General features: G+C 39.9%; 1 protein-coding gene across 2 annotated transcripts; it reads left to right on the forward strand.

Annotated features, from left to right (window-relative positions):
• The first annotated feature begins 4,833 nt into the window (after window positions 1–4,833).
• VGLL3 (vestigial like family member 3) lies at window positions 4,834–32,008 on the forward strand. Of its 2 annotated transcripts, none has more exons than XM_048961175.1 (4): window positions 4,834–5,034; window positions 13,999–14,251; window positions 19,587–20,087; window positions 25,808–32,008. In XM_048961175.1, the coding sequence occupies exons 1-4, from the start codon at window positions 4,942–4,944 to the stop codon at window positions 25,849–25,851; spliced, it is 891 nt and encodes a 296-aa protein (XP_048817132.1). In that variant the 5' UTR covers window positions 4,834–4,941; the 3' UTR covers window positions 25,852–32,008. The 2 variants fall into 2 exon arrangements, with proteins under 2 accessions (XP_048817132.1, XP_048817123.1); XM_048961166.1 differs by having other exon boundaries at window positions 13,996–14,251; window positions 25,808–32,004.
• The last annotated feature ends 40,081 nt before the right edge of the window (window positions 32,009–72,089 follow it).

A 72,089-nucleotide genomic window follows, 5' to 3' on the forward strand; every position in this document is an offset into this window, starting at 1 on the left:
ATTGGCTCTGCAGCTTTCTTTTTATTACAGAACATGAAGGATATGACTGGAGAGGTGTCCAGATCCTCACAAAACACAGAAATGTTGCTGCGCATCTGATGACCATATCTTTGGTCAGTTGTTTGCTGCATTTCATTGCTCTTTGAATTGAGTGATGTGAAATCTCAGGGCAGCATGCTTGCCACACACGAGCTGCTGCCTCCATTCCAGAGGGGTCAAAACCTTGATGGTGGTGTGTAATTGCTATATTTATAAAGGAAACATTAAGCCTGTTTCCTGTACTCACAAGGTGCTTTATGAATGAAAATGGCATTGAATGAATGGAACACTTCTTTTTCTCCCAAACACTCAGCCCTTGAATTTCCTTATTGTTTCCAACTGGGGCAGTGTAAGTATATATAGAGAGAAACTTTGTCCAGGAAGAAGGAAATAATTAACATCCTTCTCTTCTCTCTATCTAGATGTTTAGGATAATCTCAGTGTGTTTCCGTTCAGTTTGTTTCAGGAGTGGAATGGGTTGCTTGCCTGCCCCGAAGTTATGGTATTCCCTGGGGTGTAGGGAGAGCTCGTGCTTAGCCCTGTGGTTGTGGAACTCTCCAGTGCCTCCTGCACTTCTGGGACTCACACCTTCAGCTGGAGGTGAGGTCACCGTGATGATGGCACTGCAGCTTCACAGGGATGTCCCTAGGAGCCCTCCAGTCCTTAGGTCAAAGAAAGCTCCCTAGTGTGTGCAGATGGGTGTGAAACCATCAGAAATCTGTGTGGCAAGCTCTACCAGAAACCTAGCTTGCATTAGAGGATGTTTGTAAAAGTTGAGCTTTCTCCACAAAAATTCTGTTTTGTCAGAATCAATTATTTTTATTTGTCATCTTACAAGAGAATTCCCAGCTTCTTGCAAGCAAACATATTTTTCCCCCTTTCCATTCCTTTACATATAAGGCATGGATAATGCCTGGTGTTTATTTCCTGGGAATTCAGTGCATATCTTCAGATTTGGTCTCTCCTTTTAGGAAAATGTAACACTCTGCATTTTTGGCCGTTGAGCGGACCACAGTATCAAAGCCAAGGGGCTCTGCTCGTAGCTGCTAGCCACAGCTAGCTGGGTGTGGTTCGCAATGGTTTAAATACTTACAGGATGCCAGCAGAGGGTGAAGTGAGGCAGGGGGGAAATGAGGGAGAGGACGCGTTTGTTTGCTTGCTTTAATCTCTGCAGAACTGCAAAACGTACAGAGTTCTCTCCTCAAGGAAATATTTGGAAGTGACAGTGTCGTGGTGAAAAGGGAGGGGAGGATCCTTGCTTTTTTGTTGCTGTTGTTCAGAAGGTTTGAAATGCTTGCAACAGTTCTCCAGCATTTGCTCGAGCGTCTGTGTGAACTTCCTGATCTATGGAAGCAGTGAGCACCAACGGGAAAAGGTCAGCTTGAAACAGCCAAACACATGGGTTCTCAATGCACCTGTGCAGCAGGTCACCACGTCCCAGCATACTTCCTCTCCACCAGAAATAGAATGTAGCAGGCAAACTGAGCTTCCTCAGTGCTATTGGCCATAGATCTGATGTACCAAGCTGTGTCTGGTTGCTGTACTCACCTGGTTTTCCATCAGGATTTTCTGGTCTTTGTTTTCTAGGGTTGCCCTTAGCACTGCTGAAGTTCATCTAGTAACGCAGCCTGATGGGTTTAAGCAACTCAAATACACAGCAAAGATGAATACACTCAACTGAATGGCTTGTATTTCAACTAATGTTCCCTATTAAAGTGACAGATTAAAGCAAGGACCACGCGTGTTGCTCCGCTGTGAATATCTCATATCAGCCACACCCTGGTCTGCTCCCTTCTCTCCCTTTGTCAGTGTCATGCGTTTGCACCACTATGCTGTGTTTTCTGCTCCCAGGTGGTGAAAGGGAGCACCAGTACATTACAGTTTCTTTTTGGAAAGCCTCCATATCTCATCAGATCTGACACTGCAACATTTCAGCCAAGTTCCTTTTTTCATAACTTTATTTTACTATTGCACCGTCCCTCATTGAAATTTTATGGTTTGCTTCAGTTCCTGGGTCCCTAATGCTTAAAGTGAACACTGTGAAACAGTATGGAAGTAAAAAGCAGAGACCCTCTTCTATTCCATTATTTTATTTATTTATTTACTTAGTGTTCTTACTCCTTGAGAAATCTCCAAATTCGGAACTGCCCATGCCTCTAGAAGTGACACTGTATACTCTGGGGCACTGTTACACTGCTAAAAATGGAAACTTGATGCTGCTTCTTGTGGGGTGGAAAGGAAACTGCTGAGAGAGGTGGTGGCTTTACCCCAACCGCCTCATGATGCTGAGCGCTGGAGCAAAACGTTGTATAAGATCTCTGAAAACACAGCCACTTACCGCTCTTCTATGTAAATTCCAGATTACGGGCCAGATTCATTGTTGACATAAGCAGATGCAAATCTAATGAAGTCACTGCAGTTACTTCTACTTGTGCCAGAGGTGAATTTGTCCCTATTTTTGGAACACGCTAGTTTTGCTCTGCGGCACTGACACTGTGTTGTGTCAAAATCATTTCTGGTATGGTGTGGTGCTGCTGGCTGGCATGGTACTCCGTGTCAAACATCTGCTGAGCAGTGGCATTGCTCTGCTTTCTGATGGGATGTATCGTGCTGCCATACCGTGCCTGAAGGCATCGAATAGGAATTGCTGCAGGATCTAAAGTAATGAGGAATGTGCACTAGTTGAATACCTGAATGTTTCAGCATCCTATGGGGAACAACGCTTTGCATGTCAGCACATCTACAAGCCTCTTGCAATCCCTTCAGACACTTGAGTTGTAAAGTGATGTCCAGTGCACTCCCACCTCAACACATGGTGTTGGTGTAGTAAATGGACGGTAATTCTGTTTTGGCCTAGTGCTGGTTTAAATGGATTTTCTCCACAGAAAGATACATGAGTATGAGAAGAGCTTTCTTCTACTCACAGTATACCAGGCTTTTGTTGATCTGTACTAACTGCAGGGGGATAGGGAGCCAGAGTGGGTGCAGGAGCCCCAGGGGTGATCTCTCCCTGTTGTCTAGCAATAGAACCTGAGGGAAGAGCATGGAGTTGTGTCAGGGGAGGGGCGGCTGGGGGTTAGGAAAGGGTCTGCACCAGAGTGCAGTGGGCATGGAACAGGTTGGCCAGGGCAATGGACACGGCCTCAAATGCTGGAGTTCAAAAAGTGTCAGGGCAATGATCTTGGTCTTTTGTGGAGCCTGGAGTTGGACTCAGTAATCCCATGGGTCCCTTACAGCTCAAGATATTCAATGATTCTATGATTCTATGTGCCACAGTGGGGCCGTTGCATTCAGCACTGCCAACCTCACTGTTGGGGCTGTAGAAAGTGAGGGAAGGGTGTTTCAGAGAGCCACATTGCCCAGGTTTACCCTGGATGGATAACAGTTAGCACTGGGTTTTCCTCAAATAAACCATTCAGAAGACCATATATGTGGCATAGCAAAGTGTGCATTGTTTGCACGTCAGCAGTGTATTTGAACTTCTTCCTGGCTGCACAGGTAGACAAAGGCAGATACAGAAAATGCAATTGCTATCAGGGACACATTATCAGAGCTCTATTAAAGGAGTACATACCTAGCTTAAGACCTGTATCCCCCAAACTATAAAATTAAAAAAAAAAAAAAAGTAAAAAAAATAAAAATTCAATGTACCTGCAGGAAATTAGATCTCTTTTCAAAATATTGCAGCTGAATGTTTTAGAGAAATGCTTTCTATAAACAGGGAATCCTACCAGGGTCAGACAGAGCTATTTTAACCTCGTGCATTCATCTCACTGTTCTGTCAGAGGAGACACATGTCTGTGTGTGTGTATCTACAGAGAGAGAGATAGAGTACACATTTAGAATTTTTGGGGCTTTGGACACTATTAAGTATAGGTAAACTTCAAAGCAATTCATTATTATTATTAATGAAAAATAAATTTGAAATAATTCAATTTAAAGGGAAGAAAACATGAGCAAACAAGTTCAGTGGTGCCCAGACTTATAACCTGGGGTAATGCTGCCAATGCAGACACTGACTCATTTCCATGTGAGGAATGGGATTGAAAGCTTTCAACAGCGGCACTACAGTGGAGCAGCTCACGGGCAAAAATGCACATGCAGAGGTAGGCCGTGATTAGGTTTGGTTCTATCAGCTCTGGCCCTACTCCGATTCAGAGTTTCTGTGTGGTTTTCAAGTTGAATTGCAGTGCAATTAATTGATTAAAATATGTAATTGTAGAATTGCTTGCGTTGGAAGGGACCATTAAGGGTCATCTAGACCAACTCCCCTGCAATGAACAGGGAGCATATATATAAAATAAAATTGAAAAAAATTGGTAGACCAAAGGTGGGAAGAGATTCTTCAGGGAGCTGAAAACACATCACCTTTGCCAGGTTCTACAGGACAGGATCCTTCCTCCTTTTTCCTGGATGAATTCCGCGGCTGTGCTACCAATAGCATAGGAAGCAGAGGTGGACCATGCAGGTAACTCTCATCCGGGGGTGCTGTCCTGTCCCCGCACCCGAAGGAAAAGTTACCGGTAATAAATAAGGTGCCAGCGGTGATGTAGCTGTTAGCCAGTTGCCAGCACACACGCGACAATTACAACCGCTCCGCTGGGGGACACCCGCAGGTGCCTCCGGCCGCTCTGCGCGCCCGCGGGGCGGGAGGGGGGGGCTGGGGGCGCGGCCTCCTCCCCCCCGCCCCTGCGGCCGCTCCGCCGCCACCTCCGCCGGGCGTCCCGCGCCGCAGCCGCCGCCGCGCTATAAGTGCGGGCGCGGGGCGCGGCGGCCGCCGAAGATGCGCTGGCAGTCGGCGCTGCGCGGGGCCCCGCCGCGGCCGCCTCGCGCGGAGGAGGAGGAAGAAGAGGAGGAGGGGGAAGAAGGCGGTGGCGGCGCGGGGCGACCGCGACCGCGGCCATGAGCTGCTCGGACGTGGCCATGCAGCAGCCCGGCACGGCGGCGTGCGGCGTGCCCCGCTACGTGGGCCCGCCCGCGAGGGGCTGCCCGCAGGTGAGGCGCGGGGATGCGGCGGGGAGGGCGATGGGGGTGTCGCGGCGGCCCCCCCCCCCCCCGTTGGCGGACTGCACGGCGCATCGCTGCCTGCCCGGGGCGGAGACCTCCGCCCGATGCGCCGTGCAGCCCCCGGCGCGCTTTGGAGATGCGGGTTGCTCGTGAGGGTGCCCCAGAGCAGCGGACCCTGGTAAGACTTTGAAATCAATCTGAAAGCCATCCCCAGTCGTATATCTGGGGAGCGGGGCTGGCTTGTTCGGCGAGGGGAGAAAGTTGCTTCTCACCTCTGTCTCCGCTGTGCGCTCCGCATCCGCGCACTGAGCTGAACGTGCGGCCGTCACGGGCATGGGACCGCGCCGGTCCCGGCGCACCGCTCGGCTCTGCTGCGGGATCGCTGCAGAGGGTTGCAGCTGAATTTGGTGATCGGATGTATTAGGAAGGGAAAAAGAATAAAGAGAAAAAAAAAAGAGAAAAAAAAAAGTGAATCAGGAAATTCTTATCAGGCTGACAGCATTTTTAGACTATGCAGTGCGTGGGTGAAGTGGGACTAATATTGACTTGGCCCTAATGTAGTCATTTGAGAATACATTTTTTGGTTGTTGCTGCATTCCATAAGGTTTTATCATTATTATCCATGAAGATTGTTTTCTCCGTACATGGGAAGTGACCCCTAATATCAACTTGCCTGGGAGACACAAATATGGGCTAAACCATTAAAATTCCAATCGTTTGTTATTGTTTTTTCTTTATCGTTGGGAGGAAGAGATTTTGTAGTGTGGCACCAAAGTGGACTTTGCCAGGTTGCTCATGTTATTCTCTGTAAACATGGGCTCTGGAAAGCTTACGAGTTTAGTCTGTTCCTGCATGCCTGTGTTATTATTTCTCCTCTAATCTAGGTCACAGCTTGCAGAACCCTCACCTTGTTCAGTGGTTTTTAGCTGTGAACTTTGAGTATCCGGAGCTCCTGTTAGTAGCCTGCTCAACTTAAAGGGAAAATAAATAACCTCAAATGATTAGACTCCTTGATTAAGGGACGTAGAAGTAGAAAAGTGTGATTGGAACTTCAGGCCTGGGTGGACTTTTTGGCACTTGGCTCTGCAGGCGCTTGGCTGTGTTTCGCTTCCAGCTTTTGCAGCACTTCATACATGAAAATCTCTTGAGCACCCATTAGCGGCTGCATCGCACTCCCGTGCGGTTGCTCTTTATTTTTAAACAGAATCAAGAAGTTTCTCCATCAGCTGTAAGCAGTACCACATCTGAAACATCCCAGAGGCACCGTAACGAAAGCCAAAGTTTCTTGAAATTTCATTTTAAATAAACTGAGTTCCTGTGGCTTGTGTTATTTATGAAATGTGGAGGTAGATATGCAAGGCAAGAAACACAGCTCTATTGAGCCAGTGCAGCTTACGAGCCGTGGCCAGTACAATGTATCCCGTTTCCATCAAAAAGCATTCTAGAACTCGCTGTCCCACGCGTTATTGACAGTTTGTTTTAGTTAATCCTGCTTCTGCCAATTTCGCTGGAACATTTGGAGCTGGAGGGTCTTCACAAACCAGTTAAGCGTCAGGCTGGAAAACCGAGCTGCTCTTGCTGAACTGAGTGCTGTGCCCTCTGCCTCCAGCAGCCGCTGTGTGTGGGGCTGTTGATGGGTTTTCCCTTAATCCAGTGCTTTTTAAAAAATAAGAAGTAGTAAAGATGGGATGGACTCCCCATCTCTCTGCAGACTTGGTGGAATGATTGCTTAGATAATGCATGGCATTCTGTGAGTCTCTGTTTCTTCCAAATCATCCTGTCAGGAAAATTTAATCCAGTGGTAAAGAGCCTAAGAAAGAGGGAAGAAGAGTCTGTTGCCAGGTTTTTGTTTCTCCTTCCACATGTGTTCAACATGTAAGGTACTCCTGCACTCTTTGTAGGGATGATGACCATTTTAAAGAATGTTCTTCTTTGCTGGAATCAAAACTCTGGTTTAAAAATAACAATGAGGGAAGATGTATTAGGGGGGCATCTTTAAAAATAAAGCCCTGCACTGGAGCTGATGGAGCAGAGCTCACCCTTAAAATATCCAAGGACTCCATTGGGGCATTTTCCAATGCCCTCATACTACTCTGTTGTCTTTCCGTAGACAGTGAAGGAATTTGTCTTTCTTGACTCTCCTGTTAATTTCAGTGAACTGGAGGTGTGTTGCTCTAATTAAAGCTTACGCATCTTCGTAGATCCTTGTAATGCATCTGTCTCAAACACAGTGGGTGATGGCAGCTTTCCGTGTCACTTTGAAGATCAAAGCAAGCTCCTTAGCAGCGGAACTGTCATTGCAGATGGACAGGTTTGAGCTCTGAGCATGGCACCTCTCTGGAGGTCACTTCTTTCTCTTTCTGTAGGTTGCATACTGCACATGGGGGTATGGAGAAATGTCTCTGTCAAGCAGCTGACACTGTGTCACTGCTCTGTGCTGAACAGGGTTTGAACCGTCAGCTCCTTTTTGTATGTACAGATCTTGGGTTGCTCTGAACAATGGATCTATATGTGCCCAGATTGTATTTTATTTTGTTTTTCTCTTTAGAGAATGCTCCATCACACCTTCCTAAAAGATACTCCACTCCAAAGATACTCTAACATTTCTCTTCTGTAGTTGTCACTCTACTGAAGCAGTGCAGATCTGATTTTGCCTTGCACAGTGATGTGGAGTTTGTGGAACCTCCACTTTAACCATTTTGCAGCAGAGAAAGAACATGCTAGCAACTTAATTTAGTTGAGACTTTTTCTTTTAAAGTGCTCAGTGGACTGAAGCCTGAATTCCTATTGAATGTTAATAGGAGTGAAGATTTAGCACCTTAAATCTTTGAGACTGCTGAAGTCCAGGATGTTTTCTGGAGAGAAATGAGAGTATGTATATTTAGGTGCTTACATGGTGCCACAGAGAACTAGTGAAAATGGGCTGGGACCCTATTCCTGCAGATAAAAGGGGATTTCTATGTTTCTTTGCCAAAATACAGAGTGCATGTGTGATGGTGTTACAATAAGAACATGTTGTCATACGTGGTACGGAGTCATGCTTGCCAGACTGTAAAGCTCTTTGGTATGATGAAATTAAAACCCCTCTCACAATTCTGAAACTGCAGTAGTAAGCCTCGGATTGCTTATATCTTGTGTGAGGAATGGGTGTAACAGAGCTGCTTGTTCGAAGAGTCTGGAAACACCTAATTGGTGAAGAATTCTGATTTATTCTTGGTGCACATGGAACGCAATGACAGCTTGCCATACCCTGTCATCTAGGGACAGTTAGCTGCAGAGCTCAGGCTAAGGTAGGATTCACTGTAGTTCACTCACAGTTGAGCTTACGACCTTTTAAATGGGAAGTTACAGTAAATGGTAGTTTTGGAACATCTCCATGGTATGTAGATGTGGAGAACTAAGCCAAAGAGCATCCTTGCTACATCAGTCTCGCATAAAGAGCTGTGATATGCTCTAGTCAGACTTTCTTCTGGCAGTGTTGTAGACAGACTTTTTCCAGATAAGGGCTTGTCTCTGTTTGTAAATTAGGTCACTAACTCAACTCTTCCTTCCAGACTAACATCACTGCAGACACGGACAAGTCATGCTCACTGTTGTGTCAGCTGGCTGTAGCTAAACCCATGCTTGTACAATGTACTTCAGTTTTCCGGAAAAGTTCTTTGCATCACATGTTTGCAGCTTTGAAGACTGAGTTATAATATTGATGCTGGGTGTGCATGGTCCACAGCATCCGATACAGCAGATAGCAAGGCAGACAGTAGCTTTGTGTTTCGTTTTTGTAGCTCAGCTCCTTCCTAAAGGCTTGTTCTGAAGTCTGATGGGTGCCCTGCAACTGACTTCACTACAGAATGAAGGGCTTCAAAGGCTGCTTTCAGAATTACAGGTTGTAAAGCTGGGATTAAGTCCTCAGGGGGGGACGGAGGGGAGGAAGAGGTTGGTTGGTTTCTTTTTTTCAGGGAAGAAGTTTGTTGTTCTTGCTGTTTTAATCCCATGAGAGAGGACCTGCTAATATCAACTATTTGTCTTGCTTTACTGGTTATTCTGATCTGGATCAAACTCTATTTCTTCTTCCTATAAATACATACAAATGGAACTCTAGGGTTTAATGCACAGTTCTGTTCAGAGGTACCCCAATAGATTATAAATTCAGACTATTTCCACTGCTTCCGTCTATCAGCTGAATATTGTGAGGTCTTCCGGCTCTGCTGCTCTAAATCCCATCTTTCACCTGGAAGAAAGAGCGTTGCTTTGCTATCTGTTTGCTTGTTTGCAAGGGCAGTAGTTAGCATTTCCTATTTTCAAGGCACGCATCAAATGCTGCTTTTAGGCTTAGCATTCCACTCCATGATTACATGAAATTGTCTTCTTGAATACTTTCTGTGTTATCAATATGAGCCTGCTTGGCAGGCAGCTCCACAAATGAAGTACTGCCCGTGATTTGCCTAGGGTTTGTTACTGAAATTCCTTCTCAGAAGCTCATGTCGAATGACAGCCTTTTTCTCAGGATAGGGTCATATAGTATTTCCTCAGTGTAGTGGTTCTTTATTTTTGGTTCCTGTTCTTTCTCTCATAATGGAAAATCTGTAACAGGTGGCCACAGGCACACCAGACTTTCATGTTTGGGAGCATAAAGGACCATATGCTGCACGATGGCATGTATGGAGATAATAAGTTGTAGGAACAGGCAACCAGCTTATATGTAATATAAGAGCCAGCCTGAATTTTTGGTTCAAATTCAGCTTAACTAAAACTTTTTCCAGTCTCAGCTGTGCTTTGGTAGTTTTTAGGGTGTGCTGCCCACTGTCCGCTTTCAGCTGGAAGTGAATTTTTTTTTTTTCAGTTTATGAAAAGGAATGTTCTGACATTTTTACCAGACACCCCGGCTGAGATCCGGGACCCTTGAAGTCAATTGGACTTTTGCCATTGGCTTTCATGTGGCTGGGGCTTCTCTGCGTGAGAGCAGTTTCCCCTGGTTCTGAGTAGGGTATGTCAGAAAATAAGGGGAATCAGCAAGACAGAGATTTTGTGGGAGATTTTGATCCACACGCTTTCTTAGCGTGAAAGATCTGAGCGGTCCGTTTTTCTCCTAAAGGCTGCGTGATGTTATCTGGCATAAACAGTCTCTTCTTTAATATTTCCGTATTGCTGATTAGCTTTGGACCTTTAGCTTCCATTTGTTAGACCACTTGCAGTAAGTGCTTGAATTCTCTTTGGAATAAGTCTGTTTGTGAATATACAAAACATGTAAAATAATATTGGTTTAAGCTGAATGCAGCCTACGCTGTAAGTATTATTTACTTGGAGATCAGACCATTCATCCCTCAGCCGCAAACTCGTGTCTGTTATTGAATGTGGTATCAGATGCTACAAACACCGAATTTCCCATTTCTCTACCTATTTTCCAGAATGCTAATCTGACTTTAAATTATATACTCCGTGTCTTGGCCAACTTGAGATTTTCTGTGTTTGTTTTGTTTTCTTTTTCAGGGGCTTCTGACCTCAGTCTCTAGCCTTTAAGGAAACAGGAGGTATAATTTATAAACATATAAAAACATTACAGATAGGAGCATAGGCAAGGCAGACGCAGTGTTTGGTCAGCATATACACTTTATAAAGACCTTACAAGTACTATTGGCTGCTTAGATATATGCCGGAACTCCTTGTAAGAAAGAAATAGAAGGGAAACCAGACTAGCCTGGCTTCGTTATGAGAAACCTAACGTGTGATGTTTGGGTTTTTTCTCCTTTGGTTTTATTTCTTCTTCTCTCATCAGAGTGGTACAAATTAATTCAGTTGATGGTCTTGCCTGCTTTTCCACTCATTCAAATGCAGCTGAAAATGCAAAGAAAAGATTACTCTTATGGTCAGAAAAAGTGATGCAGAATTTACACATACACAGAGATGTAATTTTAAGGGAGTTAGGGAGAGAAAAAAATTATTTTTATTAAAGAATGTGTACAATATAAAGGGCGTATATCCACTGTATACGAACAAAATCTGTTTTATCTCTCTTATTGCTTCTTATTTATAAATTTAAATCTCTGTAATTACAGGAAAGAAAAAAAAAATTGGCTGATATTTTTAACCTGAAACACAAATTAAGTAGATCTGTATCTGATCACAGGGTTGATTCAGTCTTGCATCTTTTAATTAGGAGATCTCATTCTTTGCAAAAAGCTCTCCACAAAACATAACTTTTCACTGTAAATTTCTTTAGTCTGTACACAACCCCTTATAGTTGTCCATCAGTACTGCTATCTTTTTTTACATTAAAAAAAAAGGACTCAGATTCAGTGTTTTCAAAAACAGCTAGTATTTGGAATGTCTTGTAATGACTACCCATGGACTGGAGGGGAGGGAAGAGAGTTGAAATGGAAAATGAATTAGATTCTTAGGCTGTAGAAAGGGGAACATTCCTGCACAGAGAAGCGGCTCTGGAGATAAGTTTTAATTTCCTGAGCTCCAGTCTCTATATGGGAACATTGAAAGACTTCCTTCCTGATAACCAAGTCAAGCCAGGGGCTATATTAAACGATGTGTTTCTGTATATAATTGTGTGCTTGTGTATGTATTTGTGTACTTGCAGTATAGATACAAATAGCGTATCTATAATGATAGAAGCCAACTTTGAAAGTGTGTTGCATGTATTCGGAGTCTAGCAGACATACTGTATCTGAGATGTTGTAATATATCAGTATCTATTTGGATATCTTTAAAGGATCCCTTCCACACTTTGTCTCTATTTAAAATAAATAAATAGTTAAAAATAAAAAAATTTAAAGTCTCCTTCCCAACCACTTTTTAGGAGGATCGGAGTTGTACTGAACCTTTAAACATTTTCAAGCCACTGAGATGGATGTGTTATCAATTTCTAATGCGTGCTTCTCCTGTATGTATGATACTGTGATAACTGTTTCTGTCTTGTTGAGGTCTCATCCTATGATGATTTTTTAGACAAAACCATAAAGGTCACTGTGGGTAACATGTGAGCAGTGCAGGAGCAAATGTTAGACTTTTTTTTTGGTTGGTTAGAAGATGCACAAAACACCAAGAAAAGTACAGGTCACTTCAAATTCTACGTGTGTAAATGTGAGTCTGATAGCTTCAGGCTACCTTTCATTTTAGCAATTAGTTTCTAGTAAAACTTTATTATTTTGTTCTTTTTTTTATTGCTGTTTATTTGTTTTGTTTTTTAACATCTTGTGATAAAGCTGTATGTCCTTATCTAAGCAGAGCCACAGTACTACTTATTTGTGAAATAGAGATTTATTTGAATTCCAGGTCCTTTGCCTGGATGTTCCAGGCCAGAAAAAAAAATTTGGTTGCATCCCTCAGTGCAGTTTTTACAACAGCATTAGAATTTAAGTGTAGTATATTACTGTTGTATGTGTTCCAGTTAATCTACCACAATGCGAGATATAACGCATAATTGCTGTGAGCCTGTAGTATGGTAGGGCTTAGTTCCACTTACAAGTAGATCTTCCTTACAATTAATTGGTTTTAATAATCACTTGGTTATTAAACCACTAATAAGAATTATCTCCTGAATTTCTATTTTGTATTACAAAGGGATAATTTTTGTCAGCTTATGTGATTTTTAGAAAGCATTGAATGTACGTACATTGATAGTATTCAAGATTGGAGAATGACTTACAATTATTTCTAGGTCTGACAAACGTACTTATTGTATAACTGGAACTTTATAGACTGCGTAGTTGTTTAACTTGCTCTATAGAACAACTCTGGAAAAAGAGAAAAAAGCCATAAAGTTAAAGGGATTCTGATGCTGCTAAACTGTTGCCAAGCAAACCATAAAAGATAAGTCAAGCTGTAAGACTATAGAAAAGTGATGAAATACTTCTGCATATGTGCCGTAGTTGTTTTGGGTTCCTGAAGCTGCTTGTGTGTAAAGTCAGCTGTGGAAACGGCTAGCTGGCTAAAAGCTATGATTCCTGCAGCACAACTGTTGTGGGGAGATTTTTTCTGTGAAAACAGTTGTAAAGTGGAACATCTGAAAAATATGTTCCATGCAAAATGGATCTTCACACACATTTATTTTGACATTTAGGTTTGATTCGAGAGAAAGAGAGAGGATTCTGAAATAGCTGTTCACAGATGGCTTGTGCTAGCTTGATTTTTTAAAATGCTTCTCCATGTTTTTAGTTTGGAGGGATTTTTTTTTGCATGTGTTTGCAGACTTGTCAATCCCCCTCTTCCTCCAGATCATATGTTTAAATTTTTTATTGCTCGAATTTTTCTCCTTTCCTCCAGAAATTTGTGTTAAAACAAACAAACTAAAAAAGAAAACTCTACCAACCAAAAATTCTCACTACCTGAAGAGTTACTTTTTCATGATAGAATCCAAGCAGCCAAAAAACCCACACACTTTCCTGGCCTTAAGTAACAATTTATGTATTTTGTGGATTTCTGAAATGCAGAGGAAGGCTGTTAATGGATCATGGAGTTCACCCACTGTTCTGTCCCCTCACTCAGGAGAGTGCAGTTGGGAAAATTGGGTGGACATTCAAGTAGAAGAATGAAACACAGAGTTTGTGTACTTGGCCACCTGTCTGCAGGGCTGGACACAACCTCTGCAGCCCTTTCTGATGAGAATACCCTTCCAGGTGGGAGTCAGCAGTGAATTGTTAGTCTGCCTGTTTTCTTTTGAAGGTATTGGGTGAAAGCCATTGCTGTTAAATTGCTTGTGTCTGTGAAATGTGTCTGAGAAGCAGGTCCATCTGTGTGTGAGGAATTAAGATTCTAAGTAAGTGCCTCTGGTAATCTCTTCTTTGTAAAATGTTGGTGCAAAATATCCCTGTGGCCCAACTGCAGTGAACTGAAATTAGTATTCAATGCATTCAGTTATTTTTCTTTAAGGAAAACAGATGCTGAGCTTGTACTGAATGCCTTTAGTGATACATCTCTTTTTTGTTTTGTTTTTAATCCCAGAAGAAATTAGCTGTATACAACAAGATGCAGGAGTCTCTGGAAGTGACCCTTCCCAGCAAGCAAGAAGAGGATGAGAAGGATCAGCCAGCTGAGATGGAGTACCTGAACTCTCGCTGCGTCCTTTTCACCTACTTCCAGGGAGACATTGGTTCAGTAGTGGATGAACACTTCTCAAGAGCCTTGAGCCAAGCCAGTAGCTTCAACCCAGAAACCGCCCTTACCAAGAGCAAGGCAGGGCTAAGTCCTTTGTGGAGAGGTAAGAGGAGCAGGAACTTGGGCTGTATCATAGTAATGGATATTACATTGCAGCTGAAATTTTGCCCCCCTGTGCATGTTCAAAATTCCCCCCCAAAATTGAAAGAAATGAGGAGCTGCTTGTGATTGAGTGATCTGGTGCATTAAAGGAGAAAGAGGTTCCAAAGGCATGGAAGAAGCAGGAGTCTACCACTCTTCCCATAGCCCATGGTTCCACAAAGGCCTGGAGGGAGCCCAGATGAGCTGATGTGGCTTCACAAATGTCTGCTGCAAGATCTGAGGCTTATTTTTAAGCTCTAGGTGTGAAACTTGGCCTGCAAGCCAAGCTGTTTGGGATTCTGTCCTTGGAAGTGAGGAGACCCATGCAGCATACTTGGGTGACTTTGCCAGGTAATTAGGATTTGTCTGTAGCTGCTTTCTGGGTAGGGAGGCGCCGACACAGGCTGGAAAAGGCTTGGATGAAGCTCTGGCTCATGTGGCTGTAGCCTGCTTTCAGAAGAGCTTGTAGGAGAGGTATGGCCTTTGCGACTGATCTCCTGCATATCAGATAAGACTGACAGTACTTCACTTCCTAACAGGAAGTAGAAACATGGTCAATGCTGTGAAGCATTTGAACAGCACTGTAATATTCATGCTTCATAATGAATATAAGCATTTTCAGTGTAATATTGAACAGATATTGCCAGATGAGCTAGGTAGATCTTACAGATAAGATTTTAAAGTTGGTGGCTGGAGAAAGATATCCATTAAGACACTGCTTTCCTTGTGTTGCGTGTGCCAGTTTGTGCAGTTTTTCAGATACACAAAAGATCATGAATTCTGATCTCCTTATGTGGACTGTCAAAAGGATTGTAAAAGAATAGTGAGTAATGGCCTTGCAACAAGCTGAGTGAGAGATTCTTGGAGGATCCTTGTAGGAGTGGTGGTGTTCATAATCAGTGATGCTGAGGTGAGAGTACTTTAATGAAAGTCACAGATAATAAAGAGAGGATTTTTGGAAACCACTGTGAAGAGAAAAATAGCACAGAAGAACTTGCTTTCCAGAAGGATAATGACAAATCCAAGGAAGTTTAAGAAAAGGTCAGCACTAGTGGCTAGGGAGCTAGAGGAATTTATGGCTTCAGACGAAACCATTAATGTTAATGGGAAATTTTCCGTTGACTTGACTGAGAGTAAAACTGAATCTGTGCTTACTAAAAAGGAGACTGGAGCATTTATAAATGACCCTGACATACTGTAAGTGTTTTAGAGGTGGGATCAAGGCAGTCACTAGAGATCCATGCCTACAACAGACCTTCTCTACTGGATGTTGAGACATATCTCAGGGTGGGGGTTGTGTTCTTCTCTTCGGCCTCAGACATAGTCTGTTTTGCTCTGACCCTCTCAGTTGTACATGACTCTACAGAGGTCTCTACAAGCGTCAAGGTTATCTGGCACAGCAGTTCTTCACACATGCTGACTCCTTAGCCACGATGCCCCATGCCATTGGAGCATGGAGGTCTGCGTGCCTGGAAAGTGTTCCAAGAATAAAGTAAGAAAATATGCCCCTTGTTATCGTTACACCTGCTGAAGCAGTGTGAAAATGCCCAAAGAGGTTGCTAGGCAGGGCTGCTTGCTTCTGCACTGAAGACTCTAGGGAAGATCACCATGTTTGCTTCTTGAAAGAAGAGATTTGGCCAGGGCTTTATTGGACCCAAGTGAGCTTCTGAAACATGACTGTTTGAAAAAGTGGAGAAAGAATGATGCTAATGCTTTAGACTTTTTGTTCATATACTATAGTTGAAGATGCTCATTTACAGCAAATGCGTATGAATTTGCATTCCATTACCTTAAGAATTTAAAATATCATTAGATTGAAGATCTTTTATGAATAAACTTTGTGGAAAGCCTTTTTGTCAATAAATAAGAAACCATCATTAATAAATAATGAATTGTCAATAAATTATTAAAATATCAATTTAAAAACAATTAAGAAGATTTTTCTGTATTAGAAAGTACAGATTTAACTGGGAAATGTGTGGAAATTAGCTGTTTATTCAGCTCATTGTATTATATTTTTTTTACCTGAAAGGAAGGACTAGCAGTGTTTTCTGCTTATTTTTCATCTAAGTTGTAGCTTTTTTTAGTGTCTTGATGGATATGCAAACTATAATTTTAAATATGGTATTATTACATTTTTTGTTTTAAGGAGGAATTTTGCTTGTGTGTAGAAAAGAGAATCAGTCGTCTATTTTATATAGAAAATACTGATCAGATTAAGCTAAAATTACCTTCAAGATTGACTTTCTACAAATTATAGATTCCTACAGACTTAGGTAACATGAATGCTGAATACCTGATGCACCTGAAATCTTTCTTGGGGGCTACACTTAAATAAATGTTACCTTTATAGTATTTTTATCAACGTGTTTTTTCCTATCCGAAGGGGAATTATCGTTTTTTTGCGGGTTGTTATTTTTCCCCTCTTGCCTCAATGGAAAAGTAATGCGCTTCAGAAAATTCCATACATTGTCTTCTTTATGGCATGTGGGCATTGGCATGTTTTCCTTGTGTGTTGGCCAACCACTATTAACATTTGCATTAGTCACCACTTTGTGGTATCTGAGATCTTGCCATCTCCCTACCTCCCTCCACTTCAGAGTAGGAAATAGTGGTAACTGAATATCTTTCTTGGCACACAATTTTGGTTATATACCTCCTTCTTCCCCCTCTAAAGCTTCTGGAAACTACTCAGTATTTTGTTTTGTTTTGTTCTGTTTTGTTCTTAAGGACAGGGCTGAAATATCTCCATTGCCATGTCTCATAGAGGCCAAGCATTTGGCATGGTGACATCTGTAAATGTAATTATCTGAGCTAACTACTTCAGAGGAAAGAACAACCTTCAAGCACAGAGGAAATGTATGGTAGTTGTGGGTTGTGCTTCAGTACAGAGATGGTTCTTCTTGATGGTGATGTACACAATGTTTAGTGGTATCCTCTGTGAGCATTCAGGTTGGATGAAGTTTCCTTGCAAATTCATATAATGTGAATAGGCATTGCACCCCAAGTGATATGAGTTCAGCTTGGCCAAAGAGGTTGTTTCAGTGGTGGGTGAACCACGACAGTTTCTGACAGTGGCAACAGCTTTGTGAAATGGACATGGGTTTGACAAATTGGGATGATCAAATGTGTTTGCTGTGGCCTAGATCTGTTGGTGAAGTCAAGCTGATATGCAATCTGGGATGAATTCGTATTGGTAAATTCAGTGTTTTTAAGTGTACCCTCCTGATATTAAAATTATCGTGCAGATAGTTTGTGGTTTTCTGCCCTTTCTTGAAGTGGGGTGGTTTGGATATAGGGCTTTTCCATTCTGATAATAGCCAAATGGTTTTCAAAAACTCCCCGTGACAGTGATTGATTTTCCAGAATACTGACAATACATTATCAAGCTGTTTCCCTGTTGAGCAGTGAGGAAAATAACAGACTGGGTATGAAGAAGCTTGTTTTTGATTTTCTTTTTTTTTTTTTTTTTCAACCCTACTACCAACATTAAGCCCTGTGCACTCTGTGTCTCAGTCTAATCCCTTGTAACAAGGAACAGTTCATAAGTGATGAACAGTACCAGTTTCAGAGGGGTGCTGAAGCTTCTGTTAGATGCTTGAAGCTCTCCTCTGTCTTCTAGTATGAATCACAATAGAAATATAATGCTAAAAAAAGAAGCAATCTTTTGAAGAAGGCCATATTGCAGTTTGCTAGATAGGCTTGCAGCCTATGAGAGGGTTTGGCACAGAGATAATTCTGTACAATTGTCCATAGTGCATTTGTAAAGGTATTTCCAATACCAGAAGTTAATCAGACTCAATAAACTCCCTAAATCCTGGCCAATTGATGTGTGGAAAAAACAATTGTTGTTTGAAAAAATTTTAAAATAGATACATAAGTGTTCTAGTGATACAGTGAGAAAACACTTTTACAGTTTTTGTTTCCAAAATATTTTATGTAAGCAAACTTTAGAGGCAGGAGTGTTTGAAGAATCTGTTCATTCTCAATGATGTCTTCACTCAAATCTCATTCCAGTTGCTTGTTAAACTACGCAAAACAAAAAGTTGTTTAGGAAAAATATTATAAACATTTTTGTAAATGCTGTACGAGGAATAGAGAACTCCTCACCTTGTCAAATATTACGTTTCCCTGGCTTTATTTCTTCATTGGCTATTTTTATGACTTTGTTCTTTCATCGGAGGTCCTGTATTTTTATGTTTCCATCTTCGACCAAAAAAAAAACCACCAAAACCAACCCAAGCTATTTGAGCTGTGACATATTGCATGAAGCAGTGCTTTCAAACATGAGTTGGCAAGAGCGATATGTGAGTGGAGATGCCAATACTGTCCTACGCATCAAAAACACTAACCGCACCTTCAAAAGAGGAATTTTTAGAATGTGATTTCATTATGTGAAGTTATTGGAATCCATTTAAATACAAGTTGAGCCCTAGCTGTAAGAAGCAGCAAGTCTTTTATTTCTGACAAAGACTATTTTCAGCTACATAGGTGATGTTGTTTGCCTGACAACAGGCAATGTTATGTATTCTGTAAGAAAATAACATGAGGTGCATTCAGTTGATCACTAGCCCATTAAAGCATGCCATGAATTTGAAGAGAACTGGTATTATTCCAATAGCAAAATGTCTCATTCTTCAGTGTGAGCTGGTTCACTGTCCTCAGAAGCATTTAGAATCACAGCAGCTGCCTTTCTAAATGATAAGTTCTGGTCTGGTCAGGAGATACTATCTCTTCCTGATTCCTGTGTCAAGACCCTGAGAGAGTTATGACCCATCAGCGTGGAGAAGTCTTCTCAAGGATGTCTTATATGTGTGTAAAAACCTGGTGTGAGGAAATGAAGATGATGGAGTCAAGCATTTCTCAGTAGTGTTTGTTGACAGGACAAAATGCAACAGGGCATGAATTAGAAAACAGGAAATTCCATCTGAACACAGGAAAACATTTTGTTTGTTTGTTTGTTTTGTTTGTTTGTTTATTGTGAGGGTGATCAGTCACTGAACGATGTTGCCCAAAGAGGGTGTGGAGTTTGGTTCTTGTCCAAAATCTGATGGAATGTCATCCTGGACAATATGCACTAGGTGACCCTGCTTGAACAGGATTGGACTAGATGATCTTACTAGATGATCTTACTAGATGATGGTTTTCTCCAACCTCAACCATCCTGTGATTCTGTAATTACTCTGTAAGCTTGGGTTCAGCGTTATAAATTTGAGAGTAGAAAATTATTGAGGGGTTTTTGTCATTAAATTGTTCTTCCAGCTTCAGTCATTCTTATTTTCTCTCCTCTCTTCCAGAAAACTCAACAATATCAAGCCAAAGGAGCAGTTTCCCAACTTCGTTTTGGACCAGCTCTTATCAGCCTCCCCCACCACCATGCTTAAGTGGAGTACACCCCGATTTCCCCATTACTGCACCAGGCACCTTCCCAACACCAGATCCCAGCAGCTGGCCAGGACACAGCCTTCATCAGACTCCACCTCCTCCTCCCCCTGCTGCAACTGAATCCTGGCATTATCCTTTAGCATCTCAGGTGAGCCCTTCATATGCACACATGCATGACGTGTACATGCATCGCCATCACCCTCATCCACACATGCACCATCACCATCCCAGTTCGCACCGCGACCCCCGCTACGGGTCTCTGCTGATGCCTTCAGTACGTGCAGCCAGGATTCCTGCTCCTCAGTGTGACGTGACTAAGACAGATCCTGCTGCTGTCACCAGCGCTACCTCAGCATGGGCTGGAGCCTTTCATGGAACGGTGGACATTGTGCCAAGTTTTGGGTTTGATGCAGGTAAGTTTGTTCAGTTGTGTCTGTGGCTTGTTTTAGAAGGAAGAACTTGAGAAAAGCAGTGTGGAGTCCCTGCAGCTGAAGTAGGGTTTTTTCTCAGGGCCTTCTCCAAATACGTTCCAGATGGGAATCCCTCCTGAAATTGTTGTCAGGGCAGACAAGCTGTGAAACATCCAGCTCTCTGCCTTTTACTGAAAGACCTCGGTCACTCTTGGTCCCACTCAAGCCAAATGAGTTGTAGTGTGATACACTCTTTTTTTACTGGTTTAAATCTTGTGGGAAATAATTAATTGCAATTCCATGTTGAAGCTTCCAGCTCGTTCAGCTAGTTAGTGTGTCTGTTCACCAAAATATAGCTCCAAAGAGGACTGAACTAATAACTCCTCAGTACACAAGGATTGCATCTTACTGATCTAAATTGGAACAGACCAGCATTTCCTTCCTCTGTGTATCTAGGTGTCATACAGAGCGGAGATGCTGCTTAAGCTGCACTCACCATCACACTAAACTTCATCCTGTAGGTTCTAGGCAGAGATCTCCAAATTAGATTTATTCTACCTCTGTCCATGGGACTGCCTTCATAAACTACATCTGCTGCATCATAGGCAAGTTTTGACTTGAAGGCTCTCACTTCAGTATTAAGAGCAGTCTGGCAACCCTCACTGTTCTTCATAGTCACTTGGTGTCAGAGGATGGGTGATACATTTCCAGCATCTCCTTCCACACTCATGTACACTGTTATGGCCTCCTTTTTCTGCTTGGTACCTATCTGACCAGCAGATATCCTTACAGATTACTACTTAAACAACTTTTATTACTTTATTAAGGAAATACTGCATTTGCATCTTACTTCTTAAGATGTCTGTTTTTGTCTTCTTGAGGCTGTCTTCTTGGTAGCTCTAGCTGACCATTGTATGAGAAGAGCTTCCTTGCTTTGATTAGCATGTAGGAGAATAAGGAATTGGTGGTGGGAAAAAAGTGCTGTTTTTTAAATATGAAATATTAGCAACCATATCCTAATTATTGCTAAGTGAACCTACTAAAAACCTCTCTTCTCTTAATAGTAACTGAGAACCAGTAACCTCTTCTAAATACCACGCCACTTGCTCCTTCAAGAGTTTAAGAAAAAGAGCAATAAGATTCTTAATACTATACAATTTTATATTTATTAATAACATTTCCAGCCATGCAGATGATACAAGAGGTATTGTGTTTTATGCTTGTAAGAATAAGATGATAATCTAACAGCATTGTGATAGAAAGTTCTGACAAATTCCATTATGGAAGTTGCTTTTTCTGAAGCAGGAGCAAATTGCTTTTGCCACTGATAGAGGGTCCCAGACAGCTGGTCTGACAGTGGCCCCAGCAGTCCAGCTTCGGAACTCTGGAAGTTGACTTACCTTTTGGAGGATGGAGCAGGGACTGTGTCAAGAGCTATTAGTCAAGAAGAACCACTTCCTGAATCTTGCCTAAGCTGTGAGTTATTCCAGCGCTGGGCAAGTTGGCTTGCTTACTGCTTCTTTGTTCTTCTCATAAGCCGGGTGATCTTCCTTCAAGAGTACAGTACCTTGAAATAGTCTGTGGGTCCTAGCACTGCCTTTCAGGGCTAATATAGCCTTTGCCTGGTGCTTCATGCTCCTTGTGAAAATTCGTGTGGAAGGGTGCAGCTGTATACTAATTTCCTCAAGACCCTGATTTGACAGTTCTTACCAATATCTTGCATGTCTTATAGTTGTCCATTCAGGGTGGGAGCAGTGGGGAAAGCATGGACAGTCAGTTTCTGGTGCATGCTTATTGTGTGAGTCCATGAGTTCCTGTGGGAGAAATAAAAGAGGAAAACTGATGTGTGACTACTTTGTAGAAACAGAGGATCTCAGCAGAGATCTTTTTTTATTCCCTTTCCTCTCCAAGGTAGGGTTTTTAATGCATAAGTCTCTACATCACACACAATTTCATTATATATATTTACTGAGGGTCAGTAACCTCAGCAGAGAGACTGAAAACTGGAGGGCTTGGAAGAAAGTCTTCTTGGAAGAGGTTTCCCCTAAGTAAGGTCACAGTGGCAGGAAAACCTCAGTTCTGGAATTCTTTGCCCACAACTCCCAGAGAATAAAAGACATCAGTCCCTGGAACTATCAATGTGTTGGATTCTATAAGCTTCAGGTGATTTATATGAAAGAAAAAAATCAAAAAACAGAAAACCAAAAACCAAACTCACTTGAAAAAAGCTAACAGAGGGTGTTTTTCTTGGCCCTTCAGATATGTATATGCAAATGATTTTTTTTCTTGCCCTCTTACACTGAGTCACATTTCTTATGCTACTGCCACATGGGATTATAGAAACATTTGCAAAACTTTTCATGCTGAATTAAATGGAGTGATATCTTTGGGATCAGAGCAAGCTGGCTGTAATTTTACCCTCATCCAGCTACATTGTTGCATCTCTGCCATGCGAAGCCAAATATGCCATCTCCTGAATGGATGATGCTGAATCCCTGCAGAGGTTAAAAGAGGGTTCCCCTTTCATGCTGGGTGTCATTTGGGAATTTGTTTCAGAACAGATTGTATGGGACTTCAGCATCTCACTGTTTGCAAGGGTACTATAATATTGATCTGTCATGCACATCTGTTCGAATTTACAATGTCCTGTTTTGGAGGGATGAGTAGGGATTTAAGTACCTGATTCCCATTAAATGTGGCTTAATCCTCATGCTGTATGTTGCAAATTAACCCTTTTGGGAGCTTCTGTGTTGGCGCAAGTGGGATTAAAGAAAGCACTAGCCTAAATCAAATCTGCAGCAACCTGTTATGCTTGTGGCTTCTGGTATACCGTGCCTTTCCAAAGCTGAAGTGCTCAAAATAAGGATCAGTTTTGTATCAATCACTGAGCACAACCTGTTTGTAGATTAAGCCTTAAATTCTCAGTCTTCCCAGTGCCAAGCAAAGCAAGTTCAGCCTCTAACATGCTGACAGCATGACAGCAGCTCATGGCACGTGTAGATGGAGACTGCAGAATCCTTGTGTTCATATTAAGGGTGTGCTGCCTGAGTTGGGCGTGTAAAACCAGGGAGAATTTCTGCCTTGTTGCCCCTACATCCATCAGTGCTTGCCTGTGTGCCCTCAGGAGCAGAGCAGCCAGCGCAGACACTCTTCAGGTGTCGGTCAGATCCAGCTGTGCTGCCCTGTGGAGAGTACAATGCCCCACTGTTGTGGAGCCTGCCAGAAGGAAATCTTGCCCTGCTGTTGGACAGATGTGCCAGACAAAGCTTTCTGTAACCCCAGCACACTCAAAGCAGAGCAAGATTTTGGCCTATCAGAGAGCTGCAATTCTATTTTCCAATTGAGTTGCACATCTGTCCCTAAATACAGGTAAACTAACTGGTATCCTCTGGTCCTGGCTAACCATGCAAAGTCCACTTTGAAAACTTCTGTAGGCCAGCATGTCATGCTGAACACAGAACTGGAGTGATCAAACTGCTGCCTTCTGCAGAGTTGTCTCTGCTCAAACACTACCAGTTTGTCACCATTCATCAGGATTGTTTAGATGTTCCCACACAGCCTGTGTTCTGCATGTGTGGCAGGCAGTTAGCTGCAGCGTTGGCCTCTCAGAGATGGGGAGTTCTGCTGGTGTGGAAATACTGGCTCATGCAGCACAAGCTAAGATGTCTTTGAGGAGGAGAAAACATTTGTTCTAGCAGCAGGCTGCAAACTAAAGCTCTTGGTTAGCTAGTAGGGCTGCACTTGGATGACATGTTAGAAGTGCAGTTAGTCTTGCCATAAAGAAGATGGGAATATAATGAGGAAAAGGCATGGAAAGTGTTCCACATTCAGATCTGTAGCTAAGGCAACTTTATTTCTTTGGATTGTTTTCCATGGCTGTTTGGACTTAATGGCTATACCTTAAACTTCTCAGTTGCAGTTGTTTCTGTTTGCTGCAAAGATATTTAAATAGGAACATGCCTGGTCAGCTGGTATCTCCCTTCTACTGGTCATTACTGTCAGGAAGATGTCCTCTTAAACATGTGTGTGTAATTTGTGGGTTTTTTTGTTTGTTTGTTTTGTTTATTAAACCAGTATGAACCGTATAATCTCTCTCTTCTCCTCAGCTTTCTCTGTCTCTGGGGGCCTTTGTTGGACTGGTGGACTTAAATGACTCCCTTACTCCAAAAATTTTCTGCTGACTCCCTCTTATTTTTTTTTTCCTTGCTTTAAAAATGAAAAATTAAATAGACGGGAAAAAATATAACAAAATTCTCATCACTGACTTTGAGAGAGCTTTGAAGGAAACTAACAGCAGCTTATGTCTCTGTCTGTAAATGATACTGCCGGAAAAACTCCTAACTCATAAGCAAAAAGGAATAATCCTCATTCAGTAAAGTCTCTGAATGTGGCTTGCCGTAGTGGAGGCATGTCTCAGTTTTTTCAGTCCAAAGAAATAGATGTAAGTGCATGTTAAATGGAGCAGAGAGCCACAGTGGGCTTGGCTATGTGATCAGATAAGGAAATGAGTGATCTATGCTCAGCTCTTCTTCAGTTCTCACCAGTTACCAAACAAGTATTTCAGTGGCTGTAACACCAGTGAAGTCTGAGAGAGTTGCACCTATTTAAATTAGTGGTGGATTTGGCCTTAAATTCATAGTACATCGAGTAATCTGTGTGTTGGTCTTGGCATAGGAGGCCAAATTATGGCATGATACAGAACAGAGAATCACTGCCGATACAGCGGTATTGTGAATTGCACCTTTCACAAAATTTAATTTGCTTGGCACAAAACATCAAGGAGCAGGTTTTACATCAGTGAGGCATAAGTGCGTTACTACCTCTTAAAACAAGCGCCTGCGCCTTTCCTTTTCACTTTCCCTGTAAATGAGCAAAACCATATCTTCTTTGGGAAGTTTCATCCTCACCTCCTCCACTATGGTCTGGATTTTAGGTATCTGCCCTGTTGGGTGTAAATCTAGCAAAGATTGAATCCTTCTGGAATAGAGGAATCCCAGATTGTAACACAGGTTCCAAGTCCGTAATGCTAAAGCCACAACATAGCACCACATTTATTAGATAGTCCTCACTTTTTATAAAGGAAAATGTTAGAAGAACTCATAACAAATGCAAGCTGAAAATCATTAATTTTTCCCATGTGGAAGCACTAGCCATTCCTGGCTAAAAATCTGACACTCTGTAGGTGAAATTATTTGTGTTTTTTTTTTTTTTTAACTTGCTGCATGAATACTTTCCCTCCCTCCTCCATAAGGTGAAATGCCATAGAAATGGTGAGATCCTACAGTGTTGCAGATCTTTCTGAAAAGAGATGGGGTCAGTGGCTGGCCCCTATCAGGAAAAATGATGATGTTCTGTAGCGGATGGTCTACGCAGACCTTGTGGGGGGATTTTCTCACACCCTGCTCCTCTTCGAATGAGGCCAAAACAAAAAAGCACGCATGATTTTATCAGCATTCCTGAACTGCTAAAGCCAGTCTAAAACTTAAGTGGGGTTTAAGCTTATCCCACATAAACGATAGAATTGGAAGCAATAGCAGTGTTACTAACAAATCCACTAGGATGGTAAGTTACTTTTGTGGGTTTTGTTTTGATTTTTTGTTTTGTTTTGTTTTGTTTTAAATCAGTAACTTTTTATCCTCACTTTGCATGCTTGGGGAGGTGAAGGGAGGGGAGGAAAAAGATGTATCAGATTTTAAGCGTTACTTTTCTGTTCTGAAATCCAGGTCTACAGCATCAGGACAAGAGCAAGGATTCTTCTTGGTTTTGAAGTCCAGATATAACTTAAGACCAGCTAGAGCTGGAGTCAGTGCAGCTTGGCGGGTGACATAACCATCGCTGACTCTTTTGCATGGGGCAAAGGACACAAGTGAAGAAGAAGAGCCAACCATTCTCGTTTTGCTATTGAGCCTTTTAATTGCAAGGCCACTTATGGGTCCCACAGTGTTGGAAAATGAACAACAGAAAAACAAACTCGCTTTTCTTTCTTTCCTCATCTGAGCCTGCTGCAGCTGGGCAACCTAACTCCTTTCTGCTCCTTTAACAGTGTTTTGTTTCGTTCAGCTTGATATCTTTATGAACAGTCTCAAATGTCGGGAAGAAGACTCCCCTGACTGCAGTGCGCCTCCTTTCAGGAATACATTATTTTGTAGCTCTTTGTGCATCTATTTTTGTAGAAATACAGAAAGTTTGGTTAAGGATTGATGGGCTATTTTAGGATGGCATATTTTTTTAAAAAAAATTGTAAAAATTGTTAAGTTCTGTTTAAAGAACTTGCTCTCAGAGAAGCACTGGCAAAAATGTATAAAATGCTATTTTTAGATGTCTGTGATGTGTTTGTGCATTTTGTTTTTGTTTTGTTTTGTTACCTCAAGTGTCTATCTTTCCCTACTTTTTAAAGAGCTAAACCTTCCTTGTTTCCACATTGCTAGATCTTGATGCTTTTGTCCTTTTGTTCTAGTTTAAGCAAGTATAATTCGCACCTAAAGTTTCAGCCAAATATTTTTCCTGCTGGTGTTAGATTCTAGTAAGGGTGTTTTTGTTCTTGTTTCTAAAGATGGCTTTGTGCTGTGCTGTCAGAAACTTGCAAATGCCTTTAGCATGGATCATAGGGTTGCAGGAACTGCATTTCCAACCCATCCCGTCTTTCAAAATGGACCAAATACTTTCACGGATTTGAATCAGACTTGAGTTTGGACCTCATCTGTGATCCATGGAGGCTGATGAATGCAGTTGTCTATGAGTTACACTTCAGGCTCTCGTAGTAATCATAATTACCAGAATATTCTTATTTTAACTCATGAGGCAAGACTTTCAGCTAAGCTATTTTGAGGGTTTTAACTTGTAACATGAATGTTTAGGAAAGAAATGTCACTTTCATAAAAATGTATGACTTGCAGAAACAAAATGTTTTTCAACTGGCCTGATCTGTCTGCTGAGGACCTCATGGGAAATGCTGAAACATTCAGCTGCTGTTGACTTCAAAATCTGGTTGTCTAACCCAAGGTTTGCTGGGGGCGTTATTGGTTCCAGCTACTGCTCTTGAATTTTGTAAGAAGTTGCACATGCTCAGCACGCACAAAAGCTGGGCTTTGTCGCTGTCAGGGTAAAAATCTGAACTGGGAAGTGACATGGCCATGTCTAGTCACAGCACATTGCAAAATGTAAGAGGAGCCACATTTCTGGCCTTGGGTCTTGGGTCTGACTTGCTTTCTAATGACTTCTGTTGAAGCCAAGAACATGATCCAATCTTGAATAAGGGCTGCAAGGTTGCCCTCAACAGTCCCACTCCTGTGATGGCATTGTCTAGTCCTAGTAACTCCAGCGAGTGACAGTATGTGTTTAGCTGGGCACAGGATCAGGGTTGCCAAATCCTGGATATTGCTTGGAAATGTTGCCTTTCTGCTCTGTATACCTTCAGTGAAGGAATACACTGGGGATCCCTCTGTAACATTTCCCAAGGCTCTCATAACCTATTGTATTTCTGTTACTATAGTTTTTAGGCATCCCTGTCAAAAAGACAAACCATCTACATGGAAACCAAGACCTAAGCATAAGACTGACATAAGAAACAGTATAACTTTAAGTCAGTGAGTATTGTGAATGTAAGTTTGTCAGGTGGACACCACATGGATGTGTGTGTGAAAGGGGAGGGGGAATGTTGGGATGTGCCTGCCAGTCTGAAATTCAGGCCTTCTACCCTTGTACTGCTTTTTCTCTCCAAGCTTTTGAACTTGATCCTATGAGGTGTTGAGTTCTCCCTTGACATAAGAGAGGGCTTGACATGCTGACATTGTGGGCAGTAGGATTATATCACAATTTGAGAAAATCTTTAAACGTGAACCTTACTGATTTGAGGTTTCAGGCAGTGTTAAAATGCTGAATTGACTACTCTTATAGGTTACTTAAAAATAATAGGGCTAGAGTGTCTATGTTGGGATGCTAAATTAATGCTGTTCTCCCCCTTTTGCACCTCTTATCTTTATATTCTATCAATATTTCTTCCTTTTATTGAGTTTTACTCTCGGGAGAGTTCTGTATATCATTGCTGTTCTGGTTGAGCTAGCTCCTAAGTTGGTCAATGAATTAGTTACAGATTGGGAAAACTGCATGGAAAGGAAGGTATCAAAAACCTCCACGATGTGTTTATCAGGGCAGAATCATTCAGGAAATACGAGTTCCTGACGTAAATTTAGAATTAGGAATTCTTACAGTATTAGAGATACTGAGGAAAAAAAAATCCAAGTATTTTCTTTTTTTTCCTCCCAGTCTTGGTAAAGCTGGAAGGCAGAGGCAAAATTTCACAAGGGAAACAATGAGGAAAGTTGTAATTTAGGTCTTTGAACATCAGAGTTGGAGGGTTTAGGGCAGAAGAGAGCAAAGCAGTATTTCTTTTTGAGATGTGATATGTTTGACTTCCTGAAACAGTTTAGTTAATGTCTAAGAAGAGCAGTCACTTCATTGCCTTCCTCTTTGCAAGTTCAAATGATGAAGGATCTCCTCCTGCTGCCTGTAGTTGTCAAAGAGGATTGGGACAGGAACAGTCAAGTCAGGAGTTTGCACTGGAATTTCTTTCTTGACTATTTTGTTGAGTTAATGGGTAGAAGACATGGGTATGTGGTGAATCTGTTGCCACTTTCCTCAGGGAGTGCTGTTATGTGCACCGTTTCCCCAGCTGAACTTGTGAATGTTCTTACAGAACTTGTGTTACTCTGCAGGCTTTAGGAGACAAGTGCCAATAAAAACCTGCTATCGTCTGTAGCTGTTCACACACCAGTCGGCCAGCTTTGGAAGACACATAGGTTCAGTTTTTTTCCGCAGTAACAAACAGTCCCCGTACTAACAACTGAGTGGAAAGTAAAAGCCTGAGTACGTAGCAGTAGCCCTGCTCCTATTCTCTGATTTGAAGGATTGGAAAGAAGAAAAATATATTCTTCTCTGTGACAGGTTTTTAAGTTAAATTGAGCAGATTTGCTTCTCTCTCACACATGCGTCTATGCACGCACATTTACACTCACAGAAATGTGCTTATGAGAAGCAGATGCTATGCTAATACTGCTCTTGAAAGGGGAGAGGAGTGCTTGCTTGCAGTGTTGCACTTATGGCACATTGATGGCAGTGAGAAAGAAAAGGGAATACTAAGGCTGCTCATGCTTCCACAGATAGGATAAAGGACTCTTAAAATCAGGTTACGGGCAAGTTATGTGTCTTAATGTGTTACTAAAGGAGTTTCATTTCTGTGTGTGTGTGGTGGATTCTAATGCTGTCCCAAGAAAGTGGATGATTCATTTTCTGAGGTCTTATAAAAACACGATGTACTCTGTCACTTTTTCTGGGAGAACATAGGGAAACTATTGTTTTATTTCAAGAAAACCTAAACATTAAAGTCCTTACAGTTATCCAGGATTTTATTTTGTTCCTGGTAATGTTGAGAAATCTGCTCTCAGTTTTTGTGTCTTGTTTGCTTGAAGGCAGGGGATGTTCAACCTGACCACCAGATTTTGGAAAGCAGATTCCCATTTTGTTTCAGCCTATGCCTGTTTCCATCCTAAAAAGATGATGCAATACTACAGCTACTAACCACCCAGCAGATTTTATTTCTGGAGAGCTGGATAATCCATGCTTGATGACAGTAAAATGCACTTTTTTATGATTCTTCTACTCGCGAGATACACAAATTTGCTCATCAGCTTTTCTGATTCCTCTTTTGTAGTGTGAAGTGTTTAGTGAATGTCAAGATTCTCTCAATATTCTGTTTCTCCTGCCTTGAAACATGCTTTTGAGGATTAATTTCCCATCACAGCTTTCAGGGAGGCGGGTTGTACACCTCTTGAGAGCAGAGGCTGTATGAGGGGAGCATTATATTTTCCCCACTGTGCTTATGATCACTCACCTTGGCATGCACCCACCCTTTCTGTTTCCAATCAATCATGTATGTCTTGCTCTTCTACATTTCTTTATGTATGTGCATATATTTATATACATATATATATATATATGCACACACACATTGTTATACCTAGTACCTTCTTGCCTCCATTCCTCCCTCATGCTTCGAATGCACATTCTTTGGAAATAAACTGAATGACATTACTAAATCTCATCTGACTGTAAAAACAAAAAAAAAAACCAGTAGGTATTTTATTGCATTCTCCGTAACCTCAGGAGTGAATGGAATTTTTCCACACTTAAAAAATAAATAAATAAATAAAATTAAGAAAGGAAAGGAAAAAAAAAAAAAAGAGAGAGAGAGAGAGAGAGAGAAGACAACCCCTTTCCCCAAACCTTAATCTTTCAAAAGCCCTGATTTGTTGTGTGTGTAGAGATGACCATGGTGTCAAAGGAGTTATGCAAAGAGACACAATATGTTGCCTTTCAGTAGACAAATGTATCTTGTTGAATGCAATTATTTTAATTCATTTCAGGTACAATATTTTTCTCCGTATCAATGGACCAGCAACTTATGTTTCTTTCAAGCAGTTCAAAATTACATATATACATATATATTTTAAACTTGACTTCTGTCTTTAATATATCTGCCTTTGAGCTTTTAAGGGGTATTTGGATGATAAATATTGTTTTTGTGTGAATTTTTTAAAAAGTTGATGCATGTTTATTGGAGCTGAAATCTCATGTAAAGCAGGATGGTATTTAAAAATAAATACTGCTTTTATATATTAGCCCTATGGGCACAATCTGACAGCTATGATGCAGAAAAGGACCCTTTAAAGACTAAAGGACTCTTGCCTGTGCAAGGTCAGGAGAGGTCTTACAAAGGTTGAGATGGTAGTTCTGTGAGCAGAACTGATCTTCTCCAGTATCGTATGTAGATGGTTGGGCAGATGCTGCACAACACATTAAAATTAGACTGTACTTGCAAGTTTACACTCGTACCCTCTTATGGGATGAACTAATTGCCAAAGGGAATTAAAGATATCAATGGAAACATTTGTTTTAGCAGCCATTGGTCAGCACAGTGCCCATAATCCTCTGGCTGTTCTTTTTCTGTGGTGTCCATGACACCATGGTGGGACCTGTGATAGCTTGTTTGGAGTTCCCTCTGAACTGCAAGATGTTTTTAGCTCCCAATAAACTTAAGTTTAGGGATGGAGGTGATTAAAACATCACAGTTGTTATGCACCCACACAAAGGCACAAGGCTTCAAGATAGATCAGCTGTGTATCACTGACAGTGGTGTTTTGCAGGCAGGAGCCCTGCTCCTCCTTTCTTCCTCAAAGTCTGTTGAAGTCTTTGATGGCATTAAGATCATTGGGACCAGCTGTGAATGCCTAAACTGCAGTCCATTGTTGGCTGGAACAGAGTGGATGCCCAGGGTCTGGTCCAACATTGATGGACACGTACTGGAATCCACATTGATTCCAGCAAGCTTGGGCTCAGGTAATTGGCACCTATATATAATCAATGTTCATAGCAGTTGAGGTTTACAGTAATCTAGTAAAGTATCTGCAGAACTATGCTGCACTTTCTCTGCTAACTGTTTGTAGTTATCATTTAAAACCATCAGTCAAGTCAGGGTCCCTCTCCTTCCCCCCTTCATTCTTAATCCTGCTACCCTCAAAACCTCCACTGAACATTCATCCTTCTCATCAAAACTGGTGGGAGTCTTTGTATAAAGAAAAGTGTCACTGTTTTAATTACTGAATAAATAATTTAATGTGAAGTTTATTGTTATATTTTTAATGTAGTATTTTCAGCTTGGTCTGTATTTCTCAACAATTAGCTAATGCTTTTTTTTTTTTCTTATTTTTATTCTTATGCAACTGAAGAACTCATAAATCTCTTTGTAAATTACAGCATCCTGAGTTTCTATTTTTTTTTCATGAGATTAATTTCTACAGCCAAGACTTTGTCTCCTGTTGAAAACATTTTAAAACAAGTGTCCTAAACTACTGATTCTCTCCTGAAATAGGATAGAGCAAAAGGCGAGCATCTAAGGGATTTCTAAAAGGGCTCTTGCATGAAGACACTAGCTTTCTCATTAGATAGGGTCTGTTGCATTTGCTGCAATGTCTTTTTTTTTTTTTTTTTTCCTCCTTTTAAATTGCTCTAGAATGAGAGGCTATTTTAAAATCAGATCTGGTAAGATGGTATACCTGGTAGACCTGAGGCTTCTTGCTGTAACAGATTTTTAGTTTTATAATTTTGTTGCAGTTTTGATGCTCATCAAGTAGAAGTTTTCCATGAAAGTTTTTTATCACAAATTGATTCTTTTTTATGACAGTTCCGTAATTCCCATTAAGGAAGTGACTATGCCCTTGCTAAAATTATTTTACAGCTGTTTAATTGAATGATGTTCGCATGTCTGCATTCTGGATTGAGGGCTGAACGTTTGGTATTTTGGTCACAAATATATCATTTACTGTTCCAGCAGCAGGGGAGGGGAAACCTCCAAACTTTGGCCAAGCACAGAGCTTTTGAAAAATTGCCACTTGCACGCGATCAGCAGGGAGCTGTTAAGAGTTTAGTTGCAAAATTCTGTGAAGATCCTGACCATATGGGCTATACAGTATCAGAGCACCAGTAGATGAGCAGGAATTTCCCTATATGTCTTGCTCCAGGACTGATTTCCAGGACAGTAAGCAGAGAGTTTTGCAAGCAGAGTGCTTTGCCTCTGCTCAGAATCTCCCTTTTCTTTCTTGGGCCATGAGTAAGAACTTGAAATGTAAGGAAAGGAAGACCAGGGAAGGGGGAATTTGCATTCAGAACTTTCTGTAGGAGAGAAAGTGGTTGGAAACTACTGGGAGATAAACAGTCTGCATGGACGATGGAGGTGAGGATGGGATAAAGAGCATTGCAAAATAAGCAAATGATGCCTAACAACTGCTTGGCTTGTACATGAAAGAAGTAGAAAGGGACATGACAGCCATCAAAAAATACCAGAGCAGTGTGAGGACTTAGAAATTTGGTACAAACTAAGTGTCAAGAAAAAGCTGGAATAAACATTGCAGGAAACTTCTTTCTTTGAAGTGAGCTGTGTACACTGTGGTTTAGTCTGTGAGGAAAGATCTGGGAGAGCCCTTTTGCTTTAGGACAATCACAAATAGCTTCAGTGAAGTAAACGTGTTCTAGGCAACAACAGTGCTGTTAAACTGGGGGATGAGTGAGCTGATGTGCTTTTTCTCCTTTAGTAACATCTACTATTCTCACCAGAGTAGAGCTCCAGTTGCCTTGCCCCATGCCTTGGTTTCCAAATGCTCATAGGTGTTATTTCTGTATGGACTCACTGCATCAGAAAACAAGAGGGGAAGCAGTGATGCTCCAGAAAAGGAATTGTTTTGTGACTGATTATATTCAAGCTGAACCACAGCCTCCATTCATGTAAATCTGTGCCATTCAGTTGGATTTACTGACCTGACATCCATCAAAAATCTCATCACTTCCATCCAGATAACTCTTATTTTGGATTTTACTGACTGCCAGCTGGGGTCCTGCCTGATGCCATGGGGAAACGCTTCCCTTGGTGCCAGGAGGGAGCCGGATAACCTCAGCAGTGCTCAGCCTGCTTGGCATGAGGGAAATGCCATGGAATATGTGAGAGCGAGGTTGGCATCTGCCACACTAGTGGGGGAGGTAAGTGTGGGTGGGGGCCAGCTGCTGGGGCTAACATCAGCCCTCTGCATCAACCCCCAGCACGGTGGGGCCAGTCGCCCCGACAGGACCTCAGGCTCTGAAGGGTTATGCTGCCTGCGTGACGTGGGAGGCCGGGTGGGGACTGAGACATCTGGTGAGAATTCCTCATGGCTGAGCTGTGTATCGGGCTGGGATGCCAATTAATTTAGCTGATTTCTTTTTGGGGTTGTTGGGAAGAAGAGGGGGGCTGGATCCTGCAGCCTTCCAGTAATCGTCTATCTTTCAGAACATCACTTTTGCTTTCTTTCAAGATGAGCGAGAAATTATATTTAAAAACAAAACAGAGCACAATCACCACCACGAACTACACCAATGTCTTTGCCTTGACAATAACTGTACATCTGCAATGGTTTATCACTGAGGGAAAATGAGCGGGTAATAAAGTTTTGATGTTGGCTGTTGCGTGCACAGAGGTATTGCAGGCTTTAAAAATGATTTGTAATGTGAATGCCCATAGTAGCACTACAGTTCAAAGAGACGTGGTTTGTTTTTCATGCCCATTTAGTTATGAATAACACCAGCTCTAATTTCCTCCTCCCACCAGCAAGCAGAAAGTCCTACATTGGAAGCCAAATATAGCAACAAAGATTTCTATATCTGGCCAAAACCAAAAAATCTGTTCCCTTTTAAGAATAGCACTCTATTCTTTACTGGTGGAAATAGATAGAGATGAAACTCAACTTTCAGGAACTTTCTCAGTGGGAAACTCCCTAGTCTCTTTCAAATGTCCTTTTTAAGAGTAAGAATTTTTTTTTGGCATCTATGTAGAAGTCAATGGGGAAGACCTCTGTAGAGGTTGATCAATAAAGCAGTTTTGGAGAAGGAGTCTGGATAAATATTCCTCGCTGGCTGGTAGGTTTTTTCAATCCTGTTTTGTCTGTCTTCTGAGAAATATATTCCAAATGGAAACTCCACAAGCTGCAGATCTACTACATTTCTTCACTCTTTTCTTTTGGGTTTGCTTTTGTGGAGAAGTTAATTCCTCCTCTGTGACAGACAGATTCCTGCTCTACATAATAAGTAAGATGGTGTGCAGCAGTAGCATCCCTCTTGTACTTCTTTTCTTCTTGGATTTCTCATCATGGGAGTATGTGGGAATCAGTCTTGTACTCTTCCCCATGGCTCTTTTCCACTTTCAGGTTATGTAGTGCCTACAGAAGGGTGGCTGAGGAAGGTGGGCTGCTCCATTCCCTGTTTGGCTGGATGAGCTGGAAGAGAAAAGAGGTATTACAGACTAAAACCAGAAATGTTATGCTCATATGCTTCCTCCCTTGATTAGTTGTTCTTTTCCAAAATGATCTTGACAACGAGCATGGACATGGATGTCACTCTACCTTTTTTAAGCTGGAATTTTTCACTCAGAGGGTGGTGACACAGTGGAGCAGGTTTCTCAGAGAGGTTGTGGATGCCCCATCCCTGAAGTCATTCAAGGCCAGATTGGATGTGGTTCTGGGCAGCCTAGTCTAGTGATTGGCGACCACCCCCACGGCAGGGGGGTTGAAATTAGATGCAAGTCATTCTATTAATTTATCTTTAGGAGGCTACCCACCCTTTCTGAGCTTGAGCAGGTTTTTTTTTTTTATTTGTTTGTTTTTTGACTTCTCTGCACTATCTGAAGAAGGATACTCAGTTTTTCCTTCGAAGGTTTTATTTCCATTCCAACCTACCCCCACCACCCACCTGCAGGCAACTGGCATGAGAAAAATATCCCGTTCCCTAATCTACCAGCTGTCCTTGCTTTAGAAACATTGCCTCATTCATCTTCAGACTGGTCTTTGCTGTGGAGTGAACAATTTAGGAGTATAGAGTTAGGTCCTCCTTCTTTGGAGATGTGAGATTTGCTGTTGTTGACTTCAGTAGAAGCAAGCTTTTACTCCTTGTGGGTCTTAAAATCAATTCAGAGAAGTTTCATGCAGTGAGTATATTTGCACTGGATTTGTTCTGCCAGCCTTATTACTGATGGAGTTTTAGATAAACATAGGGATGTTTGGAAATATTTTGTGTATGTAAATATGTAAAATATGCAAAACAAAGCTAGCAGCTGTGGGGTGTATTCATTGCTCACGTGGGGAGGATTTATGTAATGTTTTTTTCCATCATCCCCTCTTTATTTAAGCATCTGCATCTGTTCCAAGATAATCACTTCTCTGTGATTCCCACTGGGCAAGTAGGGAGGAGGCTGGCTATGTCTGTGCAATACCATAAGGACTGCCTGAACTTCTGCAAATAACTCCTTTCTATAACGTGCGGGAGCATACGTACTGAAGGCAGCACACAGCAGTTACTGCAATAGAGGTGGGACACACTGTGGGCCTGAATGAACTTGGCCACTCAAGAGTGGTAATGTAAGGCACAGGATGTTTGCAGCATCCTTGAGTACTTCATAATGAGCCTGACAAAAGCATTAGTCACCACTGTATGAGTCTTAATTTCCTGAATTGAATCTGTTGCTTAGGAAAGGGTGACAATTCTGCAGCCTCAAGTCCTTTATTTAGCCAGAGAGAGTTGAGGTCTACGTATGCATGAGATCCTACTGAAGGCTTTGAGAGCACTGCAGTAGGAAGTCACCCAGAACAAGCTCAGTCTATAGCATTAGTAGACTCTTCACATTTATTCATTTTTATTATACAGTGTGTTTCTTTTTAGACATCCTTTCAGAGAGGGTAATTCATCCTCTATGCACAAAGAGACTCTGCTTCGCTTCTGAGTACATCAGTACCACAGCATGCTCTGTGTGACTTAGCCACCTATTGTTTTAATGATGTTTTTCCAACCTCATCCTTGCTCTTATTTCTATTTCCACTTCTTGAAGAGCAGGCTTTCAAACTTCTGGCTGCTTGGCGATGTGAGTATCCTGGCTCTGCATCACACAGTTGGCATTTGAGTGCACAGTGAGTTCAACTTGTCTGTAAGCTTGGACTCCTGGATTTTGGAGGATGCAAAACAAATGTATGCTCCATTTTTTTGCTTGGTGGTCCCAATCACAGCAAATGAAAGTGCTTGGCATGAGCTGCAGCCCTGAGTAATGGGCAAAGTGGAAGTGGAACATCATTCAGCAGGAATCCAGAAGACATCCTGACTCTCAGAAAAAGCTGTGTTTACTCTAGCAAAGGAATCAGTATAGTGTCTTCTCCAGAGATTAATTACTTTTCATCCTCCATGCTCCCAGTTAACCTAGGTATCCCAAATACATGATCTGGGAAAATCTAAGCATGGTTCTCCAGGTTTAGCATGGTCTCATGGTTTACTCTAGGTCCTTTTGCCTTGCTGAGAAAGACATTTTTGTGTGGGTAGGCTTGAAGAGATTTTCTTACTTCCAGAACGTTCTCATGCCAGATGCAGCATACCCCTTCAAACCTTTACATAATATACAGACTTTCTAAAGATTCAGTCATCCTGGAAAGGTTTTAAGGGCATTTTACTTCCTAGGAAAAATCATAGTGATAAATTTAATGATCTGCTTACTTTGAATGGAACTAACCTTTATACATGTAGTTTTAAGCGTTTTGGAAATATTTTTTTATATAGGATTTATTATGTGAGTGGCATCTCCTTAGACTTACCAGAGCAAAGCCATTTATTCATGATCCTACCACCACCAGTTATCTTCATTAGATAGATAGATAGATAGATAGATAGACAGATAAGTAGATAGATAGATATATTTATGAGATCATAGAAACACAGAATGATAGAATGGCTTATGTCAGAAGGGACCTTAAAGACCATCAAACTCTGACAGCCTGCCGTGTACAGGGTGCCACCCACCAGATCAGGCTGCCCAGAGTGCCATCCAAACTAGTGCTAAACACCTCCAGAGATGGGGCATCTGCGGCTTCTCTGGGCAGAGAGATTAGAAACCTCATTCCAGTCTTACTTCTGTACTCATGCAAAAGAATCCAACAACAAAAAAACCAACTTGATGAGGATAAGACGCTAGCAATCTATAGCATTTTATGATATCTTTGTGCTATATTTTCCTAGTTTAAAAAGTGACAGGTTCATTAGCTCTTGCTTCTTCAACTCTTGTCTCACATGACATCTCCTAGAGATTCTACCACCCATTTTCCCTATCAGTAAGTGGAAATCACTGCCAGTCTCAATGGTACAGCAAAGTCTTTGAGGCAACTGTTAAAGCTTGTTACTTAAAAAGAAAGAGAGAGAATTTTGTGGCTCATATGTTGTGAGGTTATTTTTTTTTCTTGTTTTATGTGATCGAGAAGTTGTTGCTTTTTCTTTAAAACTAGATGTAAAATGACAAGAAGAATACATGGGTTGAACCAGACCCTGAACTTCTCATTGTCCTCACCACTGCAATGCCTATTTGTTGTCTTAAAAGGATGTCATTTCATTCCTCACTCCAAACATAACGAGTGTAAATTAGTTTCTTTCAGTTGCTTTGTGTTCATGATATTCTGCATTATGTGCAGTTGTCATCAAATCTGGAAAATTACTGAAACCATTTGAGTATATCTTTAGCTGCAGTAGCTGCTGTTCATGAACAAACTGTGTGCTTACAAAGCAGTGTCTGCAGTGTGAAAGTTTGGTAATAAAAAGGGAATTATGTTGATCTTATTATTTTGATTTGAAATATAGTGAAGCATAGGGGAACACTGAAACTGAGTAACAAGATGTAAACTTCAAGCTGCAAATTTGGCCTTTCAGTAATTATTTCCTTCTAGTATTTCAGATTGTATTTCAGTGTTTCTTAGCAAAATTTCTCCTTTGTAGAGAAAAAAAGTAAACCTGTTATCCATGACATACATTGCTGATTACTTTTCACATGGCTTTTTGCTGATTTGAAGAGGTTTGAGAGTAAGTATAGAGAACCCAGATCAACCAGTATCAGAATCTCCAGTTATCTCATATACAGCTTCATTGTGGGGTCTCTTCTGCAAATCTCAGACCTGTTATTTTCTCAATAAGCAATCGTTACAATTTCATCTCAGCTGGAACACTATTTCTCCTCTTTTTTTTTTTTTTTTTTTTTTTTTTTCCCTTTTGATGGGTCAGATTTAAGCCATCTGCAGGCAGATGGAAAGGAAAAGTGGAATTATTGTTTTCACCAAAAATTGTTGCAGCTGTCAGGGTGTGTTTGACACAAGCCTCATGGCTGAAAACAAAGACAGGACACTTTGTCCCGGCTGGATATCAGAGAGGATAAGAACTCTTCATGGCTAGCTCTTGGAGAACTGGGGGCTAAATGAGGTAAACAAGAACATTACTTAGCCATACACTAAGGCTTTCCAGAGGGAATTATTCGCTGACTTATGTACTGCTTTTGTTGAGCTCCAGTGAGACCCTATCGGTTTTGGCATGAGGTGGTAACTCTAAATTAAAGTCACAATATATCATACAAACCACTGTTTTGAGAAAGGCATACCACATGGCAGAGGATGAAACCATCAATTCCAGTACCTGTCATTACATATTGCTTTTATAATTCAAATAATTTATGGCCCTATCATTAGTAACTGCAGACAATGAGAAAGGGATTAGAGCAGCTTTCTAGGAGGGACACCATGAGGTATGACTCAAACCCTCCCAATGTGGATAGAAGATTATTTCACCACTTTGTGTCCAAACACTGCTGACTCGTAGGTCATACCAGCTTCTTGTGAAATCAGGCCTTTCTGAAGGAGCATGAAAGTCCACATGAAAACCAGATCCATCATTGGAGCTTGTCTTCAAGAAACGTAGACAAGTTTCCAGCTGGACTGCAGAGCTGATTTTGCACACTTGTAGGTGTTTTGAACATAGGAGTGAGGCTTTTCATTGGCAATGTGATGTTTCTCACCACAAGGCCCATCTGATATAATGTCTTTACCACTTGAAGGAAGAATTTGCTTTCATTTTGTGCGTGTGTTTTTTAACTACTAGAATATTGTATTAATATCATTAACACAATCTAAGATAGTTAACATAAAAATGTTGTCCTTTTCATCATGAGTCTTGAGAGTGATAATCCTGTGAATTCATCATGAGATCTACTTTTTTTGTTCTGAAGTGACAACTGTGTATAATCTCCCAGAGTTGACACTATCTTATTGGTATATATTCATGTTGTATTTTTCCCCCAAATACTCTATACATCTGCAGGCAAAATGTGTTTGTACTAAGCTAGAACTAAGAGAATAAGACATTTAGGAACTCTGAGCTATTATCTGTCATTAAGTCATATGAATTCTTGTGGTGCACAAATTCTGAGTAGCACTTTTGTTATTCTGTGGTTATTGACTATGCTGTAAAATAGCTCAGATGAAAGAATTTTGGAAACGATTCATCATCTGGTTCAGAAGATGCTGCTTCACACTGATCTTGGATCAAGGTAAGAAGGGTTCATGCTGCTACAGTTTAATTTGGCTAATTTGAATGGAAGGAAAGCCATGAAGATGTTCCAATTCCTTTTTTTTTCACTCATTTTTGGAGATCAGAATTTTAAATTCAACAAGAAAACCAAGAAATCAGACAGCTTTGGAAACATCTCATAGGGATCCCTAAAAAGGGAGGTCACATACAATAGATACCACATCCTATTTATGCCACTCTTAAATTCAGCAAGTGTGCTGTTGGAAATAGTTGAAAAGTTCTAGTGCATCAAAACTGATTTTCACAAATAGAATTTCTACTATCTCTGCACTTGATATATGATGCCTGGACATGTACTATGTAAAGCCTTAGCAAGAGGATGTAATGGGCCATGTTCCCAACTAGGTATTTTGCAGCCATTTACACTTGCACGAAATGGGTGTGAAGTGTTCCCATTCAGAACTGATGATAGTCATTCACACTCACTTAGCAGGGCTGTAAAGGACCATGGAAGTGTCAGAAAAAGGGAAAACCAGGCCAGCATCCTGCTGGAGCTGGAAGTCGGACCAGGGGACAAGCCAGGAGTGCCACTGCTCTGTGCCTGATTTCTGTGAGCAGTTCTGTGAAGAAAAAAAACCGCAAATGATGTATGCTTATTCATTTCTACTTATAGCTATCTTTGTAAACGGGAAAGAGATGATATTAAATATCATGTCCCAGGGCCATCCATATTCATGCTGCTTGCTGCTGTATGCTACTGCTGATCTAGGTGCAGGTCCCTCACTCACTTGTGTCTCTGAGGTGGCGTATCTGAAGTAATCCCTGTACCTCCTTTTGGAGAAGGACCCTAACAGGCTTAAATAAGAAGATAACCATGTTTGGAACTAAGAAAGGTAATGGTATTGGAGATGATAAATGCATTACAGAGCTCTGAATGAATCCATCCAAAAGCAGTTAGTAGAGAAAGCATTGTGGGATACAAATGCAACCCATAGTTACTGCAAACAGCTCTTAGTCTCTGTCTCTTGGGAAAAATAGGCAGGTTTATGTGACTCCTGCAAACGGTAGGTGTAGAAGTGCGCAGTTCTATCGCTGGTGTGACTCCACTCCTTAACCATGTTTATTTAGCTCCATACTGCTGCCCTAGACGTACTTTCTAAAATTTAAATGAGAATGATAGAACAGATTATAGCTTTTCCCACTTTCTGCAGTCTGCATGCGTTAGTAGGGGAAACAGACATGTTTTCAAAAGATACTTAACAAAAAGATCCTCCAATGTATTCTTTCCTTGCTACTAAAGAAGTGTTCTAATACCAACACATTATCCAAAAGCAGCACCACTATTTGACTCCGGCTGTTTTTTCTGCATCAGAGACTGCAGCAGTTGTTCTTTCTCAGTACACAATTGAATGTGACACTGCTATGCAAACAGTAGTGATATAAGGACTTGGGGTAAACACTGATTGCAAATCGCAGTATGATGGTTGTCTCTCCATTTCTGTTGTTGTCCATGACTGGATGAATGTCTTATATTGTGTATTCCAATGCAAAATAAAATAGCTTAGCTAACTAGCTAAAGGTCCAGATAATTGCTTAGAAACTTCAGCTAGGCAGAATGTGTCATAAAATCATGTCATAGAATCACAGAATGGCCTGGGTTGAAAAGGACCCCAAAGATCATCTAGTTTCAACCTTCCTGCCATGGGCAAGGTCGCCAACCACTAGAGCCACATCCAGCCTGGGATATCATTGGACAAGTAGAAGAAGTGTTAAGGTGCTTTGCCACATTTCATCACCTCCCTGCTGACAAAGATAAGAATTCAGATAGGTCATCCCTATTTAACCACTAAAACTTTGCGTCGTTTGTATGGGCTGCTCTACAGCACTGAAATCAGGGAAGCAAATGTTATTGGTCTGAATGGATGTTGTATTTTCACTACTTCTGTTCCTAGAATTGAGGAAGTGTTTAGAGGTATGGTCACTAGTTACATACGTGGCTTTAGTTTCCTTGCTGAGGGAGTCATGCAGTTTTCTGTATTTGTGTGTTGGCTTTTTTTTCCTCAACTCCTCTGTGATTTTTCTAGTGAAGCCTGCACTTGAACTGAACTCTTCAATAGTTACACTCTTTTTACCAGGTTGGATGCACAATAACAGGTGCGCTTCAGAGAGTGGATCTGGGAGCACCAAGTCTCCTTGAGTAAAATTGTTTTGCTATTTATTTCACTAAGGTCCTAGGGTATTGTTTGTTTGTTTGTTTGTTTTTCTCTATATTTGTTCTTGTGAACTGTGCAAATTATATTGTGAACAATGCATGCATTCAGTTCTTCATGTTGGTACAAACTGCCTTCTGCATGCAATCATAGTTGCGAGGAGCTGGGAGGACAGGGAGGTCCCCCTGCTGTCAGCAGGCAGGTGACTGCAGACTGCACACAGAGTTGCTGTGTCCCTGTGAAACAAATATCTCCCTGGAAAATGTTGTAATAGGAAAGGCAACGACTGATAATATTAATTATGAAGGTGGGAGTTTTAAACCAAACAAGCAAATTGAAATCCTGAGACAAATTGTTCAGAGTTTGCCTATGTCGATTTCTGCGTAGATAGCTGTAATTGTTACCACAGGGCACATCCTGGGCAACAGCTTGGTGGTTACATTTAGAGGCAATTATTAAACGGTTTTGTTAATTACAAGCTAATTTCTCCTAACACAGCTTATGCTTGAAGCTTCTGTGATTCAAATGTGAGATGACTCCATTATTATTTTATTCAATTGATATTGGTTGAAACTAATTAACATACAAAAGTCAAATTAGTTTTAATTAGAGAACCATTACTGGAACAATTCTAATTAGTATTAAGGGTGCAAAAGTTTTCAGTGATACTGAACAGTTAAGTGAGAAGTAACTGTATGAATTGCTTTGAAGGCAAATAACTTTGGATAGAATATACCGACAGAGGTTTGGTCTTATTTTTTTCGAAGTGCCAGAAGCTTTAATTGTAAACCTACCCTTAAAGACAATACAATAGGTCTGATAAACTACTTTGAAGATTCCTGTGCCTTTCTTTTGCTTTCATGGTGCACTTTGTAAAGAAGTCTGCTTTTCTCTCTCTTAACAGAGAAGCTAAAATTTAGAAATTTTTTCTCAGTTATACAAGCAAGGTCTCATTTACAGCAGGGTAATTTTCTGCAGCTGTTTATAGACTGGCCGTGAACAGCTGATCTCATCTGAAGAAGTCAAGCTGGGAAACGAGGGGAAAAGGTTGAGCAGGAGGTGAAATGGGTAATAGTATAACTTACTCTGAAGCTGGTCATTCAAGAAAGCAGTGTGTTTTACCCATGTCTTCTTTTCCAGTGCTGTTTGGTTTGCTATTCACTTTTTGTTTTAATATGATAGTTTTAGCACTGTAGAATTAATACATCGATGCTGTTATGACCTCCTTGTGATCTCAGATGTGACCCTTAAAAGATTCACAGAATGGTTGGGGTTGGAAGAGACCTCAAAGCCTGCCCAGCCCCAACCCCCAGACATGGCAGGGCTGCTCCCCACTAGCTCAGGCTGCCCAGGGCCCATCCAACCTGGCCTTGAATGCATCCTGGGATGGGACATCCACAGCTTCTCTGGACAGCTGTGCCAATGCTTTACTGCCATCTGAGTGAAGAATTTCCTCCTAACCTCTAACCTAAATCTCCCCTCTTTTAGTTTAAAGCCGTTATCCCTTGTCCTGTCACTATCAACTAAAAAGTTGATGCCACTATGTCTTTTCAACTAGAATGCTCCTTGACAAGTTTTAAGATTCCAGAAAAGATTTCTAAATTCCTATTATAAAATCAGAAATACTCACTAGAGCAATTTCAAGGATACATCCTCCAGTGTTGTTACTAGGTTGTTAAAAATATGTTCCTAACTGTAAAGAATTTAAAGTCATGTAGCTGTTTCATATTTCTGTGACTCCAGTCTTTGAATGTCATTCATCACTACGGTTGCAGAAATAAATAAATGGATTTTGGTGACAAAAGAAATACAATGAGGATAAATGGAGCAACTGAATGCCTATTCAATACTAAAAACCAGTGGGCAAATGAATCAGTTGTATCACCAATTAGACTGTCTCAACTTCTACAGACATACTGTGAAATGTAGCAAGTACATAGAATGTTCCCCTCATCTTTCTTGTATTAAAACTCCTGACAACTGCTTTATATGCCTTGAAAAGGACATCACTATCAATTCTCATTACAAGACATTCAAAGATGCGTTCTTGTGTTTAAACAAAATGGAGAAAGAAATCCAGTGGAAGGTGAAATGACTAACACGTTAGCAGGCAGAAAATGTTAGCAGAAAATTTTATCAAACAGATCAGTGCAGTTACTTCTAAAAGGGAAAGCACCTGAACGTAAATAGTAATACACTTGTAGTGTATTCATATTTTTTTTCATGCTCAGATCATCATCTAAACTTCGGGGAACTGTACAGCTAATATGTTGTTGTAAATGCAATAAATGTACAGCTAAATGATTGCATTTATGTACAGGCCTTTGGCTGAATTTCAGACTTTTAATGAAGGTAGAGGTAAACTGAAAAGCAAATAAGCAACTACCCAGCCAATAAAAGGAACATACTCTATCAGCATGTATGTTTGTAAATGCTAAATTAAAAGAAGTAATTTGGATACAGAGCCAAAACAACTTTTCTGCTGTGTGTGAACACAGAAGTGGTTCTTGCTTGAACCATCTCACTTTGAAGTTACAGACATGCAACATCAGAAACAACTCTTCCTCTGGCTGTGCAGCTGTCATTGAGCATTGCTTCTGGATGCAGGGATATGGAAATAAAAAAATGCCTGTGCAAAGCTGGCATTCTTCAACTTTGAACTTAACTAACTATGTAGGTCTTGTCTGTGGAAAAGCATTATCTGTGCAATCTTAAAACAGAGTAATGAATTGCCAGATTTTGTGGGATGAATTCAGACCAGCAATGAACCTGAAAACATTAGAAAACATCTGTTCTCACCTGACTGAGATTTAAATTCACATGCTATATTTATACAATGGAAATGTGGTTCTATTTTAAATGTGAACAAAATGATGGTGAAAAAAAAAAAAAGGCAGAGATGCTACAGTAGAAGATATGCAGCAGAGACAAAAAAAAAAAAAAAAAAAAAAAAAAAAAGTTTTATTTTACTACAGAAAAAAAAAAAAAGGCCAAATCCAATTGCATGGAAGTGAGAGAAAAGATCCCCATTAACCTCTGTACAGCTGGATGAAAACTTCAATTAGTGTCACTAATTTTCTTGGTGGATCATGTTCTAGATCTCTTCCTGTTCATTGTTAAGCTTTTTCAGCTGCATACTGCTTTGTGTAACGTTGATGGTGCTCAGCATTTTGTCTCATTATTTCTTTTTTATTTTTATTTAATTGTATTTTAAGTATGGGAGATGTCACTGAATCCAAGAATAAAGGAATGTAATAACAGTGGATGAGCTTGGATCCGTGCCTTGAAAACCTGTTCTCTGAATGCTGTGGGAATTAGTCAGATCCTTTCGTGCAAATGTACATAGAGCTACTGACTCTGGAATGATTTCGAGCTTCTGGAAATCAGAATATTTTCATTTGTTATCAGGAACTCATGCTAAGATTTGTTACAGGTTTTTATGTGTATAAAGAAGCCAAGGGGTATAATTGAAAAAAAAACCAAAAACAGAAAGGAAATGCTGGCTGACAAATGGATCTTTAATTTTTGTTTATACACCATGAATGCAGCCTAAAAAATATTGCTCTATCTAAACGAGTCTGTATTTCTCATAGAAAAAGAAACAGGTAATTAATGACTAAAATAGGTTTATGTAACATTACTGAGCAGCCATTAGCTTTTATAAGTTACTTCCTTTTTTCAGGGTCCAATTGGTGGCCTGTTGGGAGCCCTGAACACTGAGCTGTCAAAGCAATCCCCCTTTATTTGTTTTATTATTCATTTTTTCCCCTATTTTTTACTTTCTCGTCACATTCCAATATAATTAGACAGATGATTACAGTAACACAGTACCATCTGTTTGAAGCTTAATACTATTTAAGTGTTACCATCCCTTTATTTAAAGGTACTGAGACATATGGGAATCATAAGCCATTTCTCTCTCTCCTTGCTCTGCTAAACTAGATGTTTGTATTCAGATGCCAAGTCCATGTTTGAAGAAAGATGGAAAAGAAATAATATTTCTAAAATAACCTGTAATAGCTCCAGCTCATCTGTCCCATTCATGCAAGTCCAGTTCCCTTCTTTCTCCAGTTCTTTGCTGACATTATTTCTCTGGGCACAGAAAAGCGACAACAATACAGAAAGAGATTGGTGCAGGTTTCACAGCCCTAAGCCTCAGTTAATGGCAGTAAAAAGAATAATAACAGTAATAAAGATTTTCTTGGACTGCTGTTTTTCTTGAGAAACTCCTTGAGGCAGCAGATGTATCCCTTCTAGCAGGGGCTGCACCACTGCCCAGGCAGCTACTGGAACTAATTTCTCTCCCAGGATTCAGATTTTCTGTAGCAAAATTTGCTGTCTTTTTTCAGATAGACACGTATTTTCTCACTTCTCTTGTATTGTTTTAGAAGGAAAGTTTATATAAAAGACCAAAAACACAAGAAAGCAAAATACAGCAGTAAGTAATTTAAAGATATCAAAACATTATAGTCAAACTGACACTGTGCAATATTACTCAGAAATGTGCAGAGTTATTCCAGGGATTAAACTGACCACAGAGCTTGCATTCCTCGTTCTTCAGAGCTAGCTTTCTGCCAAAGCACTTTAAGACTTTGGCATCTTTTGCTTTCATGTAACCAGGATTTGGGTCCTATAGCTTTATCCCCTCCACTCAGAGCTCTGTTCAGTGAAATCCCTGGGCTTTGCTTTCAGTGTTTATGACGGATGGGAGGAATGTGCAGAGGAAAGCGTGAAGGAAGCAGGAAGCCCAGGACAATGGTGTATTTGCTATTGCAGTGTAACAGTGTTCCTCCTGGCACTGGAGTATAGCAATGGTACCAGCAGACCAACAAGGAATGTGCTTAGTGCCTATCGGACACCAATGCTCCTACTGTTTCACCAGCCAGCAGAATGTCTCTGTGCTTGGAACTAAGTAACCTGGGTGCTCAGTGGGACTTTTGTTGGGTGACCCTGTGGAAGCCACCCCAGCTCAGCAGCATTGCAGCATGGCTCAGATCAGCGCTGAGGGCAGGCAGCAGGTGCAGTGGCTCTGTGTCAGCCAGGCATCTTGCCTCGTCTCCAAAATGGCTTTTGCTTCAACTGGAGATTAAAAATCTCCTTGAATGAGCTCTGTGTTTTGGTTTCTTTTTAAGGGTTGTGAAGCTGTGGCCAGTCTCCTTTTAAATATGGAATGAAAATCAGCATAACGTCTGATGCTACCCTTGCTGTTTGCTGAAAGTACATTGTGCCTGTTCTCAGAAGTACTTGAATCCATGCTATACAACTTGAATTAGTTCTTGTAAATTCTAGTGAAGAATTATTGTGTCAACTACTGTTCTGTAAACGTTAGTAACAAAGCTCTGAGGAAAAAAAAGGAGAAATCTAACATGGCAGAAAAACCCTGGTTAATTTAGAAAAATCTTGTATTGTGTTTTATCAAGAGCATTTTCAACAGAACATTATGAATGGGTACTCATCTTTGTAAAAGACGAAGAGCTTTTTCCTTTCTTTTCCTCCCATTCCTTTTTATGTTTTCTCTTCTCACTCCCTTACTACATTCAGTTTTGGAAATGAATCCATTCCAACAGGCTGCTCCTTTTTTGATGTTGAGTCAGTGAACAACTGAGCTATTTCACACTTGGGAAGCCAAATTTTGTCTCCTATTGCGCATGCTCAAGCCTAAATTTGGGCCTCAGATGTTTCAGCGGAGACAAGATTGCTGCAACACAGGGTGTAGAGATTTACACTAAGGCTCATGTAGATATGCTAGCAAGATAATGATTTCCAGGATGGGAAATCCTTTCACCTTTAATGAAAAATGTTGGAGAAAGAAACACGCTTAAAAAAATGAAACAAATGAAACAAAACCACTGAGAACAGAGGATGTGGTTTTAATCCTTAAGGAAGCTAAAGCGAATGTTAAAGTTAAGCTTTTCCTTTTGCAAGGCCAACCAAGTCTCTGGCATAAATCAGAGAAGCATATGGGATGCTCTACTTACTGTTGTTGGTCAACAGTGACACTCCTTTGCTCTGCTTGTCCTGATGCTTTCTGGTCCTCCAAAGAGGGTGACACAGTGATCTTACTGCTATTTTGAGATGAAAGTCTCCTACTCTCACTCCACTGTGATAGATGTAGGGAAATTCACTGTGATCAGAACTGATCAGTACTTACTCTCCGAAAGCAATAAACACAAGAGCTCTAAGATTAAGGTAACTCTTAAAATACATGTTACACTTTTATGCGGTATTAGATTTTAGCTGTAAACTGAATACCTTAAAGCTATCATTTTTACTGAGGCAGCCTCTTTAATGCTGGTGTTATAGTGAGACTGTAGAGACAAACAAAGCTGCTGTTTTATGCTTAACAGTTTCTCGTCCATGGCCTTAAGCAGAGGAAAATACTCTCATGATGATCTGGGTAAAATGCTCTGGGTTAGATGAGCCCTATTCTCCACCTGTATGAAGTGACTTACAGAATGTACTGTTCAGTGATGGATGAGTAACTGGACTTCAGTATTAAAAAACAATAACAAATAAAAATTTACCTTTGGCAGCCCTGAATTTCTCCTACATACTTTTTTTTTTTTTTTTTTAACCACAGCTTTCCTGCTAGGAATAAGACGGTGACATGCTGATATAATTAAAACCAGTCGGCTGACTCTGAAGTGAATATATTAACTAGTATAGTGCAAGACAAGAGATATTCTGAGGAAGCTTTTCTCATTTAACTATTGCACTAATTATAAAACAGCCTACCAAAAAAAAAAAAAAAATTAAAAATTTATCTCCTCTTCCTCAGTAGTGTTGAGAAAGCCAGAAGTATTTTTCAGTACTTAAGTCGCATCTTACTTCAGCATCAGACTGAGAGCTGAGCTGTAGAGATTTAGTTTGGTTCTTTTAATTGTGCTAAAAGATACATACTGTGTATAGAAATTGTTGCTAGTAAGGATTAAAAATCTAAAGATCAAACTGTAGGTTGCAAAGAGTATTTCTGTGTTGTTGTTTTTTTGTTGGTTGGTTTTGGTTTTCTTTTTTTACATGGACTAGAAGGATGATGGTGCCAGAGAAATGCAAGATTTGCTATTTAAGACTCTGTCCACTTCCTATTTAAAAAATAAAAATTCTTATTTTGAGAATATGCAAATTCAGTACCACACAAGTTCGTGAAGGACAGTGCTTTGAGTGTTAATATGAGCTTATTAAAAATAAGCAGACTGCATGCTCTCCCTAATGCTGCCTTCTAGAGTTGCATTCTGGCACCTTTTAGTGTGAAGTGGAGTGAAAACTATAACCAGCTATTCAACACTATGAATGCAAGGAGGTGAGATGCCAAAACAGAAGTGAAAGGCCGTATGATTTGTGAAGCTATTTTGATTAAGATACCCAATGACTCCTTGTGAGTAAGTTTACAAAACAAGGCCCCATATGTATTGCACTGATAAAGTGGCTTAAAGCACACCCAGTCTTCATAGGGAATAAATTTCTTCCAGCTTGGTGTATGATACAGAAGTTACTCATACTCCATGAGCGCTTGTCTGCATATAGATGGAAAATAACCATGAGATAATAACGCTCTGTGGCATCCTGGTCATTTTCATGACAGAAGTTGCTATTTACCAATACAAATTGCTTCATACTTCTCTTGAAAAAAGGTACTTCTTTGTCTAGAAAACAAATGGGATAGACTGAGTTTAACTCATAAGATGCATGTAAGGTGCGAAAATGACCACCACAAAGCCTGAAGGATTTGACATGCAGACCAGCATTACTGGTGTCAGGTGAAAAATACAGGCGGACTTTGGCCTACACTGAGCTCTCTATGGTTTAGCTATTTGTACTTGAAACTACCTGGCTAAATTTGATACCAACATAACCTGTGGGTGCACCTGTTTATTGGTGGGCAGTGGTTGGCTTGTGAGCAAAAACGGAACTTTCAATTTTACTTGGATTGTGCTCTGGTCATAATTCAGAAATGTTTTCTCATATGCCTTACTCTGAATGCTGTGGAAATGTTATATTCTTGATGATAAAATCTAGCATGAGGCTATTATCGGACTTCTGAAGAGACAGAAATGCAGCTCTTCCATTTCAAAGGTACTTGGAATTTTCCATGGATTAGCTTTGGTCTCACAACTGTCTATTTAAAAGATCAGTATGTTTTCTTCTCTGTACTTCTTAGCATGAGACAGGCTCATAACACAATATATTTTAACCATGAGACGAAAGAAAAAGACCACTTCTGCTAAGCCACAAGCATTTTGTACAGAGAGATGTTTTGATTCATCTTCCTTCATCCATCCCAGACTACAATTTTCTTTACTGCAAGATCCATAAGACTGTGCACAACATGTGTGTATTTCTGGCTCATTATTTCAAAACACTCTTTATAGCTTATAGAAAGCAATTTTGAATTTTAGCAGAGGAGGGAGAAGAGACAAGTACTTGGAAATAATCACAGTACACATCCAGTAAACATTTCTGCTCAAAATATCAGAGATGGCTAGCTTTAGCCAAAAAGACCCACAGTCTTGGACGAGGGCGTGGAGCATAGTTACTTCACTCTTTCACATAGTTTTTGGCTTGTAAATTATTTTGTGAGGCATCAGGAAAAAAAAAAAAAAAAAACAACCCAACCAAAAAAACAAAAACAAAAACAAAAACCCAAAAAGCCCATCTGGATTACTTTTACTTACATCTTTTGGATGTATGATAAGAATAAAGCAGTCATATACCTGCAGCCCAACACTGCAGAGTGGGAGAGTCCAATGCCTTGAACAGCTTACCTTGTTCCTTAGGCTGCCTCATAGACTTAGGGCTAGCAGTGACTTTGATGAGGAAGGCTGTCTTGGCAATTTTGGCTACCCATCTATCTTTCTTTCCTACTTCCAAAAGACAGTGACATCATTTCCCCGTGTGGACATGATTATCCACCTTGCCTAATATTTGTGTATAACCAATGATTATAATTCATTTGCAAAATTCCTCCCTTATTTTGAGAACAAATTGTACAAGTTGAGTGATGCAAGAGGAACAGTATACAAGTCTGATTGTACTGGCATATAGAGAGCGGAATGTGATGAGTGTCTCTCTTCCTTGGACTCATCACATCTGTCTCTAACTGTAGAGAAGTGGGGCGGGGTGACAGAAGTGATTTGTTCTCTGGTTTCACAAGTATAGTTAAATGGATAGTTATGAATAGTTAATAAAACTATCTTTTTTATTAAAACTAACTTTTAATAAAAGATAGTTAATGAATAGTTAAATGGAGGGCCTAATACTTCTTAAAATGTGTTCACTGTTGCAAAGCAGGTGGACAGTTTGTAAGGATGGTTAACTTTATTTATAACTGTCCTAAGTCTTTTTAGGCAACTGAAGAGTATTACGCTTTTAATGTCAGAATGGGACTGGAAGTTGGAGACAGCTGGAAATCAAGTGAACTGTTTTGTTTTTTTTTTTGGTGTGTGTGTGTGTTTGTTTCGGAGATGTCCTTCTTTTAGATACTCTAACATTTCCTTACTTAAGGGAATCAATTGTAGGTGGCACAGTGTACATCCAGAAGGCAGAGGTAGCATGAGTAGTTCAAGGCTATGTGAAATATTTTGGATACTTGCCAATTATTTCTCATGTAGTTAATAGCTTTCTTAATATTCTGGCTTTCTGGATTAGCAGAGAGACCTTGAAAATGGAAGCCTAAGAGCTCTGTGTGCATGCTCACGGGTGATGGGCACAAATTAGGAGGGCTGTGGGAAATGACCCCCTTCACGTACAGCTGTTGTGCCATGTGCACGGCTGTGCTGGGAGGGGGAAGGCAGGTGGTTTTCTGATCAATAGTGTTATACTTGTCCAAGCAACCTTGTGGATGCAGTTATGAATTACACCCCCTTCACATAATATGAATTTATGCCTCTATTCCCTCAGGACAACTGGACTGCAGTGAATTATACTTGCATAGCTACAGTATGGTTCAAATTATGTGAGCAGACAAGACTTATTTCCAGTTCTTAATGAAACAATAAGGACAGATCCAAAGACTATCAAAATTAACGGCAGGATTCCTGTGGGCTGCATTAATTCAAGAACCACCTAAGAGGCCACTTTATCGTATAGAAAAAAATAGTAATATGATTTTCCATGACTCTTGGGCTTATATTTTCTCCCAGACTAGTGTTGAGGACCCCTATTATTACTTTAGGACGTGGCTCAGGTTCTCGTATTGGATGAGTTCTTTGAGAATGTAATTAGGAAATGTATCACTTCAGCATTTTCATTGTAAACATATATCACATATATGTTATGAAATAAATATCTGATATTGTGGAAATATGGAAATTACAATTTGTTTTCAGAATGGAAGAGAAGCTCCGTTGCCTCCAGATCACAAAAATACTGCTGCTGAAAGCATGATTTGCGCTGAATTCTAGAGTCAGAGGGTCTTTGGCCCATGTACGCATTGGTATGAGTGTACTTGACTGTTGGATATATGACATATGAAAATGGCAACAACTATGTGACTGCCTAAAAAAGGGAAGAATTTCTGGCTCTCCTTGAGAAGTAAAGTTATCCTTCTCCCTTCCAGTCCTGCAGTCTTTTAAAAAACATCTGTGGAACTTGCCTTTATACAGTGTTTTGTGTAACTTGTGTGCACCTTTGGGGGCATCCTCTTTTGTTGTGTCCCAGTGAAAAAAATATATACCACCACTACTAGTGCAGAACATTCCATGTAGTTTTCCTCAGAATTTATATTTTCTGCTTCAAACTCTTCCAGTGGAAAAGAGGGCATTTGTTCTGCCAGAAGTCAATGATCTTTCCATAGGCTTAGAGACTTATGTGAGTCTCAGTACTTCTTGGGTTTAGAAGTTGAAAATATGCTTGTTAGTTGCTTGATCCAAGACACAGACTTCTCAAACCCGTGTGTTGATAGCAGCTTTACTTGACCTAGAGTTTCTTTCTGCTATGTGCCTCTCTTGATTTCCTGATTTGTGCTAGACCCTGACGTAGCTATTGCTATTGTTTCCCAGGGATATGATTCTGCCTCATCTCTGCCCTGCTGACAGCTGATCTTCCCCTGGAAAATGCTAATTTGTTCAAGCAAAAGCAGGTAGAGGAAATGAGCTTGAGGCTTTTGTCATTGTTTTCATTGCATTTTAACTGAAATGTTTTTTATTTGCCCCAAATATCATCATTTCTTCAGTTCTACATTTTATAAATTTGTTTTTATTTGAAAAAGTAGAATTCAGGCAAAATTGTATCTTCTTTTTTCTGAACTGGTGTTTGAGGCCAGAAGTATTTTCAGAATTCCCCTTTATATGAAAACAGTTTCCTTTCAGCCTAAATCCACAGAAATGTCCAGTGTCAAAATGCAATTAACGCACATCAACTTCTAGACACTTTTCTCTGAAAGTCATTTGTCTGGTGCCATGGTGATCTAACTTTAACTGAGGTAACAGTCTAGATGAGATTATGCAGAGACCAGTGTTTGAGGTAAATAGCATCCTCCATATGGAGGTGTTGCCATGACGATTGTTGGCTCCCACAGCTTAGACAAGGTTCACTGAAATAAGTGCTACTGTCCAAACTAGAGTTCAGGTGAACACTGAGGATGGATACGGTCTGTGGAAGGCAATACCTGAGGCAACTGCTATACTGCCTTCTGATTTCCTGCACTTTGCTTGTTGTTGAGTCTGTGCTGCAAAACTTCAATACCAATGCAGTGTAAATCCCAGCTACTAAAGCAATATAGTGTCCTCCAGTAAAGCTGCAACTAGGGTGCAGCATCCTGCTGAGAGATAGAAGATTTAAACACCAAAAATAGAATCTGTTCTATACTGGGCGGCACCTCAACTGACTGTGGTCCTGGATCCTTTGTGATGCCTGAGAACCAGCTTTTCTGGCACATGAGATCTTGCCAGTGCCTTGAATCCAGGCCTGCTTCCACTATTTACTTTACCTTGCACCATTCTGACTAAGGAGTAAGAGGCCCAAAAATGAAAGATGACAACTTTATCCCTGCTTCAATCTGACACCAGACCCAGGAGACAGGCAGATATGGTGACAGAATTCTTTAGCCTGGAAAAGACTTTAAATGCAACCATGTTTTTTCTCATGCATCTTACACTTACATTTGAAGTACCAGTTACCACTCACTGTATAAACAGCTTGCTGGCTTCCATTATGCCCTCTGAACTAGAACTGTGCAGCCCATCTCCAATTCCTGCCCTCCTTGAAGTGCAAGCATAATAACGTTCTCAGTTCTGCACACAGCAATTAGATGTCCAGAATGTTTCTTCCTCTATTTAGTTAGGTTTCTTAAAATGCAGGCTTGGAGTTTAATACCTGTAGTAAGTGTCTTTTCCTTAGCAATAGTATTTAATAAAGCCTTGGGGATAGATTCGTCTTTCAAGTTTTACAAGCACAAACTCACAAGAAAACTCTTCTCTGTAAGCAGCCGGAGTATGTGGATAACCTGTATTTTCATACCAGGCCCTATGCTTAAGGGTGGGAGGAGATACTATGTTAAAGCTAGACATTATTTTCTGATTTCACACACATTAAAAGTACATATGTATCTAACCGAATACAACATTCACCACCTTGTCTAGCAAGTTTGGCTTTCCTTAACCATTCCTCTGTTCTTTTTGCTATTTCAAAGCAAGTATGCATGAGGTTAAATCATAGAATCATAAACTGGTTTGGATTGGAAGGAACCTCAAGTATCATCAAGTTTCAACCTCCTTCCCACAGGCAGGGTTGCCAGCCATACATCAAGCACTAGACCATATTGCCCAGAGCCCCATCCAACCTGGCTTTAAAAACCTCCAGTTGTGAAGCATCCGGATTTTCTCTGGGCAACTTGTTCCAGCACATCACCTCCCTCTCAGTAAAACAACCTTCCACCCTACATCTAATCTAAATCTGTCTTCCTTTGTTTAAAACTATTCCCCCCCTGTCCTATCACTATCTCCCTGTGAAAAGTTGATTTCTCTCATGTTTATAAAGTCCCTTTAAATAGTGGAAGGCCACAATGAGAACTCCCCACAGTCTTCTCTTGTCCAGGCTGAGAAAATATGAGAGTTCTAGGTAGATATTCCTTCCTTCCACTTGTTATGGTCTTTAATCTCCTCAGAACAACACTGCAGTGTTAACAAGAACTGTAATTCAACCAGAAAGCGAGTCACCTAAAAATTCTGTTCAGCATCTTGTCTTCACCACGACAGCATCTGAGTGCTCTCTATAACTAGAAAAGGGTCAGAAGACTTTTGTTACTCAAGATAAAGTTAATACAGTGAATAAAATTTAATTGTAATTTCTTTCCAGAGAGAAGTTACAAAGATTGTTACCTGACTACTTAGTTTTAAGACCCAAGTATATGTGTCTGTACAGAATAGGAAAAACTGAATGCCTTAGATTGCTGTCATTTTGGGTTCAGCTAATACTGAATTACACGGGTTTTAGCCTGAACCTGAGAAAGATGGAGTACTTGTATTCAAGACACACAAATGCCTAACAGAGCTGCTGGTAGCAAATGAGAATGCTATGAGAGTGAGAATGAGAGTGTAATACTTAAATGTACAGATAAACCTGAGCCTAATCTTAAAGGCTGTTACTGAAGGAGCAGAACTAAACTTCGGCTTTCCTTTGCAAAACCTGAGATTCTTGCAGTTCTTGTAGGTTGCTTACTTCTAATTCAGATTAATTCCAGATCCATAATCTTGCAAAGAAAGGGCAAAAAGTGGTGTAATTGGAGTCAGATCATCAGCAGTGAGGAGATGATGGACTCTGAAGTGCAATATCTGTTACAGGCAATGCAGCATATGAATCAATATGGAATGCAAGTCTTGAACTTGTGTCCTCTCCTTGAGAATCTCTTAATGCATGCCTTTAACCATTGGAGACAGTTCTGTAGCAACTGCATCCCAGAAATGACACTTTCTTTTGCTTGCAAGCATAACTCTTCATGCGTGGGTTTAATTCCGGCCAAGAGTTTGCATTGTGATGAGCTCAACCTGGCAGACATGGGTAATAGCAACTAAACTCTGACCCAAGTTACTGAAGAATTCCAGTAATATCCTTGAATCACCATTCAAACTCTTCTCCATTTTCCCCAGTGACAACAGTAAAGAAGCTTATGAAAGAAAGAATAAATTGGGGTTTCATTCCATGGTTCTATGTGAACCCATACTAGAGTAAGGTGGGCATACAAATGACTGTTTCCTCCTCCTGACAAAGAAATAACATTGTTCTTGTAATACTCCGCTACTACACCTCAGTAGTGTAAGTGTAGTTCATCATAAAGATAGAAGAATAGCCTAAAACTGCCATTTGGTTCAGATGTTTTGGTAGCAGTCACTATCATCACACTTGGCATTCTGTTCCAGAGATTAATTACTTTGTTGGCTGCCCAGATTGTAGTCTAAATATAGACAGCAACCTTGCTGCTGCAGAAATGACTCCAACCTTAGGAACAAATCTTTGCTACCTTCGTTCCTGTCAACTCATAGTTTGTAATACCTAGGAATTACTCTGAATGAAGAAATTCATTGAAATAGACTTGTCAGTACATTTGTGTGATGCTGTTGGCATTCTCTGCCCCAGAAAAGTGAAAGAAATAGTAGCTTTCATTAAAATGGGAACCTCATTTATTAATTATTCCAGCTTAAAGCAAATTATTAATTCTCCCTAGCATCATGCAGGACCAGCAGCTTTCCCCTGTTTGGTTTGATAGGGATTATGGAAATAATATCCATACAGAAGGAAGCAAAAAACAAGAGGTGACTCTGCCTTTACTGGGATAGACCTTGATGATTATTTTATTCTTATATTCTTGGGTGACATTGCTTCCCTTATTCAGGGAGATAACACTAACATGCAGTAAAGTACTCTTATTTCATTGATAATGACTCCTCAGTACATTATGAGATTTACAGGCTGATCTCCTCTCCCCTACCCCAGCACAATTCACAAATCCTTTTTAATAAAAAAAAAAACTTCCTTTACTAACAGGCAATTCTTAGTAGGTTCATCAAAGAATAACTTAGTTTTTTCTTCTCTGACTAACTGCAACCACACAGACAGAAAGATGGTTTGAGGTTCTGATTGTGCCATCTTGAACAAATTAGGGATCTTTCCCTACTTCATAAGAAAAGACCACAGTGATTTTAGTGACATACCACATGGACTCAAAACTTCTTTAACTAGTTCTAGAGTTTGATATATTTTGGCAAACCACGCATCTGTATGAATGAACTGCAGAATTCATCTTTATATTGATTCCAATGGTAAGTGGAAAAGAGTTTTCCAATGTTATTTCACTTTTGAGTTATTTTTAAAAAGTAAGATAAATACTCTTGAGGGAAAAATTAATATTGGAAAGTGTCTGAAAGTCTTCAGGATATGATTTACATTTGCACTAGCTTTGATAACAGGTATTCCCTTGATTGCATAGAAATTGTACTGAGGTGTTTTCTCTTTTGATGATTGAATTTTGTGGATAGAAGATCTTATTATACAATTCAACAAAACAAAGGACTTCCCTGGAAACTTTGTATTATTCCAGACCTCAATTCTACCAGATTAATATGGGACTTAAAATGTCATGTGAAATTTTTATTTTCTCAGATAAAAGAATCTTTATAGAATGATAAAGAATTTACTCTCATTTTAACACTTTGTTAACATGATACGAAGACTCACAGGAGAGTAAAGGTCAAAGATGACTTCTGTTAACAATATTCTAACAGTTATGTATCAAGATAATGGAGAAACTGATGCTTGCAGTTTAACCAGTGAATGCATGTTAAAGTTTAATGTGAAGTGTATATCTGTGTATCTGAAATTTGACTTATTACGGAGAATGAAAAAATTAACATGATTATTCTATGGAAGAGCATTTTTCAATCATATTGATAAGTTAAAATGGATTTTCTGACTTCAGAATTAGTTTTGATTGCATCACTGATGAGAGTTGTAGAAGCCAAAAGCTGTGGATCAAAAACCGATAAAAACATGTAAACATGTAAAGCGTGTTCTTTTTTGTTATTGCTTTTCTTGCAGCTGCATGATTTTCATAAGGAGAAAGCCCGTTCCTACTCAAACCATTTTATGATTCTGTGATATGTTTGTAGTTCTAAAATGTCACTAAATCACATGTAAAGTGAATTAAAACCACCATGTACTGTATGTAGTATCATTATAAGTCAGGACCTTCTTACAAGAATATGATTCGCCATAATTTCATCTATTATTTCTTGAAAAATAGGAATTCTGTATTTCTAATTCACCTAAGCTTTATATAAGCTATTCTTAAATTGTCTTACTTTCAATAAAATTAATCTTTAGAATGATTAAAGATGAATTTCAAGGTTCTTTTATCTGTTCAATCTGCTCTCTCATTAGAAGAACTGTTAAAATAGCACACATATATACTTAACCAGAGCACCTCAAGGAATCTGCATTTACCATCCCCACAGTGTTCAAGAGGCTTTTCTTTTTTCTCCAATTGGCTAGCCTACATTACACAATGATTTTGTTCTTTGACAGTCTTCAGGACTTACAAGATTTTCCCCGAGTATGAGAGTTTCTTGTTAACAGCCCTTATCTTCTTTCTAGATCTGGACACCAGCAGTGAAACCTACCAATAATCCAGTGCAAGCAAATTAGAGCTGCACACTGGAATAGCTCTCAGAGTAAAAATAACTGATTTTTTTTTATTTTTTTTTTTTACATATATTAGAGTGTTCTCACATATTCTTGCAATTATCTCTCATACATTATTTCCAATAATTTAGTATTCAGTTCTCCTTTATACTTATTAGCTCTTCAGTCACTTATTTAAATACAGCAGGTTCAGTGACAGATTTGGTTAAAGTCATTCATTCCAAAAGACAAATTGGAAAACAAGAACTTAGTGCTTATGAGGATTTGGGACTAGGAGATATGGATGCTTGTGAGACTTGGAAGAGGCCATTTCATGTTACCAGATGTGTTAAAATAACAATCTCAAAGATGTTTATTTAAGAATCAAAGTTAGTTCATTATTTTGGGTTTGCTTTAGTAAGTAGTACTTAAAGCAAAACAGTCTGCTTATTTTGAATGAAGTATTCAACTTTTCTCTCTCCTTGTGAGAGAACAGAGGGTAATCATGCTGCAGTAATGCTAAGCAAGGTCAATCAAAACGCTTTCAGAGGGACTTTGCTATGTAGAATATTTTGGAATTTGAGTGTAGCCAATATTTACTTTCAACTTTAAAAGTGCCCGTCCTCAACCAAATACTTACACAGATAATTATAAATGCAGCAAAAACATAAATAATGACAAAGCCTTTCAGACTAAGCCAGATTCCAAAAACTAAGAAACCAACAACAAGACAGAAGTCTTCCAGCAGTTGGATGACTTGCTTTGTTTCTGTGCAGTTTTTTTCCTGCCTGAAAGTAACCACAGGTAAAGATGTTTTCCAGGATTTCTGGTGAGCCTGAGATGGCTAGGGAGAGCATAAGTTGTGGGTTACACAGAATGGATCATCACTGCGGAATAATTCCTTCTTTGCAGTTTGGAAGCTGATAATCTGAATAGTCCCAATTGACTGAACTGCAACAATAACTCAAAGGTAGTTGCGCAGGCTGGTAAGGCTTACAACACACTGGTCACAGAAGGCAAAGCTGGCTACTCAAATATTTAAAGTATGCTTTTTTCCCTTGGAATAACTGCCTACATCAACCTAACCTTCCTGAGAGTTTAGGACAGGAAAGGGTTCTCCAGATGTAACTTGAAGAAGATTACCTCTCACTGTCACATTGTGGAGAGAGTCTATGCCTCAGGTAACAAAGTTTGAAGGTCCAGCAAAAAGTCTTTAGAACAAAGCACCAACCCTGGTGTAAACTATTTAATTCAACACATATGAAATACATCCTTCAGCACTGATATATTCTCCCAGTTTCCATGGAGATGGATGATCTAGCTTCTGATTTTTAACAACAAGTCTTCTGGAGAGAGAGTAGCATAAATGAAAATGCACAATAACGTATCTCTTTTATTGAGTGAAAATGTATTAAACATTCCCTGTTCCTGAGATGAATTCAAGAGACCACACTGATGATGAACTAATTCTGACAGTGTCTGTTCCTGTAATTTTGAAGTTGCAGTAAAGGACTTTCTTTCTTTCATGAAAGAAAGATGCAAAAAATTACATATTAGGTTTGTCTCTGCTGAAATCAGAGATGTTGCTCTCAGTGAACTCAACAAAATTCACAGCCATCAGAGCAGCCCTTTTTTACCCAGACTGTGACCAAGAGGACCCTGTGCAGTATATCAGAAGATGAGCATAATGCTGTTTTAGCGTGTCTTAGCTCTCAAACAAAGCCTAGCCTATAGCAAAGCCTATTTGAGTGAAGAGGGAGGATCCATGTCTGGACTGCGAAAGCTCCCTTCAGTTGTGGAAACACTGAAATCATGAACAACGCTCTGACATCGTCACTTCTTGGCTTCCTACATACTTTTGATATTCAGCAGTAATACGTAACAAAAATATATTTCGTGATTGTATGTTGAAACAAACGTGCATTGTAGACAGACTTTTGAATCTGGATTTCGTGTTCTTCCTTAGTAAGTGTCCAACTGTCCTTAACCTTTCTCAACCAGAGAAGCCACTGCATTTGGTGTGATAATTATTGGTGAGTGCACAATGTAAATTGCTTCATGCCATTTCCAGTAATTCAATCTTTTGTGTCAGCTGTGACAATTTAAGTGGTTCTAGAGCTTGGAGTGGCTTGGAGGTTTTTTTGTTTGTTTTATTTATTTGCTTGTTTTTCCTGATTTTCTAAAATCAGTTTTTACAAGTCTACTAGAGTTTGCAGGAATAGAGGCAATCATGCTCATGGGTTTTCTCCCGTACTCTGATAATGTTGAGAATCTTCATTAAAGATAGTGGGTATTTGATGCATGAACCTGGGCTTGGAATACAGGAATTAATTGTGCAGAAAAGTCATTATCAGGATTAATTCAGGTGAAAAAGTAAATCTAAAATGAGATCTTATTTATTTTATAAACTAAGGCATAACTATAACAAGCTTGGGGTTCATAAAGTTTCTCCATATGACCAAGCAGTGAGTTTGGCCTGTGAAGCCTGGAAGAAAGCCACGGCTCTGCAGCCTGCTGTATACTTCAGCACCAACTACAGCACTGTGGCATGTTTTTGTCTGCTGAAAGTCACCAAGGACAAATTGTCTATTTTCGTAGTTAGCCTTAATCAACTTCATGTAACATTTTTTTACTGATTCATTCAGTGCATGAAGCAAGGGACTGCTTCTTGACATGAAAGACAGAAATCAAAACAGTGGAATGACAAGGACTTGTTTGCCTGCATCAGAAAGATGAGACAATGGTTGTGGGGAAACAGCCCTCACTCTCCTAAGAAAGTGATAGAAAGATTTTCTTTCTCAGCCAGTGAGACCATTCTTCTACTGTGAGTCTATGTCTACTTGGAGACATGAACCTTCCTCTAGTTCCATAAGGTACAGAAAAAAGAAAAAAAATAACTGCATACTTTTGTTCTCACTATTCCTGAGCTGTGTTCTGTGAAATCAAAATTTTCCAACCAAGGAGAAGCATGAGTTCAGCATTCAGAAGGAAGTACCTGCCAAATTTGAAGCTTTAAAAAAGAGAGAAGGGGGGGGAAGGGGAGCTGATTTATTCCAGCTCAAAGAATTTGACTGCATATAACAGCTGGACAATCTATTATTTTTTACACGTGGACAGCCTCAGAAGTGTTCAGAAATAATCATGCAGCTTGTACATGCAATGTGTATCAGAAAATTTACCCAAAACAGTAAAGGAGGAAGGGAAGATACAAGTCTTTTTAATGCAGTAAGCCTGAAAATAGTGTCACAAATAGTTACCGCATGGCAGCAGTGGTAAACTAATGCTTGGGGACAGCAATTACGGACATCACAGTAACCTCTGACAGGTGCCAAATGAAATCTCTAAGTCAACATCTGCCCTGAGAGGCTGCATATACCCAAAAGGAATATTCCCTCCTCTGCTCTTATCTTTCATTCCATTCTCTTCTACCTGCCAACAGCTGTGAAGGCTGGCAAGCTGCCTAGAAGGCTCTGCAAATTTTAAAATAAAGAGGCGTGTTAATTCGGGAAGATTTCTTCAAATCTCTAGTAGGTGAATGGCATGCCATAATTCTGCCTAAGTCATCCTCTTCTTGTGAAGAGCTCCTCTTTCAAAACATACATATACTGGAACACATCTGATGTTGCAAGGCTGTTTTTTTCTCTTTCCCAGGCTAACTCTCTGGGGTATCCTCTGATCAGATGCTGGCAATATACCTTGATTGTACCTATAAACTGATTTAATGTTGTTTAATGTTAATTTTCAGGCACATGAACCTTTTGTTTGAAGTAATTTTACAAAGGTAGGGGTAACTACTCTCATTTTGAAGAATACTTCTGGAGCCAGAGAAGATGCAGCTAGGGTAGGAATGACAGTCTTTAGCAAGCAAGAAGTCCTCTGGGCACAATTTAGACAGCCTTGACATTATTCTAACCTATAGTATGGGAAGATAAAATGTCTTCCAGCTGCCTGCTGGATCTGGAAGTAAGAAACATCAGCAGTCTTCCCCTGTGAGGCCCTGCAGAAACTATATGCAGTAGCAGAAAGAACTGCTTAATTTTAAAGGAACAAAGTCTGGGCATTTTTAGAAAAGTTTTGGAAATTAGTTGCTTTGGTTTTTGAGGTTCAGAAGAGAGAGTCATGGAAGCCCTTTGAAAAAAGGAAAGGGGTTCATGTGGGCCTCAGTTTAGTTTTCCAAAATTTCATCATCTGCCAGGGAGGTCTATGCAAGATTGCAGACCCAAGGGAACAACAAACCTAGTTAGCTTAAGCTGGTTTTTCTGCCAGCTCACTAAAACAAGTGGGAAGTCCAAAGTTTGTAATCTCTAATATTTTTTTTTTTCTAGAATTATGTTCCTTAGAGTTTGTTTGCTAGTTCCAATCCTCCCCTTCATGCCTCACAATCATTTAATAGGAAAACCAAGGATAAAATGTTGTCTTTCCTCTCTTCTTAAAATACCCCCAAACAAGTACAGAACAGAGCAGAGTGAAATAACCCCAGTGACCACTAGCCAAAACTCGCAAGTAGTATGTGCATATCTGAAATAGTTGGTGCACTCGCATAGGAAATCGCTGGATATTTTACACCTCTTGCAGCGGTTTAGTAACTGGCTGTGGAAGCTCATTCCCCACTTGAGAAAGTCATGAATTATACAGTTTTTACATCTGTTGAGCATGTTGTGCTTCTCAATCATCCAACTATACTGAGCCCTAAGTTTTCAGCCTTCACAATGAGATCACTGTTTTCAAGCACGTTCTAGTGGCATTTTGTCAAGCCATGTGTGTTTTCAAGATGGGGGCAGGGAGGGAGGAACAAAAGTATGCTGCCGTTTCTCAGGATTACAATCTACTTTTCAGCCTACATGGAACTGTAACTGACCCATCAACAAAAAAAAATTCTTTGTTTACTACTTCTTCACCCCCTTGAAATGGTATTCCTGTTGTGGAGAAGAGGGCACAAGAGAGGAACGAGTCCTTCACTTTTGATTTCAATTTATGTTCGTCTAAAAACAAATAAAAAAAGCCTAACGCCAAGAACCAAAAAAATAAAACAAACACAAAAAAGTCAGTCATCCTTAATCCCCCTTTTAAAATGTACATCACTCTGTGAAAACTCATTTTTTCTCCAGCTGTGCAGTGTTTTGGGTAAATCTGAGCTATTACAAAAAGGCTGATGATGAGAACACTATCGTGAACTTTAAGAGAGATTTAATATTTTAATTTTGCTTAGGTATAGGGATGAGGAAACCACATATAATAATTAGCAAATTTTGAATCAAAGTACTGAAAGTTTGTGATAGCAGGAGACAGATTCTATGGAGCTAAGCATGCACAGCTTGGGAAGGGGTAAAGACGGAAAACCTTTGTAAGAATTATCCATTGCTTATTTACTGCAGTAAAGGAAAACAGAGAAATTAATTAATTTATCTTGAGTCACCCAAGACTCCTTGAGATCCCTCCTGGCTATACAATTCACAGACAGATACTAATTCTTTGCACTAAATGGGTGTTAAGTAGTATTTTTTGTTATTTTTCCAGGGGTGATCACTCATTCTTTAAAGAGTGATTGGCTGTAGTAACACTATTTGCCAAAATTCAGATATAAAGAATGCAATAGTAATATATGTGATGAACATTGACTTCTGAACTGCAGAGAGGCAGCTAAATGTTTTACACTATACAAAAAGCATCTGTACTTGCTTTTTGTTTTTGAACAAATCTTGTATAACTTACATTGTTGGAAGAGGAAGAATAGGCATTCCCATACAAATTGATAACAAGCATGGCACTGTGGAAAGGCACTGACTGTTACAGCCTCCTGTAAGATAAGGCAGGTTAGCAGTTTGATCAAAAATATTTCTTGCTGAGAAACTCACCATGTGAAGAAAACCCCTTTAAAAACAAAGCTCTTCTAAAACATTTAGTCTATTAGTGCTTAATTCAGGTAGTCTAAGTGACTGTAATGCACAAGAGTTCCCCATCCAGTGGGTGCATGGGGCCAGCTGGACCCAGCTGGGCTGTGGGTGTGTGAAGAGGGAAAGGCGACAATGAGTCTTCCTGCCTCTTGGGCAGATGTGGCAGCCAGCCACCCTGTCAGCTTTCCTTGCTACACAGAGTTGAAAGGGCAAGAAGAAAGAAGACAAGAAGAAAGGGCTAACCACAGCTGAGGACACCTCTAACCTGCTGGATGGTACTGCCATTTTCCCTAAGGCCTCAATAGCATAATCTAGCTGAGGTCAGCAATGAACCTCAGTGAAATTTTTTGAGATGTTCCATCATGAGTTGTCTGTACAGAATGTGATCGCAGCACAGTGGTAATCAACACTGCCAAGGTATGCCAGATTTTGTCATTGTCGCATAGGGGCTGCCAGTCTCCAACATGGCATGGGGTTGGCTCCCACAGGATCCCATGATGTTGGTAGGGTGCTTATAACCATGCTGCTCATCTGTGGTACCTCAAACTATCTTTGCCTGCAGAGCGAGAAAGTCCACAGTAGCAGTACCCTCAGATGTGCTAGGGAGCAGTGACTTTTTACTCATCATGTATATAATCATGTAAGAAAGAGATAGACTAAGGTGCTGGCAAAACTTCTCTTCAGGGATAGTATGATTGTGGTTACTGTCAGTAAAAATGGTTACCTACATATAGCTACGTGCAAGCTGAATGTTGCTTATATCTAAGTTAAAAAAGCAAAGAATACCTTACCACACAGGAGACAAGGTTGATGTCTTCACTGGTTCCAGCTGCTGCAGCTAAATCCCCTCAGTGTTATTTGTGCTTTCTGTCTTCCTTTTCTCTTCACAAAATACACATCTTGGATTTTGAATACAGTTACTTGTACATTTCATTTTGGTCAAACTTTAATACCTGCAGATGCCTCTGCTCTTTCTATTTAGATAATGAAATTTGGTGTTTCTGCTACACCTATAGGCAATACCCTGATTTTGGTATTTTTGGATTGGATTTCTTTATCCTACTGCAAAAGATCTCATGTGACTAGCTTTGCCAGGAGCCAGAAATGCAATGAAAAAAATATTTTAAATGTACTCTGTGATAGTTTTTCTACCCAGCATATAAAAACTGAATGTAATCTGAAGTGTAAAAATCAAAGCTGGCTGAAAAAAAATCTGAAAGAGGATGAAAAGCGTCAAATATGTTGTTCACTGCATATGGCTCAGCTACTTTTTGATTTTATAGTATTTACACTGAGCTCAGTCATGACAAGAGTTAAGAAAAGGGACGAACACTCAAGAGGGGGGGGAGCCTGTGGGCTAATATTAGCTGCACTGTTTAGTTTCAGGACACTGTCACAAAGAGGATGAGAAGCCGAAATATCTTTGGTATTACCACTTGCATGTTAAATGGGATTCCCCCCTTGAAGATATTTTTGCATTGTCAGAGGAAGGAAATGGCAGCTGCAAAGTTGCGCTCCTCTCGTGCAGACCACAGAGCTCACCCCGCCCCCCTGGAAATTCATGCCAGATGCAGGGAAGAATGAGCAAGGGTTTCAAAGTGGACACTCAGCATATGGAAAGGAATAGTTTAGCAGCTAGAAAGTCTTGGATAATTTCAACAGGTCTCAACACTGAAGCAGTTTTTCAAGAAAATCTGCTCTGAGGCTCTCAGTAGTACAAAATAAAGACCTATATGTCTCCTAGTGTTCGTGGAAACTGAGTTTAAAACTGGCTTGCTGAAAGGTCTTTTTAAATATGCTGTCTGCATGCTTGCCATGAAGCAATAGTAGTATATGAGTATATGTTAGGTTTTGAGGATCAGTGAACTGTAGTAACAAAGTACCCACAAGAAAGCAAAGTTTGTGAGCAGGCCAAGTGAGACAATCAAGTCATTTCTAGCTCTCTGCTCTGGAAGGTACCTAGACTCCTTGGCCCAAACCCATAGCTGTTGTAACCAGAGTTGATTAGAAAACGGTAAGCATTTTCCATAAGACAGACAAAATCAAGAAATGTTTTGTTTAAAAATATTAACAGAAAGAATCAACTAAAACAGCTGAGAACCCAGAATTCCAGTTATATTTTCCAATTTTTTTGAAATGTTTTGATAAAATCTTGGCTTTCAGAAACGTGCATGAAATATTTTGGACTCACTTAGCCATAGACAAAAACGAATAATTTGAACAAAACACATTATCTCCAGAAGTATCCATTTCAGAAAGGGAGGCCTTTTCCTTCTTTTGCTGAAAAATGTTTTGATTGAAAAAATGTGACCTTCTATATTTATTGGGCTAAGTGAACACAGGACATCTTGGCTCTTCCATGAGCACTTCTAATGAATTGGTTTGTTCTGTCCCCCTGCTCAAGAGCTTAACCACCAAGTGAATGGTGTGCTGCACAGCCAGAAGTAGATCTTTTTTTAAGCTGAAGATAAAGAAATGAGTCAGGTGTGTAAGGAACCGAAGAAAGAGCAAGGTTAGATCTGGCGAGAAAGACTCTTCTTCAGTTCAGAAGTAAATTACAGGAAGAAAGGAGATAAATAAAACAAGGTTGCATGCCTGAAAGAAAACATGTACTTGCTGGTCCCTGAGCCTCAGTAATAGATTTGTGTTCTTTGGTCCTCCACCACAGCCATCTTTTATTGCCCTAATTTCTTGACTTAGTAACAGATAAACAATTTTAATGACATGGTACTAGGGATATTTTCTGAAGAGCTTTTCATATTTTATGCCTTCCAGTGTTGTAGTAAATTGCAGTTATTTTGGCACAGCTGCTGCCTTCTCCAAGCATGCTTGTGGTGTCAAGGTAGGCTGCATGTTCAAATCTGAAGGTCGGGTCACAGAGCTCCTGCCATCAGTAATACAGTTGTTTTCTTCTTGTACAATGTGCTATACCCTTACTTCAATTTACGTCAGAACTGCATGTAAGTAGAAATATTCTATCCCATTGTAAATAGGGACATTTATTCTTGTATTTGGTGTTGTCTGTGTATCATGGATACACTTTATATCTGTTCTGCACACAATATAGAAAATTATATTAGGAATACCTCCCTTCTTGGGTTTCCCAGCTGGAAGCAATAAATCTTTTTTCTGTAAACTATACCCAGGCATTCCTGGGCACTTAAAATCAGGAGAGTGCTGCAGTTCTCTGTTCTCACAATGGGCCTTGGTAGAAAATTCACTTCTGTTTTTCTTATTTGGTAAAGACAAGGACTGCCTTTTTGAAAGCCACACACCTCTACAAATATTTTGGTGATGCAGCTTGTTGAGGATTACACTTTCAAATTATTTAAACACAAACATAAAGAAATGTATTCTTTTAGTCCAATATCCAGCCTCCTAAGCTATTGTCTTAATGATAGAAAATGATACACAGCCTGGGAAAATCATTATTGCCTGTCCTGGTTAGAATACATATTTAAATACATTAGTAGGCACTGACATTTCAAACTAGGCTGCTAAATCATGTTCTTCTGTCAGTTGTTAATTTGGGTTGTACTTGGTAAAAAAATTTTCAGCACCTCCTCGGAGGTTGGTCATTCCTCATTTTCATTTGAGGATGTTTAGTTCTGTGATGTCAGGTTGTGGAAAGAAATAAGTAATACAAGTGATATACTGCTTTGCAACCAATATACTTCTTAGAGGCAGAACTTTAAGGGCATGAGATGCACAGTTCTGTTTCTAGCAGTGTCTGCTTTCAGTTGAGCCCGTTCCTTTCAAGTCTTGTTTCTTCCACATCTTTTCAAATTCCCACTTTTTTTTCCTTAGAGTCATAAATGTGATGGAATACAGAATTAAGGGATACAAAGAAATGTGTTTTTTTGTTTTTTTTTTCTTCTGAAGGATTTTCACCCTACAGGGTCTTGACACTGGAGGTAGGCCTACCAAATCTTTTCCAGATAGTGAAGCAGCATTATTGTACTGTTTTGTCATGTCTTACAATTATATTTCATTAGATCTTGCTTACTTGACCCTCAGATTCAGAGGACAAGGCACCAATGGCATTGAAATTTAGGACAGGTGACGTCTAGATATCAAGATTTTCAATGGCATTTTTCCATGGCATTTAGATTTTTCCATTAAAAACAAAACAAAACAAAAAGACACAACACAGCAGCAAAAACATGAAAAAAATCCCAAATTTGTTTCTCTTTAGTTTTTCATCTTTTTTTCCTCTTTTTTTCTTAGTATTTTTAAGTTCGAAAACTTAATACCTTTTGCAGAAAAAAAAAATAATAAATCCCACATTATTACAATAGCAAAAACACCATGTCTTTTATAATGGAACACCTATTCAGGATATCAGTGGGTTTGATGAGCCATTCGTAAAAGCATAAACAGAAAAAAGAGAACTGTGCTTATCATTTATAGGAACACCTCTCAGATAAATCACAAATAAAGGTAGTGCTGATGCTGCATTCCATTTCAGTCACTTCTACCAAGTATATAGGAAAGGATGTTCAGCATGTTTATGATCTGGATTAAATCAGGAAGGTCATTCAAAGACAGATTTAGATCTGAGGAGAACTATGACTTAGTAAATTCACTTTATTCTGGCCTGTGATACAGTAACTGCTTTATAAAAAGTGTTGTTGGAAGGACTTCCGAATGCTGCTGCTAAGAAAATGAAGTTCTTAAGTTTCCTGCTGAGAGGAGTGCCCACCTATTTTTATCAAATTCCTTTAAAGAAAAATTATTGCAAACTGAAGTCTTGTTGACAATTTATATTAGAAGAGTGAATTCTTGAAAAGATTATCTTTTCTAAACTCTTCCTCTCCTGCCTTCAAAATAAGGAGAAAATCCCAGTCATACAACACAACAAATTCTCTAGGAAGGAAAAAGCTTCTGTAGAAAATGTGGTCTTATTTACTTTTAATTTCTTGAAATCATGGCAGTGATGGAGGAGAGACATTGTTTTCAGCAGGCTTTACTGTTGCATTGGCTTATAGTGATACCATTTAATGGAAGGTCTGTTCTGAAAGGTATTCTGTGTGATACTACAAAACCAATAAAAACATATTCCCATAAAACCAAATGAAAACAAAACCTGACCTCCAAAAAAAGCCAAAAGGTTTACTTTAGTCATTAAAGGGAAGAAAGCCGAGTGCCATAATCTGTTTTGGGATTTTAGCTAATTTATGTGTAATTTCTCCCCTCCGTACATCCCCCAAGATTCTGTTTCCTGGATGCTTGAAACATATGAGTGACGAGGCCAGGCAGAGGGCAGACTATTTCTTCATACTTTGCCTGCAGAGCTACCCCTCTGTGTTACTGCACTGTGCATTACAAAATCAAATCTCAGGTGCTTAGTTGAGCTATCACTATTATCCCTCATGGCACAGGTATTATCCAGATGGAGCTTTTTAAGGGCCAAGATCTTGGTATAAACTTGTTCCTCTTACTTCGAAATGTTCCTAAGCATTCCTGTTTCTACATCTGTATTAATGTCTTGTGTATAATTTCTGTGTGAGGTCTACTACTCAAGTCTTTTATTATGAGAACTGTACTTAGATGCATTAACTTCAGTGTGACACAAACAGGAGCTAGAGAACTACTATGAATAGGGCCCTTTTCCACTGTAAGGACCTTCCATTAACATTCAGAACAGGCTTTCTAACTAACTTCTGTACTTATTCTCTAAGCACAAGTAGATTGCCATATAAAATTGCCAAAGTCGTGGATATTTTGAGTTTCTGTCATATACTGTGCTGTTAAATCTGCCATACAAGGGAAAATAAAATTCTGCATCCAGAACTGTAGGATGTTTGGGGTGAAAGATGGATCAAGCTTGCTTAGTTTGATAAGAGCTTTCTTTTCTTTCTATCCCTTTGGATACACACATGTTCTCACATATGCCCTATGAGTACTGAAAGCAGAGCCAAAAATTAAAGTGGTAGTTATTCTGCCTTTTTTTTTTCCTGCCAAAATTAAAAGTGTTCAGTCATGCACATGCTTACACAAGATGTTACTGTTTTATTTTAGTCCCTCATTGTAGAATTACCTTATCTCTGATAGACATTACATAGGTATTGAATTTCAAGCTTGCTTATGGAGATGATATCAGTCACCAATATTATAGGATTGATCTAGGAATTAGGTGATGCAAACTTGTATCAAAGCAGGTGGCAATTTGTTGATATTTGTCATTTCTGACTTACGAAGCAAAGAATCTATGAACAGTAATAACATTAAATGTCTGGCTTCAATTCTAAATTTGGCTGCAAGAAAACTCATTTACACTTAGTGTTTAGATATGTCAATTTTTGCCTTTTCTCTGTCTATAAGCTGTAGACATCTGCGTAACTAAAAGTCTGCATCGTATTGTTAGAAATGAAATATCTTCATCAGTTTACTGGCTTACTCTGCTGTCACTTTGATTTGTAAACACGCTGATCTTCTAAGGAAGACCCTCCAGAGGAAGCAAGAGGACATCGGTTCCTCACAGAATATGCTCATTTTTCTGTGTTAAGTCCTAAGTGATATTCACCCAAGAATATCAGACTACCACAGAGTTTCTACAGGACTCATCAGGCTTAGTTCATACCTAAACAGTCTTTGGTCTTAAAAAAGTTAGTTTTAAGAACTATACTGTATCACCTAGACATTCTTCAACCAGCTTTTACAATATCTTTGTCAGTTGAGTACTGGTGAGCAACAAGAAGCACATTACAGCTGTCAACTTCCTGGGCCAATATAGCAAGACATAGTGAGACATTTTTCTGAAGTGCACTGAAAATATAACTTTCTTATCACATCTGTTGGCTGAACTGTAACTTACATGTTGTAATTAAGCATCAGATAGTTTGCTGTTTGCTCTTAGTATGTACATCTGTCAAAAATATCTCCACATCAGCACCTGTATATTTATCCTTTGGGGGAAAAAAAAAAAAAAAGATAAAAAGATATTTAAAAAATCTATTAAAAAAAAAAAAAAAAAAGACATAGGCAAACAAACAAATACCAAAACAAAGCAACAAGAAAAAATTACAGTCCTACCTTTGCTGAGACTGAATTTACTGAGGAGTGAAACTCAATAATCAACAGCAACAGAAAACACTGAGTGGGGGAAAGTCATTATGCATGTCCTAAGAGGAATAATGAAATATGTCCAGCTTATGTAGTTAATCTTCTCTGTAGGCTGCTCTGCAAATTTAAGGAAGATTAAATTTCAGATATGCTGTTTCTTGTTTTTTCTGGCAACAATGAACTTCAACTGAAGGGGGGGGGTGGGGAGGGGGAGGAAGGGAAAGAGGGGGAAGGGAAAGGCTGAGGGAATGAGAGGCTGAGAAGGGAGA

The sequence above is a fragment of the Lagopus muta genome, chromosome 1, assembly GCF_023343835.1.
Source record: "Lagopus muta isolate bLagMut1 chromosome 1, bLagMut1 primary, whole genome shotgun sequence".
Taxonomy (NCBI): domain Eukaryota; kingdom Metazoa; phylum Chordata; class Aves; order Galliformes; family Phasianidae; genus Lagopus; species Lagopus muta.

Bases quoted from the DNA above. Each gene is read 5' to 3' on its own strand.
- VGLL3 (XM_048961166.1), top strand. From the start codon at position 4,942: ATGAGCTGCTCGGACGTGGCCATGCAGCAGCCCGGCACGGCGGCGTGC. The intron at 14,252-19,586 runs GTAAGAGGAGCA...CCTCTCTTCCAG, and splicing joins GCTAAGTCCTTTGTGGAGAG to AAAACTCAACAATATCAAGC. The intron at 20,088-25,807 runs GTAAGTTTGTTC...TCTGAAATCCAG, and splicing joins AAGTTTTGGGTTTGATGCAG to GTCTACAGCATCAGGACAAG.